Genomic DNA, 57,340 nt, shown 5'->3' with positions numbered 1-57,340 from the left:
GGGGATTTTTTCAGTGCTTCCTTTCCTGTGCTGATGTTTTCTAGGCTGTGATCCCTCAACGCAAATATCCTCCCCAAATGAACATGTGGTGACAAGAAGCGGGGCAGCCCTGAGGTTGTCGAGGAGCGGAGCCAGTGATCCTCGGGTGCCCAAGAAAGTGATTTGCATAATTTAACACCACAAGTCATGGGCCTCTGTCATCATTCCTGGCTTGTTGTTGTTTGGAATAAAGCCATGGATGGTGTCACATGTTCCATGATGCCATGCTTCAGGATGCGGAAACAGATGCTGCAGGAAAGCCACCGTTTTTAGCGGCAGGACAGGGCGGCCCTGCTGCTTAGTGGATCTGCTCGTAGCTTTACCCCATCCTGCTCTAGGAGCAAAAAAAAGTGTGACAGGTTTAGCGACCGACTCTGGGGGTCCCTGAACCTGAAGCCCTGGGTACGAGGCAGGGAACACCCTGGACGGGATGCCAGTCCCTCCCAGCTTCCTGCCAGGCCAGGGAGCAAAAACATGGACTGTCGGGGGGGGGAAACTGGGCTGGGAAACGCCGCGTTACAGGGCACGTGCTCACACACACAATCACACTAAGGGCCGTTTGCAGGCATCGTTTTACTGGAACTGCACGTCTTTGGATTATTGTAGGAACTTGCGTGTGGGAATCACATGGGATGGAGCTGCAGTGCTACCCCCTTAGCCAGCACTTCACTCTGTTATGTATTTTATGCAAATACTGAAACAGAAGAACTGTGTACTTGCGTAAACCTACTTATATTGGAGCCAACATACTTTTTTCTGCTTAACTGAATTGTATTTTTGGAGAAACAGTGACCTCTGTTGGCCATTGGCAAACTAAATGGTACTCGACTGACTGCGCTGTGCTGATTCACTTCAAAAACGGCCGGTCTAAATTGTTCTGCGTACAGTTTCTTCTGCATACTTGCAGGTGGTTGCGCTCATACTGCAAGACCCAGAAATGGGTCTGTAGCCTTTTACCTCGCTGTCCTGGCAAATCAGTTAGGTCAGGTGACCAAATTGGCGAACGTTAAAGAGAAAGCAGATAAACATCATGTCATTATCGCATATTCGAAAATGTATCAGTTAAACCATATAAGTTCAAAAGCACAGTTTAAAAAATGTGAAGTTTGAAAAATCAGTTTAAATGGGTGGGATTAAAAGCGCATCCCCCCTTAGTGTGTGAGATAATGTTAGTTTTTGTGTGAGGTGTAGGTAGTGGTTACTGGAATTCATTGAGACCCCAGCCTCTTCTTGTGAGAGCATCCTGGTCGAGAGTCCAGGCTCACACTGCCAACGCTCTGCCCACAGCAGGTCTGATTTGATTTTCCTGCCTGCCCCTTCGACACGAATCATTTTGGTTTATATTATGCTGTCTGCACCTGAAGACGCAGATATCCAACCAGCCAGGCTTGCTGCCAGAGCCTGTATCACATGACTGCTTTACTATCTCTGTGTGTCACGCTCTCTACGCTTGTGATGCCTGTGTAAATTTGAATGTAGGCCCAGTTGATGGAGAGTTACCCTTTAGCTGCTTGAGGGGAACAGGATATCAGACACTTTCACGGACAACAGCAGCAGCACCTTTTGTTGCGGTGAGCCGGTCCCTGTAATCACTCATGCAATTCTGGGGGCAGCTGGAGTCATTTGCCGGTTGTGAAAATTAATTTTCTTACGATCCGATCCGCCCCCCCTCCCCCCCCCAAAAAAAAAAAAACACTGAAAAGGAATGGATAACGACCTCCTAACATGGGTGATCCATCTTCAGCTACTGGTGACAAAATGATTAACGATTTCCAATTTACTCGTGGCTTGAATCTGAAGTAAATCAGATGAGTAGTTTACGCTGCGCGCTGAAAGATGGCCGTTGCCTCTCGGCAGGACCTTCAGATCGACGCCTCCCGTTTCCCCACAGATCGCTTAGAACGACTCATTTTTTTGTTGGCTGACATCGGCTGCTCAAGAAAATTCCTTACGACCGTTTACACCCACGTGAAAAAAATGTGTATTGAGTTTGACCTAAGTAACCTGATAACAGAGATATGTTTGAGTACAAGTATTTTCAAACTTACCCTTAATCGGATGACTGTAAAATATAGGGATAATTATCTTGTACAAACACAACAGGGTCATGTGTGGATTTGTTTACACCAGGACAGTGAGGACACAAAGGCTTGTGAGATATGATCCACTTCCTGCTCGGGCACTCAGGTGCAAGGGCGGTGGTTGTCTCTGTGTGTGAGGACTCTCACCCGAAAGTCAGCCAGTTCATATCCAGTGGCTGGCAGAGTGATCATACGTCTGTGGGGCCCTTGACCAATGGCTTTAAACCTGAAAACTGCTCCAGGGCCGATGGATAAATGGGTGACCCTGTGCTCTGACCCCAAGCTTGGCTCTATCTGTGTGTCTCAGTGGAGAGTGACATAGGATGTGTGAAAACTAAAGAACTTCTACGTATTTGTACGAATGGCAAAATCATGTACCACCAGTTAATTAATATCCCCGTCTCCCTTTATCAATGGTGTAGCATCTGGTCTAGCGTGTTGCTTGTCTTCTGAGCATCCGTGTGGTGCAGGCAGGAGACATGAGAAATAAACTGACCCAGTTGGGTGTAGCCGGGGGTGGGTGGTGGGTCTCTGTTCCTGCAACCTTGCAAATCTAGGGATATTGGTTTCATTCCCTCATTTTCCCCATGTGTGGACCAGTAACATGTCTGTGATGTGATGGTCTCCAGTCCAGGGTGCCCAGGTTTACAGAGGTGTAAAATGAATAATATGCACCCTCAGGGGGAACCCATGACCCCCTCACTAGTTTCAAATGCACCATTAGCGATTGTGTTCTGGACCCTGTACCCTCTGCTTCTGTCAACATGGCTTTCTGTCAGCTTTGTGCCACACCTCACGGTTATATAACCCAGTTTGGCTTAAACCACCAGCTTCCTTCTTTGGTGGTGACGTGCCTGAAAACAGGGGGATTTCAATGGCGGTTTGTGAAAGAAGCAGAGGCTTTTGGGTAATGTTATCATGCCATTGTTTTGCATTTGCGCTTCCTGTTTTGGCTGCCAAACACTACCTGCAGCTGCAATTTGAATTTATTGCAGTTATAAAAGCTGGCAGGATCTCTCCTTATGTCAACTGGACTTCCTTCTCGCTGCGGTCATTTTAAAGAATAGGTTTGCCAGCTACTTTATCGTGCTGGCATCTGTTGCTGGAACCCATCCAGGGACGTGAAATGAAAAATCTTTGGCTGGCTACATCGTGAACTTTTGCTGAGCCACACTGAACATGTCCCCTGTGAGACACATGCACTGTGGGACCGGAGGACAAGGTCAGACAGCAGGTGTGTGTGCAGGGGCGGAGCCACAGGGGTACTGCTCCCAGCTGGAAGCTGATTGGCCCACATGAAGCCCTTCCCCTGTCACTCACCAATTCGACTTATATCATAATAAGGTTGCCCCCCCTCTATGAATTATTCCCCCTCTTGTGTCTACCCACCTTAAAAAAATGCTAAAATCGCCTCTGTCACTCTAATTATCCTATGAATGAGATCAAATGGGTGGCTGCTCTGGAAACTGCATGTTCCGCTAACATTACCTGTTACGCTTGTCACCCTTGCTGTGTTTCGGCAAGGCCATTTGACCTGGCGCCTGCCTCAGCCATCCTGCTTACCGTCTGGATGGCATCCTGCTTTCATTTGCCTTTTTCCAGGTTGACTGGCAGTTAACGGTGCCATCTGGCACATTTGCCCTGTGCTTTTAATGCACACCCAGTGGTCACTTTATTAGATACACCTGCTCCTCAGTGCAAACAGCCAAACAATGATTCGTACGGCTGCAGCTCCACATGCGCAGCATGCATGCGGGATCGAGAGCTCCGCTTACGGCTAAGATGGTGCCATTGTTGTATTTTTGCACTTTTCGGAGAACAGATATCTTGTCGGTGATATTTTTTTTTTGTGGCTGAAAGCACCTTGTTAATGAGAGAGATCGAGGAGAATGGCCAGACTCGTCACAGCCAACACGAAGGCCCCAAGTTGAGAAATAACGGCTCAGCACAACAGTGGTGTGCAGGATGACGCCTCTGAATCTATACTTGAGACAGTTCTGGAAGGAAAAGTGGGTCCAACCTAATACTGGGTAGGTGAACCTAATGAAGTGGCCATTGAGTGTCTCGTCCATCCATCCGTCCATCCATCCGTCTGTCTGCTTATTCAGTACAGATTCACTGTCAGTCTGGAACAGGAAACCTGGGACCCTGTATGGAATGGATGCCAGTCCATTCCAGGTCCCACTTGTCTGCAGTCACAATCGTCGTAAAACACCAGGCTCAATCAGACCACATCCGACTTAAACATACGTAAATGTTTCCCAAGCAATCAAAGGGACAGTCTGTCTTCTTCATGGCTGAATGGCGTCAAAGCCGGCTGAGCTGTGCAGCTCTCCAAAACGCGCTCGGCCCCACTCCTGGCGCCTTGCCGGGGATTTCGTCCAGACGCCTGCCTGCGTCAGGTTCCCCGTGGCTGGATTAAGGTCCCACACCACCTGCATCTTCATCGTGTTCTTACCTAAGCTGTTGTCCTGGATTTAAGTGTTATTTTGGTAGCAGTCCTGTAATTAGTGTAATGAACTTGTGTTGAGAATCTCGAGTTTCGAATAAGTAATGAGCAAAACAAAGCATGCCTGATATGCGGGTGGGGAAAGGGGACGTGCAGGGACTCGCCCAGTCATTTGCATCCAAGCCGAACGAGTGAGGCAGCCAGATGCAATTAATGCGGGTGTGTGACGCCCTCGTAAACGGCCCTGGGGGTTTCTGGGAGACATCCCGTGCTTCCCAAAGCATTGCGACACACAAGCCTCTGCAGGTATCGCCTGGATGCCTGGTACCTGTTGCTCTGTTATTGTTTGGACACCGGCATGTACGCTTATTACGTGTACATTCCAATAACTGGCAGTCACAGAGTGGGATGCTGTTGCCAGGCGAGGGGAAAAAAATCTTTGGTAACACTTAAGGCCATGATTTTAGTAATATATAAAGCACATTCATAACAATGCATTTATAAAGCATTACAATCTTGGCTATAAATATTTATCAAAAGGCACAACACATTTTATCCATGTTTATTATGCATTATAGATGCTTTATGAAGCTCTCATCTATAAAGCACTATAGATACCTTCATAATTTTTTTTATAAATTACTAAAAACATTGCTCAAGCGAACTCTACTAGCCTGATGCCTCATTACCTTCCCTGAATGTTCTTATGTTACACTTCTGGTCCCTGAATAATCCTATTAGGTTCCTGCTTTGTACGACATTGTTGTGTAGCTCCTGCTCCGATTCTGCTTGCACTCGTACCTGGGTATTTACTGGAAGCTCAGCCTAGCTGCACTGCCGAGTCGACTGCTTGACAGCCGTATGTTTCTGATGTGCAATTTGTCTCACTTGCACATCACTTTGGACAAAAGCGTCTGCTAAATCTACAAAATGTAAAATGATAAAATGTAAAATGACCCAGCTGGCCCCTCCACTTCCCTTCCTTCTCCACCCGTCAGCCCAACCCCATGGCTCCCTTCCCGTCAGATCCGACGGGCTCCGAGGAGCTTGTTAGAGACGGGCGTAGGGGCCAGTGCAGGACCTCGCCGCAGTGAAGTATGCATGAGCTGAGATTTGGGGAGGAACTTCCCTCACCCTGTACCTGAAACAAATGAGTGAACTTCCCATGACAGTCAACAGAGAGTCAACACACACAAACACAAACCTGCTGTCCACAAACAGGGCGTATCGGACAGGGAATAACCCAGGATGGGGCACCAACCCATCACTACACGTACACACAGGCACACGGAGGAAGTCCCACAAGGACATGGGGAGAACATGCATAGAGCTTAAACCCAGAGGTATAAAACCACTGTGCCATCCCATACCCCCATACCTTAGAAACCCACCCCCCCCAAAAAAAAAATTAACTTCCCTATGTGAACACACCAAAACATTCCTTTTTTTAATACAATGTGAAAGAACGTTACGTTGAATTATGACATGCTGACTGTGTAACCTTTTCTTAATCAAGACACATGCATAGCATATGGGTCGAGGGAGTGATTAAGCCATACTTTCAGGTAAGAAACCTCCCAGAGGGGCCAGGCATTTTCAGGGCACTTCTCGCAGTCACCAATCATGTCCAGCTTTCCCTCCAGCGGATCAGAATTAACAAAAAGCTGTGTGTTCTTGTACCAAATAGATTTGGAAAATAGCTTGTGGGAGGACACGTCTCTTCAGCGTCTCAGGAGTGAACAAACTCCCACAGAGTCCCACACATTTATTGATAAACCCTCTATTAGCAACATATATAAGTCTTGATATCAGATGTAATATTTTTGCAGTCTGACTTATGGCATATTTGCGCTACGGTATGTATCACTTGGTGCTTGGAAACCAGTATCCCATCATATCTTTGATCCAGCCACTGCTAGAAAGATGGAAAAAGCGTTGACTTGATTATGGCATCTTCCATTAATCCTAGGCTGTTTCTGTCCATTTTGACACCTTCTGAATTAGCTACTTACCAGAAACACAATCGCTTAATTAAATTACTTGCTCCGTTCCTGCTGGGATGTCCATTACAGGGCCAAAAACACCCCCCGAATACCAAATATGATGGAGAGATCATTCTGAGGCTGAACACTCTAAGACATTTGCAGGATTCATGAGAATTTGGACATCTTTGTGAAGCTCTTGGACATAGAATTAAGGTGTGCATGGTCTCTGTCGGATAACTTAAGCTGTCAAAACCGTATAGGTAGCGTTTTGGCTAAAGGCACACAATGTGCTTGGACGTGAGGAGCCTCTGCTTCTGATTGGGAGATGAGACAGACATCTATGACTAGGCAGACTTCTACTGAAGGACTACCATCACGTCGGACTTCTGGGAAGAAGCCTAGCAGGTCTGTCTGAAGTGCTGCTGCTGTACTTTAGAGAACATCCACTGGTTGGTTTGCTTTGCAGCTCTTACTGTTTGGGATCAGTTATAAGATGTCAGTTTTGGACGTCCTGCCAGAAGCTGCTACCATGAGCTTGCAGGGTTTGACAGAACTGAAGTTTGCGTTTTGCTGATGTAGCTCCCAGATCGCTAATGTGAGAAGCTAAGATGCCAGTATCTTATCAGTCTGGCTTTGCTCCCTGAAGTTCAGAAACACAAAAACTGGGACATTTTGATTTGGCTCCATTTTTTTTTAACCCTACGGGCACCAAGAAATATATTCATTAGGGACACAGAGTTATAAAAGAGAGATCTCTGTCTCAGTTACTAAGACGTGTTTCCTGCTGTACCCTTGTGTGAGGTACTTAACCTGAACTGAACCTGTAAAACAACCAGGCGTGTTAGTGGGTATGAAGAGGTTGCTTGAGATTAAAGGGTCAGTCAAGCAACTAAATGTGAATGTCGACCATTAGCACCCCCCGCCCCCCCCCAACAGCACATAACCTCACGGCCACAAAAATCCCTGAAGCTTTCTACCTTCCTCCTTTGGAAAGCAGATTCATATGCAGGGGTCAAAAAAGTCTAAGGAAAGACCCCTCTCCTCCTTCTATTGCCTACTCTGAGCTTTTCCATCTTGCCAGCCTTTAGCTGAAGTCAGAGATACCACGCAGAGAACGCGAAGTTCTTTAAAATAAATCACACTCGCCTGCCCCAACACTTGCAAGGTTCATATTCCTCTTTGGGAGAACGTTGCCAAGGAAACATGATTGAAGCATTCTGAGGTTCTCATTCTGGAATGCTACAGTAGAAACAGTTATTCACTTAGGAAGGTGTTACTGTTACCTGCAAACATTGTTTCTACAAAACGATCCAAACTGGCACATTGTAATAAATATTTTACTTTTTAAAGAAGAAATATACTGCTGATTTACTTACTAATGACATCAAGGAGTACTGTGGAGTTTTGTATTTATTATGTTTTAATATTCCATCTCTTCATCCATTCATCCATCCATCCATCCATCTTTAACTGCTTATCACAACCCTGAGGGTGTGAGGCCACCCAATTCATTTAAAACAATAAATATAATTCACTATACTACAAAGCTTCTATAATGCTTGCACATGTATGTAAATGCTACAAGGCGAACCACACCTTGGACTCTGTGCTTCTAGGGATGCTGCCATCCTGCTTTAGACAAGCAGTTTTGGAAATCAAATGGATTTATGATAACTAATTAATGGGTATTGGTACACAGGATGATGTTTAGGCAAGCTAAATTAAACTAATTTAATGTAAATCCGCAAAAATAAATGTTTTTAATTGCAAAAGGCACATATAGGTAAAACATAATATGCATAATTATTTCCTAGTTTATATTATGAATTAGATGTATTTTTCTTGTTCGCTTTGAATTAAAAAACAACAAAAAGATTCACTAATCCCCTTGCCGTATTGGGCATTCTGGAGAGCTCTCAATAAAGAGTTTAGAAGGTGATAACGGTTCCGGAAGTTCAACATGATATCTAAAGTTTTCTTTCTCATGCTCACTTCCTCTTTTTCCTGTTGCGGAATGCAGTGTCCATGTGACCTGTGCATGGGGAGTTTCCTGGCTGACCAATCAGGCCAAATGCGTACGCAGGACTAGGCCGCCGCAGCGAATCCCCGAGACCCTGCTGTGCCTAGAAGCGGCCTTGGCTTCTGCATTGCACAGGCCGGGGGCCCCCGCCGCGAGGCCTGGCCGTAGCTTTAAGTCTCGTCCTGACCTCTCCGTGTTTTTCAGAGTAAAAGTACAACAGCCTTCTTTAGCTTCTGCTGCTGCATTTCTGTCATTCATGTAATTCTCACAGGTGCGGAGGAAACAGTCACCGCTTGAGAGTCTCTTCTTTGAGGTTTTCTGTGTTTCTCCTTTTCTTACGCCCCTTCATACAGTAAGCGAGGCTGGTCTCCTCTCTTATTTTACGTAGCTTTGCTCGGCTGCTCCTTCTTAACTTAATGAGTGACTTCTTGAGACGTAACGGCCAGCTGGACTGAAGAAGAAAAACAACTTTAGCAGCCTGCATCGGGAGCCCCTCGCGCTCCCTCGTGGGTTATTGCTTTCTTTTGCCCTATTTAGTCGAAGCTGTATTACCTTTCTAACTTCATTTCATTTCTAATTTAACTTCATTTCACTTCCTGGTTGACTTGACCTGCGCTGTTTAGTCAGTTTGGAAGAGCAATCGACGGAAAACCACGAGCCCAGAGAACCAAGGGTCACACACAGGCACAGTGACGTTTGTCAAGACGCTTGTCACAAATAGCTTCACTAAGAATAGTGCTGCTACTGGGTATGAAGCCTGGACACCCAATAAGAAAATCAACAGTTTGAGCTGCATGTTTAAAATACCGCAAAGAAACATGAATACTCTAAAAAAAAATGAATTTTGATCTTGGGAAGCCGTGACTCTTTTTAGGTGGGTGAAATCACTGTTAATCTCTAAAAAAATTCCTGGCCCTTCATTCCCAAGAGGAGGGGGGGGGCACTATTTAGAGATTCCTCATTTGAAATTCAGGAGGGTCTGAGGAAGAAGGTAAAAGCTGTGAACCAGGCTTTGCGGGTGCTTGTGGGAAAAGTGCAACATGCATCATTTATATCCCTCAGCCGCACCTTTGTGTGTGTATAATCCCCCCCCCCCCAAAGACCTTGAAATTATGTCCCTATGGGCTTGGCTTTACCATCGACGGACTTCCTCTTAAAGGGGCGGCTGCGGATGGGCTGCGAGCGCATGCTTGTGTGCTGTGAGAATGATAACTACAGGCGGTAGGTCACGCGATGCCCTGTGACCTTCGAGCAAACATCCCCACCTCATGGTCACCAAGGCCAGGACACAGCCGGCAAATTTTCTCACGCCGTTTTAAAACATCAGGTCTCATAAATGGAAATAATTATCGTAACGGAAGAAAACGGCCATTTAAAAACCATAAGGTTCAAGCACAGGAAACACTTCACCTTGAGTATCTGGTAATTAATCAACCTATGCGTTACGACCTCAAGTACTTATCATTTTAAATGGGATCCCTACTGTTTATACCTTGATTCCATTATTTTTTTTAAAGTTTGTAGCCCGTGAATCAATACATGGTCATGTGGTACAAGATCAGTGGTGGATTCTGGTCAGAGCATGATGGGAAATCGCCCAGGGCAGCATCTTCTGAGGGACCCCCGGCGATTTGGGCATTGCCACAAAAGGTAGTGGGGCGCGGGGGAGGGCTGATGGTGCAGCTTGCCTCGGGTGCCACATGGGCATGAGCCATCAACAAGATGCCATTCAGCGGACACGCCCCACAGGACATTAACCAATGGGAAGTGGGATCTCTGAGCACCCCACTCCCACCTCCACTTGCTGTTCTGCCTGGGGAGGACAGTGCGACATTGAGGCTGCGGGCGAGGAGGTTGGGGTCTATGAGTAATGGGGCACGATTAGGAGCGTGGGCTGTCTGGGGGGGGGGGGGGGGTTGGGGGTGCCGACAGACCCAAGGCAGCCTGGAGGAGGCGTGCATGTGGTGGGAATGTGTGAGGGTCTCCTCGATCTCCCCCCACCTGTGATTTACAGCAGGCTTTCGGTGATGGCCCTGGGTCACTGGAAACAGTTATCAACTGTACACTGCGGGGTAAACTGTTACCATTTTATTATGCCCCTTAAACTAATACTGTTCCAGGCCGGTCGGCACTAAATCAGGCGCTCATGCAGGCGGCCGCGGAGCTGCAGGGATATATGTGCTATCCTCGCGCTGGGTGATTTATTGAGCATTAAACTGCCGTCCTTCCGTTTTAATCTCACAAAACTCGAGCTGTCTCTTCCACGTCGCTCCTTACTGGGTGTTCAGCCTACCCAGCTCTCCTCGTTTATTGGTGCTGGGGGGGCAACAAGCCCCGGGCCTGAAGGCCGAATCCACACAACAAAAGTGGCACCTGGTGTGGGGAAACGCGCCCTGTAGTTCAGTGGTAAATTGGATAGCTTTACAGCGCTGTACATTTTGTACATGCTGTACGTCCTCTGAATGGACTAACACAATAGTTGTTTTCTTAGTGTGCATGTAAACGTGCTGTGTGAAGCCGTTCCGATCTTTTAAGAAGCAAGCGGCTACTTTTCCCTGATGCGTCTGCGAGCTCATGAGGGGGTGGGGCGTGACAAGATCACCAAGCTTAATTATTTTTAACATTACCACACACACCTAGTTTGCTAGCAATCTTTGACATATGAGCTTTTTTTTTTACTTAAATCAATGTACTTTCTCCTTTCAGAGGAGTCTTTGGATGGGGCTCTAACACAGCACAGGGAACACTCACACCTGCAGTCGGGTAACTACAGTTAGCATGTTTTTGAGCTGTGGGGAGAGGAGAACCAGGGCACCCGGGGGAGACCCTACAATGACCCGGGGAGAGCATGCAAACCCCACACACATGGAACCCTGGCAACGCAGGAATCTTTCCAAAATATTTCAATACATCAGCCATATCCTACAGAAGTTTCCAGAAGCAAACAGCACAAAATTCAGAGTGGGGGGGGGGGGATATTTCTCGGTTGGTTTACAGAAGCAATTTAAACCCTCTTGTATGGCTGGTTTGATTATAGCTTTTTGCTTTAATCGTATCTGATGTAATGAAATGGAATTGATGTGGATATTCGACTTGGCACAAGGAAATAGACACAAAATATCTGACTTGGTCCCAGACTGATCTTCCGAAGCTGGTGTGGGCGGAGCCTAGGAAGGGAGCAATGGCCGGACAGGTGGGAGGCGAGGCTGCCAGTCGACTCCGACTTCCGATGATTACACCATGTCGCTCACATTCACATGTAGGGCATGATAGCATTCATTTTTATAGCTCTTAGGTCAAGACCAACATACATCTGCAGTGCAGACCCCAGGTTGAAAACCACTGCTGCAACTGGACAGTCAAGGATGACCTGTGCAGAGCCAAAAATATAAAACACGGCTCGGAAATTCATATGAAAACCAGGAGTTTTGCATTGGAAACGGTACATCCTCCATGCAAATACCCAGCCGAATGAACTGAACCGGTGAGCTGGGGTGACCACATGCAAAATAAAAGACATTTCAATTATAAGTTACACGGGGAGGATGTTTCAGTGGCAGGCTGATATGTCAGTTCTACAATTAAAACAGGAAGCTTTTCCTTAGCAGATACCCCACCCCCAAGCGGGGAGGCGAGCGCTCTGCGGAGAAAGCTGACGATCCGTCAGGCGTGAAATGAGCACACGTAAGCGCGCTAACCTGTATCACTCCTTTTCACAATGAATAGTACACTTATTTCCTTCATTCATCCATTCATTTATTTTTTGTTGTTTGTTTATTGATTGCTTGATTGATTGACTAAACAAATTGTAGGCCTAGGTGTCGGAAAAACGCAGGATTTGCCCGTATCAAAAATGCTGAGGAGGGGGGGGGGGGGGGGTCGCTACTTTTATGCTTGTTTATTATATGAGAAAATTTTACCGAGGATGCAGTGGCTGGGTCATGAATATGCCGTCTGAAACGGCGGAAACCTGGCCATGTTTATCTTTTGGAAGGACTGGAGCGTAGAACGGCGCCGCGAAGCAGGGGGAGAGGAAATAATCCTGAAGGAACAAACTGAATTATAATAAAATATGGCCGAGATCACCCCCGCGACCGTTTTCATCTGTTTGCCATCCCCCTATTTCATCTAAAAAAATCTGAGAATATAATAATAATACGCAACACGTGACCCTCACCCTGAGTAGCCGCGGGAAATAATGATGATAATTAACAGCATGTATAAATGAAGCACGATTAGGAGCTTGGGCTGTCTTTATGTATAAATGTATAAAGTTAAGTTAAAAGATGCAATGTACTTAACATGCTTGTTGGGCTGTATGCAAATTCCACATCTAATTCTTAAAAAGCAAATCAACTGTACAGAATGTGCAGCCCGTTGTATTAATATTGCAAACGTATTAGTGCTAACAATACATTAGTCCTTTATGCTGTTTTTTCCCCACATAGGTAAAAATGAACAATGCAGCAGCGGATCTCGGGATTTACGTCCGTTACAGATTCACAAGGTGAGGAACTGGAACTACAGCTACGCAGGAAACTGGTGAAACGATCAACACCATAAAGCACTGGAGACACACGCTTGCAGCTTTTGTCAGTGCTGGTTGGATAACTGATTGATAATATTTAATTAACGCTTACAAAAAAAAAACACAAAACACTAACGCTTACATAAACAGCAGAACGCTCTTATATTTTAACCGTGTGTCATTTCAGTCAGTTTGAGTAAAATGGGATGTTTAAAGTCGAGAATTAAATTTAATTACTCTACTATTCATAAAATGGTGAGTCTGGGTAATTATTTATATTATGAGAATGAAAATTAAATTCTTCAGTTTAAGAGTGTTTAATCATTTATTAACTTCAACTGTTAGAATCAGGTACACTTTTAGTCCTCGGGGAAACATAGTCTTTAAACTGTCATTCACATATCAAGCACAGGGGGCGGTATTCTGCCTCTCGATTAATGAAATACAGAGTAATATGTAAAGGTACTAAAGACATACATATTCCTTCAAGACTAGATTCACCGTTGTACCCTCGGCTGCAGCTGCTTTCCCAGGACAAGCCTCATCGTGCTTGGAGTGTATGAGAAGGAAGCCTTTGGTCACGCAAGGAAACATGCGAGAAACCTGGCGCGCCTGATGGGGGCGTGGCGCATATGCAAATTCAGCCACTGCTAATTGGTCAGGGCCGAACAGGGAGGAGTGTTCCGGTCCGGCCGAAAAGACCCACTGGTACTCCGCATTCATTTTCCGTTCTTGCTTTTCAACTGCCGCTAAACCAGCAGGCAGGAAATAGAAAATAATAAAAACTAATAATAGAAAGCTAAAGAAAACCAATTATGGGAGCGCCATGTCGTCTGTCTCTTGTGATTTTTTTCATGATTTCACCTAGAGGGCGAACTGGCGAAAGGAAAGAGAATGAGCAGAAAAAAAATAAATAAACGGAGCTCCGGGCCCCTTTCTCACACACGTTACAAATCACGCCCTTGATGCATAAAGCCTGCGTAGATTATTCCGGTAGGGTTGGACCTTTGCAAGCTGAACTGACAAGTAAATTAGAATTTAAATTTTCCTCAACCTCCCCAACACCTGATTCTGTTACTTATTAGGGAAATTCAGAGGAGCATTCAGTGCTCATATAGCTTAATTGCTGGGCGTAGTGTCGCCGATGCAGAGGTAGGATCTTTTGCGAGCAGTGCAGCAGGATTACACACACCTTTTAACGTGTGCACAAGCGCGCGCGCACACACACACACACACACGCACATCTCTAATTATGTGGGGACTTTCCACTCCCTACATCTTTATGACAAGTAACAATGTCTAACTCCGCGTCAATAAAACATAAGGCCATCTCATGGGCTTCTCATGATGCTGTAGGTCATTGTGTGGAGATGTCAAGTGGAAACGTCTTATTTAAATGTGACCGACTTGCAGATTCCAACGGTTGCTCAGAAATCTGCGGCAGGGGGAGCCAATTAAACTGGGGCGTACTCTCAAAATTTAGGGGAAAGTAGATATTAGAACAGAACACCTCTAGAGAGGGACGTGACCGCAGCGAGCGCACGTGTGCCCTGAGCTCGCTCTTCTTCCGCGGGTGTAATCGAAACCCGATCGCAGATCAAACGTTAGCCAGAATACAGGTTGAATATATCAGAACCGTAGGCTTGTGACTAACACCTTCCCGTAAATCGACACTTAAGCCACAGAGGGGGGACTTTTTCCTTGTACGTGCAGAGAAGACAAACCAGTTCTTTTTTTATTGTGGAGTACAGCTATTCAAAAGAGATCAGAAACACTCCACACCTAGGCTGCTATTACTTAAAAGGACCGTTTCTGACTGCTGCGTATTTTGATTAAATGCGGTGGTAACGTGCTTCTGATGTCGCCGAAATGACCGCTGTACCACGGTGATTAAACGCAGTCCGACAAGCGTGTACCTTACCTACCAACTTCAGACGAGAGTTGCCTTCTGGAGGCTCTGTTGTCTGCCTCGTTTCCCGGGGGAAGGAACATGTGACTCCTGGGGTTAGAGATCCGTACCACCCCTGAAAGGGTTAAACTACATGTGCATCTTTCTTGGATTTATAACCCAAAAGTGGGCCCTGACCTCATAACCCCGCAGAGACCAATCATGCATAGTATGTGTTGTGGCGGGACAAGTATTGGATTTATAATCAAGATTTTTTCCTTAATTGAGAAATCCAGCAGCTTAAATGGGTGCTAAGTAAGTAGCTATGGTGTTTTATACAGCGTCACTGTAGATGTAGAATCTGAGTTGCAGTATACCCAAATCAGTTATTTATGAGGGAAAAAGGCTCGATGTTTCCTAAGCTGGCGAGATGAAGTCCCACGTGGACCAGCTCTTCCCTAAAAGGGAGTTTGCAATTCCAAATGAAGTGTTTTGCCTTAGGCAGAGATGAGTTATGTTGTCATTTTTTTGTGTAAATCTTCCTAGTTGAAGTCCCCCATTAAAATTAATGAAACATTTGAATATAGGATGACCTGGGCTAAGGCTCCAGTTCCCATGGGAGGGGGAACACCAGGGTTGTGCCAACACTGCAGGATTGGCCTTGGAAGTGATGCAAGTTGGGATTTCCTGTGTTGTCTAATGCACGACCTTGTGCCATTATTGGTGCGTGCATACTTTTTACCAGCAGGGGTCACTCCAAGCCTTGAAATACTACTGTGATCGAGCAAAAAAAAATATATATATATTTATATATACAGGAAGAAACAGGCAGTTGTTTCAATGGTATCATCTCATTTTACAAGGGAAAACCAACAAAAATGTGCGCCACCGCGAATGGTTGCACCGTGGTTGAGGGAGAGTAGAAGGGGTCTGTCCAATTATCTGGGCTGGCAGACGTGCTGAATGTCTGTCTCCTCATCAATCTTTCAGCATTCCCGTGCGTTCCCGTGGTAACCCTCCTTTCACCGGTGCCCCCTCGCCTCGCCCTTCAATCCCTTCACTCCTGTCACTTCCTCCATTGCTGCTGTGAGTTCGCAAACTGAAGAAGGCAAGTTTTTGATGCATTAAAGATGAATGGAACTCGGTAGTTCTACACCGCGAAGCTGCTTCTCTGAGAAGGGGAGTCTTTGTTCTTCTCAATCCCCTACCCCCCCCCCCCCCAACCCCCCCAACCCGATTTCAGCATCGAATAGCCTTTATTAAGATGCTTTGTTTCTGTTGCACAAATATTTTGCGCTCCCCTTTCATGGTCGCACCCATTTTAGTTAATTTTGTTTCGTTTATTTATTCAGCTTGTGCCGGTTATGGGATAAATATTTTGAATCTTACATTTTAAAGGTTTTATCCACAAAGAGACACCTGCTTCAGCGTAGGATCCAAACCTACAACTTGCACACACATCAACTCCCAATATCAGTGGGGCTTTATAGTGAGACTGGAACCAACAATCCTTAGCACAAGGTGGAGTCTCAGTGCTCTATGTGGTTTGAACATAAATCCTACAGGACCAGCTTTAGTCTTAGATCGGCAGTGTTGCACGCGCTCCTGCAGTTCTGTTTCCAGTTAATCTGTCTTTGAAACTGAACAGGGGAGCGAATGGTAACGCCCCCCTCCCTCAGTGTGACCCTGATGTTGCAGGTGCGACGCGCGAGTGCTGAAGGGACCCGCGCGCAAACTAGGAGCGCTGAAGGGACCCCCGCTCGTCTCAGCGGCTAATGAATCCAGTTCAGCACAAAGCTCCAAGGTGTGGATCGCGTTCCTGACCAGTGTTTTCCGCTGGCACGAGCGATTCATGCAACCTTGCGGTTTATTTTAAGAAAGCTATTTTAGAGATTTGCTCGCATGACTTTTGCGGTTAGCGAGCAAGAACATGCACATAAATATCAATCAGTAAGTCCGTACCTCATGCGCGGTACTTGGAGCTTTTAATAACGCGGGCTGGTGGAACAGCGTTACACCCGGACGTCCTTCAGGAATCGGAGGTAAAGATTTAGTTCCCGCGGGGAGTGTTTTAATAAAACATCCAAGCAAATGAGTCATTATCGCCCTTTCATAAAATGCAAATTTATTAGCAAAATTGGCAGATGTTTCAGGAAAGAACCGAATCCCCTGAGAATGTTTGTGTATGTTTCTATAAAAAACACACGCCGATAACTGCACTGACATACGTCCTACCTCAGACCCACGTCCCTGCATGATGACCCTCCGCAATCTCGAGCTTTCCTGCCACTGCAGCACAGACTTCAGGCTGTTGAAAGGTCAGTATATGGTGTAGGGTCCAGATTTTAGTAACCTTAAACCCCAACAGTGGAGATGTGCTTTTCCCTTAAACATGGTACCAGCTCTCATTTTCACGTCAATGACTTTCTAATTTTTAACCCGACACATAAAATGACTTTTGCTCGTGCTCTGAGCAGATTGTCTATGGTTTAAAGTACTTTTTTTTTGGTCACTTTGGTTGTGGCAGTTCCGGTAAACACTTGACTGTAACAAGTTGTACCGTAGTGTTCTTACACAAACTTTTTTTTTAGTGTATCCGCCTCATCTCATTTGGTTAGTCCGGTCCTCCCATCCCTTTTCTTAGAGTGACAGTCAGTCTCCGCCAGCCACAATGCACTTAATGCACTTAACCTGGGAAACGCTATGGTTGTATTATGTAGCAATGGCGTGACACGTATGGCTTAATGGGTGTAAAGCGGAATGGAAAATAATTTATTTATATAAAATTCGCAAGTAATTATATTTTATGGATAAGATCTTTCAATGCCTATGTATTTAATGTTTATTTAAAGTCAGAAATATTTTTAGCTGAGAGGCAAAATATTTCATGTGATCTTGCTGCTTGATCCTCCATTTGAAGAGCAAATCAGCGTGGAGCTGATTTACAGGGAGGGAGTACACAGCTCCTGTTTTAATCTGACATCTACAGACAGGAAGATTAACCCCAGGAGTCACATGTCTAAATTAGACTGCTCCACATTTTTGAAGCGACCGGAGTTTGGACACAGATGGCCCGCAGATAAGTGCTGCTTGCCTTTCTGTCCACGTCAACCTTCCATGCCATTGAACCCCCCCGATCACAGTGATTATTATGAACGTGAATTTCGTTGGGTTCCGTCACACAAGGCGATCTGTGTGTTCTCGCTTTCCAGGCCATTCCGAAAACGCAGCGACCAGAGCCGATCCGTCTGTGTCCCAACAATTTCTCACAGCGTGCTTTAACTGCAGGCTGCTCCCCCCCCCCCGTCCGTCCGTGTAGCTGTTAGAAAAGACACGAACACTACTAGCTGTATTGCCGCCATCCAGCCCACCTCCACTGTGGCCATTTTTGATGATGTCACAGGTACACTTTACATTAAGTAACCACTGGCAACATTTTTGAATAATCTTAGCAGCACAAATGGAATAGATTTAATTTAACGGCTGCAGTAGCACGTGAAATCATTTGAGAAGAGTTTATAGTCATGGTTTGCTGTGGTGAGGATGCCTACAGAGAGCTACTCACTGTCCAAACAGCACAAATGCATCGTTTTTAAAGCCGTAATATTTACCTTTTTAAAAGTAAACTCATCTTGACTGGAACATGGTTCAAGTGATTTCAGGTACTCCTGCCTCTTGCTTTTTACATACTTAACCAAAAAAGTGAACATAATTTGCACATCCAGTCAGCTGTGCCTACCTGGATTCGTACAACTGCTCACCTATGAACAAAGCCATTGTCTAAAAATGATTTATTATTGAAATGGGCCCTGTTGCCAGGGAAGCAGGCCGAAGCCATAGACCCAAAACATGATACTTGGTACCCCCACACTCACGAGAATTACATGCAGACAAAGTATTAGACATCCAATCTGCATCACCGAGTCCTGTGTGGCTCCAGCTCAAGGAATAATTCCGTGCAACTCACGTATGCGTGGTGAGCTTGGGCCCGGACGCCCCTAAGATGCCTGAAAATGCCCTCGTTCGATAAGGGTGAGCTGTTTACCGTGCTCGTGTGTTTACCATACGTGTGAGGACTTGTGGATCGTCCAATTTATTACTGTGCAGGATTGAGGGTTAATCTCACAAAAGGGCTCTGCTTAATATTCTTGGCAAAGCACCAGATTAATTGACAAACCGCTCGGTTAGACGGCTTAAGCAGTGTAATTAATTGTTAATAGCTCCGGCCGTGTAAACAAATCCCATCGATGGGTGACTAACGCTGTACCCGGTTGATAATGTCCTTGACATCTCTTGCTATTCCTTCTGCTACAAAAGCAGAGCACACCAATGCTTTTGTGAGCTTTCAGACAATTCTGGGTGCATGTCCAACACGCAGAAACAAAAAAAAAGGTCTTTTTGTGCCAAATCAGTCAGCACTTAAAAATATTTGTGACTACTTTCCAACTCAGTATTCCACCCATGAGCTGATTTATATGTTATGCAAACAGGGTGGATGGCATACATATAATTAAGCAGGTTCTTGCTTAATGTTAGTTTTATCCAATGACAGAATGCATACTGTCATAGGCCTCTGCCTTCTTTGTGAGATTCTGCTCATTTAACGTAAAGATGGTGACACTGGGGTGTCTCTGCACATTGGTGACCAGCAGGGGGCAAGTGTGGATATTCCTATTAGAGAAAGACGTATTACAGAGCTCTGCCAAATTCACTACATGTGAATAGCACCCGGAACAGAATCCTGGTATTTATATTGGGATAGACACTCATATTATACTTTCTGTTGAGTCCTGAAAAAGGAGGCTGTCCCACAAGCGAGTGAAAACCTTCTAGAAAATAAACACACGTCTGACATAATTTCCTTTGCCAGTGTATGAAATCATCTAGAGGCAAATAAAAAAATGGTGGATTTTCCTGATTTGGAGAAAGTGAATAATCCAGCTTAGCGTCACGAAATGAGAGTGTTGCCCCGCCGGAGGCCTGAAGCTGAGAACATTCGTCCAGGTGAATTTCCTCTCCTTCTCTATCACCGCTGGCTAATGTAAGAAGCTAATTTCCTGTGGCGGGCGGTCTTCCTGCTCCGAAAATGACTTCATACAAAGGGGAGATCTTGGTGTCATGACAACAGGCACCCATCAAAATCCAATTAAATATAACTTCCTCTCGTTTTCTTCCCTGTCAGCGTTAACATGCAAAGCAGCCCGGCATGCTGGGTAAAGCCTCCATTTCCAATGCGATTTCCCTTTTACTGCGACAAAGTTCCTCCTCAGTTGCAGCAATGCTCCGTGTCACCTGTCCCAAGGCAGCCAGCGTGGCTTCAGGTAAGTCAAGTTAAGTCAAGCGATTTCAATTTGAGATTAATAAATGACATCAGGAAAATGGTTCTTGCGGGAGCGCTGGAGTGGAGACTGTGGGGAAGGAAGGACAGTGCGTGGTGTATGTGGAGTAATATCTCGAAATAAATAGGACAGCAGAGGGCGTAGTGGTTAAGGAGGTGGATTAATAACTTCAAGTAAAAAGGACAGCAGAGGGCGTAGTGGTTAAGGAGATGGGTTAATAACTTGAAGTAAAAAAAGTAAGCCAAAAGTGAACCTGAATAATGATTGTAAAATTTCTGCTTGTGTATAAATATGGGTAAAGTTGTATACTGTGTATTTGGGTAATAGTGTTGGCAGGACAACAATTAAACCAAATCAAAGCCTTTTCCCATGGGGTTAAGACTGCCCTCATTCCCCACACATACTCTCCTGCAAGGTGATCTGTCTGCTGTAAATGAGCAGGAACAGCTTAACTGTGTTCCCCTTAAACATGTTTTAGATGCACTGTTCTGACAGATTTTAGAATGCGGGCGGAAGAGAATATTTGGTGTTATATGTATGTTTATGCTTGTCAAGGCTTCACACAGGATAATGAAGTGTACCGAAGGGAATCAAATCGCAGAGAGTGTTTCTTTGTGGATGTGAATTTGGTATTTTACATCACTGACGTTTTTAAGTCCTTTCATCGTCAGTGACGGATCTTTGAGCCGCTTCTGAAGGTCTCTGCGATCTGATTCTTCTTGTTTCAACACTGAGGATTTTGACGTCTCGCTCACGAATAGATGGTGACGTATAAATACAGGAAGCCCTTCGCACGGTTCCTTTACATTGTCGTGATGGATGTTTGATGATTGAAGAGCCTGAAAACGCTGCTCTTGTCAGACTTGAGGTGTGGGCGGGCCTTCTTTCAGAAGTCTGTTGGAAGCAGGGCACTTTGGAACCAGGCCTGCCTTCTCAGGGGGAGAATTGAGGAAATTGTCCCAGGCCCAGACTCAGGGGGCGCCTACAAGAGGGTTCAGAGATTGGATGGATGGATGAATGGATGGATGGATGGACGAATGGACAGATGGATGGCTGGATAGTTTATCAGAATGATCTTAAAATTGCTGGTAGAGAGAAGAGGAAAAGTAATGAAACATTAGGGACACTTATAAGAAGTGATTGGGTTTGGGATTTTCATAATTCATGGTGGTGAGAAGATCTCACTCCAAGATGTTCTTTGGCGATTCTGGAGGCAAAACGTAGCTTCATTAATTAAGGTGAAGTAGAACTTTTGGGTAGAAGATGTTATCTAATGAAAGCCAGATGGAAGGTGAGTGTCATGAAGCTGTAAGAGGTGTTGTTTCTAAATAGGAGCATCAGAGGAGGAAAACCCACAAATGTCTTATTCAGTCTTATTTATCCCTGCCTGTCCCTGCTCAGCTACACCCGAGAGAAAGACTACGAGCTCTGCGGAGAATCGGCAACCCCCCTATCCGCAGTACACATATTACAGCCCCCAGTGAAACAATCCCCCCCCCCCTCCCTTGGGAGACAGCGAGGGCTCGCCTACTGAAAGACTTCATCAAGAGTATCCAGAGGCGTCGCTGTTAATAACACAGCCATTGGAAGCCGAGCGCTCCTCTTAAATGGATGTTCAGCTGTCAGATGCGTCTTATGAGCTGTGTTTTTATTTTTCATATTTAAACTGCCGCCACGGTACATTTAGCATTTGCAGATCCGCCGACGAAATGTGCCGCATATTCGAGTTTGTCTTTCGCGTTATGTAGTGACAGTATTTATATGAAAAGTGGGATCTAATCAAGGGGAAAACCAGCAATGAGCCTTTGAATTATGTATCTATGAAGTCACTGAAGTGTCAAAATGTAACTTAAAACAGTTACTTTCCTTCATTTATCATTGCAGGAAACTCTAAATGTAACAGCTGTGACTTTTTTTTTTTTTTTGCTAGCCCGCTTCCTGGTTGGAAATTATTTCAGTTTGATACAATGTATTTATTATATATAGTGTCTTCCATAACACAGTCGCCCTAAGGCACTGAACAGGAGTGTGTGACAATACATTATTAGTACATTAGGCCAATCCTGGGTTGTTTCCTGATTCTTGGCTAGGCTCTGGAAAATGGATGAATAGATGGACAGTGGAGGATGAGAACCAAAAACGCTGTAATATGAAGGTAAAAACCTGGGGGGGGGGGGGGGGCCTCAAGCATGTTATGTAATGCAAAGAAAATTATCAACCCACCCCACCCCCCCACAGAAAAAAAAGAAATGGAGTCCATATGCTGTCCATAACAAGAGCCGTGGTTGGAGTGGTGGAATACTCCTGTAAAATTGTTAGACTCCACCCACGCACATCACATCCCTGACGTCCTCCCCTCCAACGGGACGCCCGCTCCCTCGCTGCCACCCTTCTCTGTCACATGACCGCAATGGCATCACAAGCGTAGACCCTGGAATGCAGGGGCGCATTTTGAGGAGTCGATTTTCAATTCCAGTCGCTTAATTCCCCGGAACTAAAGGCTGCGTTTTATATTTTTCCCCGACCCTGTCAGACGGTTTTCCTCCCTTTTGAGAATGTGATATGATAACTCGTAAATAATGAAGAGAAAATCCTGTGTAAAATTGTTATAAATTGAGTGCCCGGCTTGGTCACGGACTGATTTACCACCCGTGGCTACTCTGCTTTCGCTGCACAGACCTGACGTTCCCCCCCGACACCCAGGCCCAGCACCGGCCTCACCTGCTGTTAGCCAGTGTTATTGATCTGATTTGTACTGATAAATTTCCATCTGTTTATCTTCCAACCAGTTATCCAGTACAGGGTCACAAGAGGGTCTGGAACCTATCCCAGGTAGCACAGGGCACTAGGCAGGGGGACACCCTGAAGGGGATCCCAGCCCATCGCATAGTATACATTCTACAGGCAATTTAGATACACCATTTACTCTGACTTCATGTCATTGGACTGAGGAAGCTCATCGAGCACAGGAGGGATCTCTGCTCTCCACAGACACCGGGAGAAGGTGTGATCTAAACCCCCAGCCCAAGAGATGCCAGGTAATGGTGCTAATCCGCTATGGGTCCCCAAAGTCCACTTCTGTTCAGGCAAAGAAAACTGTATTCTGGCAAGGCTCCTGTCGTTCTTTAATTGAAATGAGCTCCACCCGCGTAACTCTGGGGTTCCAGAAGGGGGCACCGCTGAATCGAGAGGGCCATCGATTACGGGGAAAGCATTCTGGGAACGGAGCGCCGGGTTCCAGCACTTGTCGAGGAACCAGGAAACGATGTCCGCAGCAGTCTACTGTGTCGCTAACGGGATTCTGTTTCCCTCTTTTTTTTTGTCCCTCTTCTCCTGAACAGTACGGGCGTGACGGAGAGTAAACGCTGACTCAGGGCAGGTAATAAATTGTAAAATAAATCAAAGGACGCGGAGAGCAGACTTGATAAAATCCAGCGACAGCTGAGTGATAAATTGGACGTCGTCAGCGGCGCGCGGCGGCTGCTGGGAGGTTATTGTTGTGTACTTATCCGGTCCCAGCCATTCATCACGGACACAGCCGCGGCTCAGATGTGTGCCGGCTTCCAGCGTGGCAGATAGTGGCGGCCGGCGAGGTCTGGGAGGGCGGAGGCTGCAGCCAAGGCCCTGAATTGCTTTCTGGGCCAGGATGACTCTCTTATCTGGAGGAACCGACCGCTTGTGGCTCAGGGAGCAGGTGACTTTCTTTGCAGCAGAGTGGAAACTTATGCTTACGAGCTGTTTTGCGCTTTTAATTTCTCGTGCTGGGAAGTGGGGAGGATCCGGAACGTTTACCGAGATGCACTATTTTTATGCATGTGGTGCTGTAAGTTACATCACGGTGCCAGCCAGAATTTCATTATGCATTCATATTGCTGGCTGCTTTCTGTAGTACAGTTCGTTTAGACCGTATCTGATAAATTGGAAGTATCATGTTTATGTTGTGAGCACAGAGGAGTATTTCATTTAGTGATTCAGGTCAGGAATCTAGCTGTAGGGCAGAAAGGCAAAAACACACTGCAACATGCCCACCTGCCCCCCATCCTCCCCCAGGGCATTATGGGAAAGATAAATTCTGCCAGCGGGTCCATCACTGTCCTGTCTCCCCCTTATCTACTGCTGCTACATGGATAGTGCTGTCAGTGCTGGTTCTGACTTTAACAGCAACATGCCAGTCAATTTACACATCAAACTGAAACCCCTCCCATGTAAAGAACATCATTAGTGTCATGTTGCCAGATTAGGCACATTAGTCTCCTCCGACCCATGATTCTGGGTCCTTCTGGGTCCCCGTTCGGGCTTCCACAGTGACTCCCGCGTGACTTTAGGAGAATTTAGGAGAAATTAGGAGAAGCCGGGGTAAAGGGACGGAAAGCCATGTTGTGGGCCTTGTCCGCGGAAAATACCAACAAGTCAAAATGCACGTGCAGCTCCGCTTCGCTTTCCGTGATGGGGGGACAAAAAAAGACGGAAATATACAGAATCACGGAGGGTGAGGAGACTATTACCGAATTTCCATATGAAAAGCTACAGTCACGTCAGTCTTTCTTCTCTTAGATGAAGCACAACCATGTTCCCCCCCAAAAGGTAATTTCAGACAAAGTTTTTCATACATAACTAATTTGTTCAGAAAATAAATGAATGGAGGGAAAAAAAAACTGTCCTGAAGCCTGGGTTCCAGATCCAGAGCTAAATTGGAACATCGAGTTTGAAGTGAGTAAATGGCCTTTCTGAGGGAGTCCGCTGTGCATCCGCTACCCTAAGCTGCCGTCTTTGGGAATTAGAGGGGTTTAGCGCTATCTTCATAGAACAGTCATGGCACAAACATATAAGCCCATGTCTTTAGCCTGGCCTGCCAAAATGCAGCTCCCATAATCCTTTATACTCTCACTCTTCCTTATTCTCTCTCTGGGCTGGGATGGTCAGCGCCGGCCCAGGTGGAGGAGATGCGGCGAAGCCAGGAAGCCGTTGTTCCGGCGCGTCTGTGCCGTAGTTCCTAATGGCCACAAAGACCCCCCACCTCCACCAGAAAAGGGCCCAGATCCCGGCTGCGGACATAGCCTTCCTCTGCCCCCAATGCTCCTCTGTCACTCCATGTCTGTTTTACCTCCCGCTGACCCTGAAATGGCTATCATTTGTTTTCAATTCCTCCTGCCGGTTTTGCTACACCTGTCTCTGCTCCCATCCCAAAATACAGGACCCCCCCACGATGGCTGGGCCAGTCCAGGAATGGTGCTGAGAGGGACTCCATCAGTCACTGTTTGTAACCTGTAATCGCCCTGATTGGGGGCCTGTAACGCACTTGGAGTGGATGTTCACGCTGCACTCGGCTCCACCCATGGACCTCTAAGTGTTTTCACATCAGCAGAAGACAGGAACCAGCTATCCCCCCCCCCCACACACACAAATAGCCAGTCTGCACTGTCCTGGTGTGATTAGGAGGTTTTTAAGGTGAGGTGGCTGACCTTGTTATTAGCCAATTATATGTTTTGAATCGGTAACTGACAGGGGAGCAGGTACTCCAAGGACCAATCAGCTATCAGCTGTACCGCAGCCCTGTCTCTGTCCCCTCCTCCTTTTCTTAATGCTCCCACTGTAGATACTTCTTTGAACCTTTTAGTGTCTCTGTCCTTATGCTGTTTTGGGCAGCAGCTATCAATGCAGTTAAAGAGCTAGATGAGGTAATACGAAGGTATGAAGGAGCTTTGAAGGTTGACGGTCTGGGGGGGACAGGGGGGGCCCCCTTGTGCCTCTGAACACTGGATTGAAACTGGATAGAAAAGTTGCTGCATGGCATTGTCAGCCAAGCAACAAAAGTGTGATGTTAATGCAATCTTTACCCGTCACTGTTTAAATGTAAACTGCAGCTATTCCATCTGACCCAGACGGTGGGTCAGAGCAGGGATCCGCTCTCCTGCTTCGGGGTCCCGCATCTTGAACACCTGGGGGGAAGCCCAGGTGATAACACTGGAGAGAGACCCGCAGTGTGTGCTATTCCATGGTGATGTCATTTGCCTTGGTTGAGTGTTTGAGGCAGGATATAAGAGCATAATAGATCACGACCAGAAGGGGGCAGCGTGGTGGTGATTACGGCTTCGCTACGATTGATTTATCATCACGCAGTCCTCCTTTATTTGTTCGATTACGGCTTTCATACTGCGGACCAGCTCACGGCCGGGAGTTAAGCATTCACCACACTGGAATTCAGATATGGCTCTGGGTCGGGGGCTGAGATCGGACCGGCACCTCGGAGGGGTCCAACGTGAGCCTTTTGCTACGTGACAGCAAACACCCTTCAGAACCATACGCCGAGACTCTAAGGGTCGGAGCGCTTGTCCCCCCCCCCCCCCACCCACCCCCATAAAGGCTTTGCTTTCATATGGGTAAACACACCCACATGATCCATTGCTGAACTATGTTACTAGTTGGCTTTATTCATGATTTTCCCTCCCAGAGGGAGAATTATCATAAGGAAAAAAATCCCTGTCCCAGAACATGTCAGTTTGAAGGGGAAACTCACTTTGAATCAGCCACTTTCAGGGCCTGCAGATTCCTACCTGCATTTACAAGGTAGCTGCTCTCGTCGTGCAAATCGCTCCACTTCCTGTCAAAGACCTGGAGTCCTGCAGATGAACACAATGCCCTTTTCTGTGCCGAGTAATTTGGCAGAACAAAAATCCCTTCTGCTATTTTCTTGAGGAGCATCACAGTGTCCATTATGGATCCTTCACGTAAACATGGTGCACAATTGCGCCGGCGTGCCTAACAATGCGGACGGCTCTCTGCCATCCGACCCCACGCTGCGCCACTTTGGATGGAGCCTTTCAAATAATGCGAAGCATGTCAATCTTCTGTGGAGAAGTCAGAGGAAACCTGGGCATGTATTTGTCTTCGGGTCTTTAAAATATTAATATTTTAAAGTTAGAAAAGAACTACATAAAAGAAGTCAGACTGATTTTGAGCGAGATCGTGTGATGAAATATCCCTTCGCTTTTGCTCCAGTAGACATGTCCACCTCAGAGAGAGGCTTCATCACTCAAGGCCAACGATCGAGGCCTGGGGCGGCGTGCGACTCCTCGCCGTCCAGGAACCGAACCGGCTCGGAGATCAATTTCAAAGGGTCTTCTGACGGAGTGCGAGCAGGCAGGTGGGCCCTTGAGACGTAGTGGACGGAGGGGAGGTGGCGAAAGTGGGGCGTTGCTCTCAGAGGGGCGTGTGAGCTGCCAAATCACATGACGCAATACATAATGGAGTTTGGGGCTGTTTGCACTGCGATTTTCTGGTCAGCACTGGACATCTGTTTATGAAGTGTTCTTCAGGTGAGACAGGAAATTTTACAGATTGCAGTGCTGTCTTACAGGCTGACGTGCCATCTTACAGACAGTGGTACCATCTGCCAGGCTGATGTGCCATCATAAAGGCTGTGCTGCCATCTTTCAGGCTGTGCTGCCATCTTACAGGCTGTGCTGCCATCTTACAGGCTGTACTGCCATCTTACAGGCTGTGCTACCATCTTACAGGCTGTGCTGCCATCTTACAGACAGTGGTACCATCTTACAGGCTGTGCTGCTATCTTACAGGCTGTGCTACCATCTTACAGGCTGTGCTACCATCTTTCAGGCTGTGCTGCCATCTTACAGACAGTGGTACCATCTTACAGACTGTGCTGCCATATTTCAGGCTGTGCTGCCATCTTACAGGCTGTGCTGCCATCTTACAGACAGTGGTACCATCTTACAGGCTGTGCTGCCATATTTCAGGCTGTGCTGCCATCTTACAGGCTGTGCTGCCATCTTACAGGCTGTGCTGCCATCTTACAGGCTGTGCTGCCATCTTACAGGCTGTGCTGCCAACTTACAGACCGTGCTACCATCTAATAGGCTGTGCTGCCATCAGACAGACTGCTGTGCCATCGTACAGACTGCTGTGCCATCATACAGACTCCTGTGCCATCATACAGACTCCTGTGCCATCATACAGGCTGCTGTGCCATCATACAGGCTGCTGTGCCATCATACAGACTGCTGTGCCATCATACAGGCTGCTGTGCCATCATACAGACTGCTGTGCCATCTTGTAAACTAACAATAAACACCAGAAAACAGACTGAAGCTCGTTTCCAGGATGGGATGTAGCAGCTAATGGACAGTGAACCAGACTGCGGAGGTCCTGCTCTGCGAGGCAGGGGGCTGAGCCTGCGCTGATGCACATACCAGAAGGTTCTCTCTGTATGGACGCTGCATATCTGTTCCCAGTTATCTGAGGGTTCGAGGCCATAGGTAGGAAACAGAGGGGAAATTGGAGACCCTGAAAATGGGAGAGGCGGGGGACATGTGCAGCCCTGATGGGTGGCCCCAGACCCGGCTTGGAGACCCTGATGAGGGCGATCATTACAATGCTATGGTGATGGGACAGCTCACATACCTGAGCCTGAGTCCTGAAGTATGAGTTGTTAACTCAGTTGTTCATTACTGTGGAAGGAAGTCCCCCCTCCCCACCCGAAACCTGCCACATCAAAATCTCTTCTTCAAAAATACTGACACATCAGTATTTCATCATAAACGTCTTCCATCCTTAAATCCATATTCCGTATTCCTTGACTAGCACCATGTCCCAGGGGTGCCAGTCATAAAACTGTGGAAATATAGTGTCGTGCAAATGTCTTCTATCAAAGAAAATGTTTAGGGCTATTTATCTGAGTAATAAATGCATATCTGCGCAGCAAAAAGCACAATTTAACATTAGAATATATGGAAATTAACGGTAACAAAAAAAAAATAATAACAAAAATTTCTTCTTTGCTCCAGCAAGTTACTGATATGTAGTTGAATGAACACTCTCCTCAGGGGCACCGCAGCCATTCCAGTTCAGTTTCACCACCAGCTCAATTAATTAATTAACTTCTTTAGTTAAATAAGTGAATGAGGTATTGATTAGCCAAACATGGTGGGATCGGGATCGAGTCAACAAACACATGGCTGTATTAGATAGTTGCAGCCAGTACTAGAGTAACCTTAGGAGTGGTTATAAAGCTGACTCACATTGGCAGATGATATTGTAGTTTTACAGCATAAAGATTATTTCAATTTTCTTAGACTGCCTAAGACATAGTACTGTATACTCCCCAGCATATACGCTTTAAAAGAGCTTCGTTCAGTCTTCTGGTTACGTGTCTGAGTCACTGAAGCATCTTTTTCGTTACGCGGACCACGCTGCCCCCCTCCACTCGCTAATGGATCTCTTTCCCGAGGAGCTGACATATTAATTTTTACATTTTTCCGACTCGTTAGAACCGAAAGTATCCCCGGTCTCTACGCAAGCTCTTTAAGTTGTTGTTTACGAGAGGAGCCCAGAGTCCCACTCTGTGAATATATAATGCATCTTTATTGAGATTCTGAAATCATTACAGTTCATAAATATGTATTTCTTGACGGCTGGGGGATTCACAGTGGTATATAGAGTTTTTATCCCAAGTCTATGATTATTTCTGTATGTTTCTTCTTGTACTAAGCTTATTGTTTTCTCGCGGGTGGTGAAATATTATAGCAAAGATTGAGGAGGATTTGGTCCGGTTTGAGGGCTGCTGTCACCAGTCCTTGACGGAATAGAACCTCATACTTCCAGGTTGCTTTGGCTCTCTGATTCCCTCGTTAGGCCCATTTGCCTGTAATTATTGCGTTTAAATTTGTACATGTTGTCTTTAGCAATGGCAACTGTTTGATAACCAAATCACTGTGCTGTAATCCGTACCCTGGACTATCTCTTTTAAATCTCTTAATTCATCTCTTAGCAACATACCTGGATGCTTCTCCATGACGAGTATGTAAACAGAACCATCAGTTGCCGTTAAGTACCATCGATAACTCAATAAGCAGATAATTACATGAATTAATTCATCAGACACAAGTTGCGAAGACATCTTAATGCGTTATAGTCGTGTGAGAGCCATTAATGGAGGCCATGTCACTTTGAACGCAAAATAACACAAAAGCAAACTGCTGGCAGCAGGAGCATCTTTGAGTCTAAGGGGGCTGGGGGTGGCATTGGTTTTTCTTCTGCCCCTTTTCAGCCAATGACTCATAAAACTGAAGAAAAAAATATATATAAAAAACACAAAATACGCATGACACCAGCTGAGTACCTAGCCTCAGCAGGCTGGTTCCTGCGAATTTTCGGCTGTTTAAAATGACAGGAAAATGCACTGCAGTGTGTGGAGACGTGCAGCATGGGCACATTACAAGTGGCGAGAGTATAAAGCGTGCACTCTCGTTCTATTGGTCTGCTGACACTGTCCCGCCTCCTCAGTACCCCTCGATTGGCTGCAGCGGACGACTTTCTATCTTCTGCTTCCGAGCCTGATCCTTTTCACAGCTTCGACATGGCTGGATGTCAGGTGCAGCTGCTCAGTCAGAAGCTTCCTGTTAAGCTCGGTATCTCCATCTCTCTGGATGACGGCATGTGAAAACCTCGACTTTCTGTTGTACCTTGGCGATGCCATACATTACTGTTCCATAATGGACAACTCAGGGACAAAAATTATCTGCAGGAACAAAGACGGAGGTTCTCATTACTCTGAGTCATGTTGTAATGAGCTCCAAATGACATCATTCTGCCAAGGGTATGGCATTCGCAGTTTCCGATAGCGATGCTATGATGTTCGCCAGTCGTGGTTATAATGTGGCATGACTTAAGACCAAGTCCAATTGAATTAACAGCAAGGCTCCTATCTCTGTACGTGCTTTAATCCCGATTTGAAAGGCAGAATGTCATGTATAGGGCTGTTTCAATTCATCATTCCACCCCTGAAAACACACAGTCTATTTCTTTTACACAATAGGTGTCTAATTACACTTCGGTGCACATTTGAAAAAGTATGTAGTCCAATTTTCTGAAGTACTCAGATCTCGGTGCTGAGTGTAAGGAGGCTGGGTTGAGAACCATCATCTACCCGGTAGAAGTATGTTGCCTTGCCTTTGTCAGTACAAAATTTAGCCGTTGGCCTACTGAGGGATACGGGAATGTCTGGAGCAAGCTTGTGATAGGGCCTGAAAGACCTGACTGAAGAGACTGAGAAGGGCAGCTTTTGGCTCTGGTTGAGGAGAAAGAGGTGCGGAGATAACACCTAACCCAAGGTCCAACAGTAGGGGGTAGCAGGGAGAGATCCCTGCCACTGCTCCGCCAGCAGGAGATGTTCTGGGGTTAAAGGTGCCAAATGTTGCTCTCCGGCAGGACCAGGCTGACGACCGTGCAGCTGACCTATGGGTACTGGAGGTGGTGCCACAGGCAACAATGCCAAAGCAGGTCAATACCTACCTAATCAATGAAAAAAAAAAACATCTGGAAAGTAAGCATATCCTTTTTTCTGCTTGCAGATCTCTTGGTGCAGAGCCCTCAGCTGCAGTAAATTTTTTTTTAAAGTTTGCCGACAAATTCCAAACACTACCTTTGGTTCATATTTGACCAAAGCACATCGATGTTCAGTCTGAGTGTAATAATCTTCAGATGGAGAGTGTATCTGGACCCAATTATTGCTTGTCATTTGGGTCTTCTGACCTGTAAAGGTCCCAAAGCAGTCTGATCAGTTTAAGGTTTTCTCCCGAGTCATTAACCATTTTTTGGGTTGCTTATGCATCGATAACATGCTTCACAAAGCAGATAGTGAATATCCAGTACATCCTCACATGTATTGTCAGAGCTATGGTCAAGAATCTTGCTCAAGGATACATCAGCAGCACCTTTGAGTGGGATTTGAACCAGCCACCTTCTGAGCTGGCAGCCGATTCTTGAAGCATGACATCACCCCTGCTGGTTACTCCATGTTGTGCATTTCAGGTCCAGAAGCTAGAAATCCAAACTCAGATTCTGTTTCTACCAACCAGCTGAGTACTGCTGTGAGTCTTTGTGGTCAACTGGTTGGTAGAAACAAAACCTTGGTCTGGATTTGTAGCTTCTGCACCTGAAATACCCAACACTGTGGTCACTTGATGTCTGCCGTTTGAACGGTAACAAATAAGTTTGCCAGGATTTTTTAGGAGCTATCTGTATTTTTTTTAACAACTCCTTGTCTGACAGTGTCGTGTTTAGCCACCAGGAACCGGGTCTGCTAAAAGGAGTTCTCCTGTAATCCTCTCACAGGAGGACCTCATCGCTTTGGACAGTTTGCCCTGGGTTCGGTCTTGCGTGCGGACGATGGGAGTCCTTCTGTCTTCTCAGTTCCTGAGCTGCTGTTTTGTGGCGTACCGCTACACCTAGGCTTGCGGCCTCATTAGCGCCCACTGGCTGTGCCTGGCCTTCAGATGCTCTAGGTGCCTCCTAGCAGGCCACTCAGATCTGTTAGAATAAGGTTTTTTTAAAAAAATAAATCTCTTTCTCACAGTGGCAGAACAAACTAGCAAATCCTTGCCATACAATCGCACAATTATTTGAGGCTATTTTGGGCTTCTTTGGAATAAGATTATGGGCAAGTTTCTCCATTTAGTGGCAGAAGTAAAACTAGTTTTCAAGACTGCAAGGCCTACGCAAAAAATGACATAAAATCATGCATAAGTACAACACAGTAAAACCTTTCTCTACCTTGCCGTGATTTACTTACATGTATTTCTTCTTCCTGGGTAAGTGTAGGACTTTTAAAATAGAAGTCTTGAAGAAGTCTTTTCAAAGGTGCTACAATGCTAATAGTTCAAGGTTCTAAAATGCTAAAAATTAACAATCTGACAGTTGGGCCTAAGATTTTCTGGGGGGGGAATAGCATTACCAAAAGGGGATTATGACTGAGCAGCAGGTTTACTTATATATAGAGACTTATTTTATGCTGTATGTGTGTGTAGGTCATGTCCTACCCAGACTACATTTTATGAATTTCTTAAAAAACACAATTGTCCTTTCCTGACAGCCTGGATATCTGTTAGTCCTGCAGAAGACGTGTCCTACTTTCCTGCTGAGTGATGCTGGGTCCAGTCCAACCTCATTTGGACTCATTAAGCTAATTACTTTTTGTCTCAATTACCTCAATTATGAGTAGGCCCGGTGACACGTTTTTGGCTGTTTGTGTAGCGGCCATGCCGTCTTCAAGGGCAGCACAAATTCTCACTTCATGTGCAGGGTGGACTGTTATGTAGCTACGTCTCATATTTTAGGCAACATGGCGGTTAAGTGGGCAGCACTGTAGCACTCTATCCTGGGCTGGGGCTCCTCTGACGTTTGGCGCTTTTCCACTGGTATGCAGGAACCGAGCCGCACTACGAAGAGCGACTACAGAAGTTATAGCACGGTACCAGCTCGCTTTGGTTTTCAGCTGCAAAAGGAGTTGCCAGGTTTGCAGAGTGACAGTGATGTAAAACTGAAGAGGCGACTATTTACTGCTCACACGGTGTGAACTAACTTCCTAATTTTCTAGCACGTCTGTGGGAATTGCCGTCTTGCGGCATGTCAGCATCAAATGCTAGTGGAATTAGCATTTGCTTGTGTAATTTTGCATTGCGAATCCATTCTGTTGAGATGTTCTATAGCACTTTTTTAAGTAGATGGTTGGGAATTTTCAGATTCTGAGGTATGGTGAATGCATCAATACTCGACGATGTGCGATACTACTAATAATGGGTAATTTGGAGAATATGCCTTTTTCGCCTTCAGACAATCCACACATGGGACACAGGAGGCTGGTATCTCTGTGCATTTTCACCAATCAGATGGTGGTGACACAACCAGCTGCGTTTGCTCACACTACCAGCAGAGCCATGTCAGTACAGGTATGAATCGTGGTACGGCTTGGGTACGGCTTGGCAGCTTGGTCCTTGGTGGCAGTGTAATAGCGGCATTTGTGGCTGGAGTTTGCATGCTCTCCTTTTGTGTGTGTGGGTTTAATCCGAGACCCAAAAAAAGACAGTTTACGTGTTCTTGTGTGTATGAACTGCTCACAGCATATGTGTGCCCTGCGTCACACCCAGTCCAGGGTGCCACATGGGTCCTGGGAGTAGCTCCAGCCTCACTGTGACCCAACACCAAATGAGTGGCACGAATGAATGAATTTTCCATGCTTGCAGATTTATCTGCCCGTCACACATTATGCCATATTTTCACCCCTTATCCTGTTTATTTCTCACCTATAGTCTCCGTCTTTATTCAAGTACATCACTACTGACTGTGTCTTTTTGTCAGTTGCTTACCTGTGCTGACACCTCGCATCTCAGTTACTCGCCTATCTCAGTCTCTTTCAAGCATCCCCCTTTCCTGGCCTCATTTATCCTAATTCCCTTTCGATTCGCTTCCTTAGATTTACCCTTCCTGCATTTTATTCTCCCCCCAAACCAACCCACGGCGCAATCAGCAGAATTAAATCTGCTGTAATGGAGAGTTTGACTGCGCTAAACCCAGTCCGAGAGAGTAAATAATGCGTGTGCAGCAATGGCCCGAGCCTGCTTACAAGCAGTTCTCGCCAGGTAGCATTTCCTTTCTGCTCTTATCGTGCTTTTTGTAAGAACCAAACCAAGCTGCAACCCAGTCACAGATGACATTGCGAGACCTTAGCTTGCTGTGTCTTGTCGTTAAACAATTTACACATTTTTTTCCTCCACTTCTCCTGTCATTTGCATCCTGAAATGGAGCAGAGCACAGAGCAAAGCATATGTTATGGATCCGGGGCATTAAGGCTGTGTAAGGTCAGCAGCATTTACATACTATAGGCCACATACATCAAGCGCCTGCTTCAAAGTGACCAATGGGAAGACTGCTCTGATGTCCAGGATGACATCAACCTCCTTCTACGAGCTGACCAATGGGAACACTGCTGTGATACCCAGGATGACGTCAACCTTCTGCTTCGAGCCAACCATCGAGAACATGATGGCCAGGGTGACATCACCCTTCTGCTCAGGACGGACCAGTGAGAACACGGGCCTGATGGGCAGGGTGACATCACCCTTCTGCTCCAAACCTCATGCTGTTTGCTTCAGTGGTTGTACCTGGAAAATCACCGTTAATGTCCTTGCTGAGATTCTGTAGTTTTTTTTTCTGTCTTCACATCTGTCCTAGTGTGGAGCAGAAACCATCTCAGTCACTAGGTGTCTAGTGATGAGGAGCCAGATGGCGGCAACACTGAGCGGGCAGGGTAATCGCCGGGGTAGACCCTGGACAGGACGCCGCACACACAGCCGGGGAGATCTGATGGTACCATGCTGGATCTCAGTTATTATTTTAGAGTCTTTTCACTGGTCTGGCTGGCAAGCTAAACATGTTTAATGGTGACCTAAAGACACTTATAGCAACTATAGATTTTTTTAATGAATGAAACTTTACATAATACAAGACAGCAGGCTCTGCGGGGGGTGGGGGGGGGGGGTGTGGACTAGGACCACCAGAGATCCTTCCCCAAACTATAGACTGTGTTTCATCTACCCAGCTGAGTACACAATGACTGTGACTCTTTATACTCAACTGACTGGTTGAAACAAAATATAGGTATAGTTTTGTACTTTCTGGACCTGAACTGCCCACCTCTGCTTATCCCCCCCCTTATTGGTTGACATGTACATGACTGTGACAGATGGTGAAGCTTGTCTAGGACTTGGATCGGCGCAGCCTTTGAGCACCTGTCTCTAAAAGTCTCGAAACAGTCATGCTGAAACTCAAGTGTGGTTTAAAGTGACTCAGTATTAGGAATCAAGAGGAGAAGTGTGTATTACTCAGCTGCCGACTGACGGTCTGACATTTTGGTGGACTCATCTGTCTTCAGAAGCTCGTCACTGATTAGCATCGCTGATGGCTCGGTTCATATTGCGAGTGTGTACCTCCAAATCCGTCTTTGCGAGCTTATCGATCATTAGCATCGCTGATTAGCATCGCTGATTAGCATTGCTGATAACCACACTGCGCTGTACTTGTCCATAGTCATCTTCAGAAGGCCGTCTCCGTTCAGCTTTGCTGATTGCCCATTCCACACTGCGGCGTCCTTGTCAGTAGCCATCTCCAGGAACTCTGTTGATTACACCTTGTGATAGCATCTAAGGTTAACTTCAAAAACCGGCTTTGATTTCTGCAGCCAGCTACACCTATTAACTGCAGATCAGCCTTTCAGTTATGTAACCCCCTTCCCTACTATTCTGAAGGTGTTCCCAAAGCGTCCATGCGGTGTTTTATGGATTCAGAAGCATAAAACACAGTTGCTGTGGTTGTTACCCCTTTAGCCCAGCGTGAGTGTCTTCAGGGGCCTTGCATTACACATACTGCATTAAATAACAGGCAGAAATCAACCTGCTACCTACAAATTGTCACTGCACAAGTGGCTGCAGTTCCTCTCTCTAAAATCATGACCTCAGTTATGGTCCCACCGATACGGAACAGTGACCCAGAAAAGTTAGAAGAAACATTTAATTTTCCAGCTCATTTTGCATTTATTAGTGGATTGACTGCTCATTACAATGAAGCATCAACACATGATAAAAGCGTGACTAATTTTGACTAATGGGGTTTTGTATCTGACCAGGCTTGCAGGTACTTCGCTCTTGTTTCACACCTTGGAGGCTGTCAATCTTCATCAGGTTGCCAGCCGTTAGTGACCAACGGGGAGGGCACTATGGCTCGGTAGTTTTCACTGTTGCCTCATGCCTCTGCCACCAGGGTTTGTGTCTCGATTGTTGTCGTAGGGTCTCCTCCACATTCTCCAGTTTCCCCCCACCGTCCAAAAATATGCTGAGGTGAATTGAAGTTGCCAGATTGCCCATAGGTGTGAATGGTGTATGTGTGTGCCCTGTGATGGCTTGGTTGCCCCATCCTGGGTGAAATCCCTCCTCTGCATCCATAGCTTCTAGAATAAGCTTTGTGACCTCAAACAGGATGAATGGGTATAGAAAATGGCGAATAGCCGATGCAGACGCTCTGCTCACCTCATCTGTTGTAACTTTATGAAAACAATAACAAAAATAACTGCGATAGGCTGGCCCCCTGTCCTGGGTTGTTGCCTGCCTCGTGCCCATTGCTTCCGGGATAGGCTCTGGACCCCCCCGAGAACCAGTAGGATAAGCGGGTTGGAAAATGCATAGATGGATAATAATAATAATAAAAATGCAGATCCATGATGTAAATAGTACCATTCATAGCACCGAAGCAAGAGGCCTATGTTAACCTCAGAGACCATGTTTTGAAACACACGCACTAGTTAAGACCACCCAAAATGTCGACGTTAAGCAGATCAGGATTTAGTGAATTCCTTAGCTGTGCTGAGCTACTGTGTGATATTTTTAATACCATAATCATGTTCAGAGTCACAAATTAAAAAAGGGTGAATTTACGACTCGTACAGCATTCGTTTGCGGCGTCCTGTGCGGCGTTTAGAGCCGGTTGACTGTCCAGGCGCTATCGATTCCGGATTATCACGGCAGGACCGCTCAAATGGCGGCATGGGGCGTACCTCGTTTACGTTTACGAAGATTGGAATTCGTCCTGGACCGTAAACGCTTTAGGGCACGGAATTACTCACTCATGCTTCATCTCCCCGACCGAATGCATTTTCGAGAAAAATGAAGGGGGAGAGAGAAAAAAAGAGATTTCCTGAAATCGATGCATAATGACCCCGAGATTTATGGCTCACGGGTGGGAATACACATGGTGCCGGTCGGCCCAGGATTGATCGTTTGGGAAAAGCGCGTGCACCATGGGGGCAAATCGATTACAAGCAGATTTCCAGGAGCGTGCGTGAGCGCTTGCTATTTAATTAAGATATCCACTGGCAACTTCAAAATTCCAGTTAGAGGAGAAATGTTGGCTTGCCGGCGTCTGTCCCCTGCTGGCTTGGCCCTGATCCCCACTGATGACGTTCTGCTGTCGTCATCAGCCAGTGGTTGCTCGTGCAAACACACCGCGACGATGAGGCTGAAAGGATCTTTCTGGAAAAATGGAGCCGGTGGGGGGGTGATTTGATTCGATGAGAAGTCCAGCAATGGCTGAGCCACACAAGCTGTGCAGGCCAATCACCTTTCTCTCTAATTGGAGCGGTAAACTTATAAAATAGTTATACTGTTCGCCTACTGCCGAGACTAGGAATTAATTTTGCCTTCTTTCACGCAGGGTCACTAGGCATTGAATAAAACACAGCCTTTATCGTTGTGGCCTGTAGAGAATGAGCAGTGAACTGCCACATCTCTGCAGGACAACCCGGCTCTACAAAAGCACCACCTTCCAAAGTGATGGTGCTGGAAGAGCTGTTTGCTCTGTTGGGCCTGATACAGCACCGATCCGCAGTCAGTAGGCGACCCGGAACGTTGCACGCCGCTCATACAACCCCCACATCATTGACTGCCTTCCGAATATAAAACAATTAACCTCTTCACTGTTCCGCATTTTTCGGTCTGCCCACGGACTTCAAACTCTTTACAAAACCTCTAGAGATCACCGAAGCAGACCACCCACCCCCCCACCCCTGAACTTGTATCCAATAGGTTCCGGTTATAAATTACACCAGCACCCTGGAGGACCTTGGAAAATACAGCTGTGAGCAAGACTGAGTTAAAAAGAGGAAATATATGTTGTCAATACTGCCCTCCGCAGGGCGTGGGAGTGCCTGCAGCCGGCGTATTAGCTATGCTGTACCCCAGCCGGGCCCACCAGAACTTGTGTTAAATGGACTGTGACTGAAACAAGCTTGGGTCACTGAACCGATATCAACAATGCCCATGTAAGAAGGGTGTTATTCCCAGTAGGTTATGGGGAGGGGGGGAGAAAGAGCGAGAGAGAGCTAGAGTGAAAGAGAGAGAGAGAGAGAGTGAGAGAGAGAGAGAGAGAAATCACACAGGAAGAAGCTGAACACACAGAATGGGAGACATGCTGCGTCTCACCAAGGCCGGCCTTTTAGGTCGTTATTCTGTCTTCCTGAATTTAGGTGTCTTGTTTTGTCAGGTAATTGAGCGGCACCCAGCAGGTGCCTCTGTTAAAAGGGCTGCCCTCCTTCCTAGGGGTTGGCGGGTGGGGGGGTGGGAGGAGAAGGATGCCTATTGTGAGGAGCCACAGTGAACGCAACCAAACAGATTTTATCATCGGTGGGGGGTCACTGTCAGTTCCTCGCTTTTTGTTTCACTGCCTTGTAAACAGCAAAGCGGTCAAAATGAAAGGTTTCGCTTGACTTGGGTAACTGCTCCCTGCTTCTTCCTAAACTTAGCCATGAGTTCACCTTCTGTTTTTACCTGCCAGCCATTCTGCAATCCCCAACTGGGCACATAACGACACCACAAGAAATTAAATGTCACATTTTCAGGATTTACTCACAACAGACGCTTGTGAAAGCAGTGCAGTAGTGTTAAAATACGGTCCTGCTGCATGAACGGGACCCTGTACTGTATAAATGGGCGAAACTCGACGTAAGTGCAGCTCTCCCACAGAGTGACTGGAGGGTGTGGGCTGGAGTTTGGTGCCCAAAGTCCCCCTGTCCTGCTAAATCTTCACCCATTAAAAGCAGCACTGAGCCTGACCCACAGGCAAGGTGACAGATCTTTTTGGAGCATCTGACCCAAATGCAGGGTCTGAAGATAGCAGGCGTGTGGCTGGGGTGGCGCAGGACGTTTTGGGAGGGGCCTGCATTTTTACCGGCGGCTGCTTATGCACGTGGAAGAGGAAAAGCGCTGAGTTGGCTAAAAACTAAAAAAAGGAACGTAAAAGCAACAACGGAAACTGTCCATCTTTTACCCAAAGCGGCGATGCTTTTCGAAACGTAGCGGGACCCTTCGCTAGGTTGGGGTTGGCTGATCAGAAGCATCGCTATGGCGATCGATCAGGTGACCTGTACTCTGAGTGTGAGCCTAGCCTAATGACCCTATTAAATATGGTCAGCTGGGTGGCTTTTTGGGGGCATGTCTGTAAATGACCCCATATGCTACAGTTAAATCTGTAATCTTTCATCACAGCTGAGATGCCACAGATTAATAGCCAGAGTAACATTCTATTTTTCTTTAAATAATAGTTTATCGTCAGCTAACACTTTAATCAGATTTCAACCTCATTCAGTTGGCTGTTTTGTGCCTTTTGCATGTTGGTATTTTATACCAATGTTCAATATGGAGGTGACTGGAAATTTTTTGGAAACGTTTATTACGCCCTTTGCCGAGTATGCTGTGTTTGCTATGTGATATTTGTCTGTAAAAACCCTTATATTGTTCATGTAAATTATTTATTGGGTTTATTTTATAATTTTCACGGCGTTGTGCTGACATGCCAAGTAATGCCCCAATGCACAATTTCATATAAGACACCCTCCCCATCCCGAGTAAAAATGTAGACCAACTGGCGAGGAGCTGAGAGGAAGCAAAAACATGGAATGTCCCCGAGGAGCGGATTGGGGAGACACTGGTCTAAGAGAATGAAAGTAAACACTCGTTTGCACTCCAAGGGCTGATAGAGCATGTACTGCTGTACGAAGGCAAAGCACAGTAACTGCATATTTTATTAAAACCTTGTTACATCTGACATCTGCTCTTCTAGGCTCCGTTTTATCTTATGACAAAATATCTTTGTTCAACTATGTTCAGTTTTGAAGAAAACAGCATGAAAATGAGTGTCTGCATTACAACATTGCCAACATCTGCATTACAACCAGGCCAAAACAGTATCAGTATCAGCGAGGTTGCTGTGTTTTGCCTTTGTAAGGAGTGTTTGTCCACCTGGTGTTCTTTAAGCATTGAAGTTACGGACAACGTTTTGGTGAATGTGACACCTTTCTGAGTTTTCTTCACCTTCATATGTGCCGCCCCCATTTTAGGTTCCTACCTACCCCCCCCCCCACTATTCCTCCTGCCCGTCCTGCCCTTGGAGACCCTCCCCCCTCTCCACAAACCACAGCCTGCCTCTCTACATAAGCACATATCTCACGGTTAATATCAATGAGGTTCCTCTCTTACCCGGGGAGTGGTGGAGATTCAGGGGCCCTTATTGAAATAAAAATAAGAGACTTCGTTTGGTCTTTCTTTTGGGCCTGGGAGGGGGGGGTGGGATTTATTGATTTCCTGAGTCCATGAGCAGAAATATTGAAGAGATGGGGGAATTTAACATGCATTAAAGCCTGGTTCAAAAGAAACCTTGAATTTAATTCTGGTCCCATGGGCAGAGGGGAAATTCATATTTAAAAGCCGATCTATACGAAAGACAGGAGCTATAGCACTGGGTCAAGATGACTGACTCACCTTGCAGGTTCATTAAAATTAGAAGAGCTTTGGGAGGATCATGGGAAGGAAGAGGTTGGGGATTTCATGCTTTTCTTGTTTACCGTGAGGATAACCCCCAACATAAAACACGCATCTGACCATCAGGAACGAGTCTCTGTTTAAGACATATTTGTAGCGCAATTTCACTTAGCAACTAACCAACCACATGGTTATAATTACACTCGGTTTCACATGACTGGTTACACAACGAGTCGTCCAACCTTCTGACCTACCACTTTGCATTCAGACGGCTCTTGCCTGTTCACGCTGGCTGAATTGCAACAAACTTAGTCAAGATATGCGCATAGTGCTTTACTGAAAATCCTGGTTGGGGTCGCAGGGAGGTCTGAAGCCTATCCCAGGCAGCAGAGAGAACAGGGCTGAGGTACACCCTGGATGGAATGGCAGTCCATTGCAAGGAACACACACACACTGAGAATTTTAGCCATGCCTAATTGCACGTCTTTAGTCCATGGCAGAAAACCCACATGACCTGAAGAGAACATGCAAACTCACACCTACAGAATAACTTTGGGGTTCAAACCTCCAACCCTGGGGCTGAAAGGCCACAGTTCTTCATTGTGAACCACAATGCTGCCATTCTGCTGAAAATAAAATGTAGAATTCTCCAAAATAAGTCCGCGGAATGTAGCCGCAGCTGTATCTGAGTGTTGTCTTCGCTATCAAGGATTAGCATAAGCGAACGAGGCCCAGCTGAATTTCCATGAAGCACTAAAAGCCGATGGAAAATAAATGTGAGTGCAACACATCTGTAGATTTGCCCCTTGGTCTTTAACTCGCTCCCTTTGGCCACCGAGCTGTTAAAGTCTGTTAACTATGACAAATGAAAGCTGGGCTGCGCTTGAGTTTGGGGCCAGACCCAGCAGCGTAGCGGCGTGCCGTTTACCCCCGATGGAGGTGCATCTCTCGTCTCTGAGGGCTTCTGCTACGAGGCCTGGTCCAGCGCCAACGTGGGAAGATGGCCGCAATAAACTAACCTCGTAGATGAAAGAATATTTATGGTCTGTTTGCATCTTAAATACTGCTTCTCCATAATTGGTTTATGAATGGTTGTCAGCCATCTTGTAAATTAATAGACCTCAGTGCTACTTGCTGAGGTATTCTGGGATGGACTGGAACTTGCGATGGTGTAATGGAGCAGAGAGATGACATTCCATTATGGGAGAGAGATCATGTTGTCAGAAACACAAACAAACACGCATGTTTTTGTGCACCTACATGATATCAGTGTTTAACACGTACTATATGTTAATATGATGACATTACAGTCTGTCCTGATATTTCACACTAATAACGAAATCCAAACTCACTCTTCAACAAGAATGGCTCAAAGCCCATATTAGAAAAGACGAAATAATTAAGTGTTTCTGCCCACAGGCTCCGTATTATTTTCAGTGCTGTGACTGGTTTGCGGCTCATGCCAGTATCCTGTGTGCCAGAACTGTGTCACTCTTTGACATTTCCCCCCATTATTTTGCAGTGGCTGCCAGTAAATCGTTAGGTTTTAACCTTATGCGAGGACGGTGAGGTCTTCTGGAGTTACGATTTATCCTGTTTTATATCTTTCCCATAATTTATATTATACTAATAAAACCGCATTGTATTACTACATTCTACAGATTATTAACCCGGTAGGGGGGCCGGGGGGGGGGGTTACAGAGGTGTTTTTTTTTTTTTTTTTTTACTTGGCAGTTATAAATATAAAAGACTGCGAAGGCTTTTTAGAGTATCAGTCTGTGCAGTATAGGGCGCGTGGTTTCACTGGTTCCGTGGACCTTGGGTTTCTAAGGCATGCAGCTCATGTCCTGGCCTGGAGACAGAAGTGTGGACTTTTCAGGGTGCAGATTTTCGACACACGGGTACCTGGTGCAGTATGAGAAAGCTGGTCAAAACTGTGGCTGAAACATGGGGTGGGGAGGGGGGATTCTAAGGTATTAAACTCGAATGTAGGGCTGATGGGACAGGCAGAGAAGCAGATAGTGTCACGGCACTCGTGAGTCATACCCGTAGCGTTTACTTCCACAGTACCGTCGGTGTACAAACGGCCGCCCAGTGGTCACTGAGTCCGTTAGACAGTACGCCACCGGTAGCTGTCATCACTTTGGACAGCTGAGTGATGAGGCGGCTGCAGGACGCGGCGTTCATGGGACCAATAAGCCGAGTGCGGAGGACTGGAGGAACGGGGGGACACGGGAACCGGGGAGAGGAGGACAAACACGGCAAAAGCTGGACGCGGAACACCGGGAAACCGACATCTCGGGTGTGTATCTTCAGGGCTAAACTGAACTGTAAACAGAATTACGTACCTGGAAAAGAGAGGCAGTAGAGAAAAGCAGAGCTGGAAGGCAAACACTGAGCCGTGTGCTCAAAAGGCAACGAAGGCGAACCCTGAGCAAAGCGTGCCGTGCGCTCTGAAGAGAACCCAACACCCTGACTTCAGGTTCAGTGCCAGGTCATATGGCCCTCGCTCAAAACTGTAATCAGCACAATAGTGCTGCTGGAGTTACACTAAGACTGAAAAGGATTGTGGGATTTTTATATTCCAAAGCTGCATTTAATTAGCTGTGTAGGGCAGGTAGAAAAACAAGTTGCGCAAAATGTTCACACTTGAATGAAAACTCGGATAGCAGAATGAATCCCAGTGTCATTCTTGGTTCTGGGAGCCCGTAACCATGGACAGAACTGGAGCAGGAATTCTTGTCTGAGCTGGACATGCCAGGGCACCTCTGGCGTTCCGAACCGGGGCTTCTCCTCCGTCCTGCCAGAACGTTAGCGGAGGAATCGCTAGTGCAGCTAGCATCAGCTGCCGAAGACTTGCAGTTAATGAGGCCTCCGAGGGCTACCGGTTTCAGCCAGCCTTCAGCCCTCCTTAGTGCATTTCACACACACACACACACACACACACACACACACACACACAGTCTGCCAATAGCTATACCCGTATTGTATTTCATGAGCTTGGGTCCAACAAAACACCCACATACCAGACCTGGGGGGTGAGAAAGGTTGTAGGGAAGGAGCACCTCTACGTTACAGGGAGGTGGGGTGGGGGGAGCAGGACCTGCTGTCTGGGGAAAGATTATCGTTCATCCATTTCAAGCTATACAGCTGAGGTCAAGGAAAGCACCTCCCCTCCCACACAGAGAGCTCTCCTGCTGAATTTTGGACCCCCCCAGCTAACGCTTGCTTCCCTTGGTTCTGAGGGGTGATGCACATTTTATCATCTTAGCAATGGTGGAAACTGTTTGACCTTTTCCATTCTGTAGCATTTACAGAGCCTGGAGCTCGAAACAGCAACTAAAAAAAAGATCTACATCACAGTCTTACTTATTCTGCCTCGTCCCTTTCTGTCGTGTCTTAACTTCCGGTAACTTTCTGACACGCAGATGCGTTCTGGTGGCGTCAGCTGGTCTGTGTGCGTCTGTGTGCGTGTGTGTGTGTGTGCGTGTGTGTGCATGCATGAGAGAATGCCTCCACAAAGTTTGGAACTCCTTAAAAATGATTTTGCGGGGACGTCCCCACTAAGCAAGCACAATTCTTTTTTTTTTTTTCTTTTTTTTTTTTACAGCTTTACATGTTTAAACTTCTGCGGGCATTATTTATGTAGTCTTCAGTTTTCCTGAGTTAAAGCTGAAGGGAATGCTGATTGCATAAAATTTAGTCAATACGACAGAGATGTGTGTTTCTATGTGTGCGGGTGTGTGTGTGAGTGTGTGTGTGAGTGTGTGTGCTGCAGTCAGGGTGCGCACGGTTTACAGGTCGGCCTCACAGACATTTCGGGGTCACAGCAAGACTCCATTTCCCCCCGTCATCCTTCAAATGTTGTTTCTGATGATAAAAGTGCTATTCTAAAGAGCGGCTATATCTGAGGTAAGCGTTGCCACAGGAATCGAAAACCACACAAAAGACAATGACACGTTGGAGCACAGGGCAGGTTCAGGGAACGACAAATGCAAACAGCAGGAGCGCCACATAATATTAGTCTTTTAAATACACAATCGACATTTTATGCACACCTTTGGGGTGCGTGTAGTGCATCGTCTTTCTGCATTTCTTGCGATTACTGTATGTTGTTTTGTTACCCAGAGGAAGCTGGTCTGTTTCCTGTACTGCCCATCTGTCACAGTCATTGCAATAATTAATATCTTACCCAACCGTACAAAAGAATTATTTGAATTGTAAAACAATCACAACTAATTATTTTTTATAAAATAAGTTTTACAATGCAAGTAGTGCACATTCATGACAAATAAATTTATTTTGATGATGCTCCTCCTGACGACTTAAAAAGTAAAATGTGTGTTTATGGGTGGTGTGGTGGATTGGCAACAGTGTGGCTTCACGCCCCCCAAGGCTGTGGGTTCGATTTCAAAACCTTGGCTCTGTCTGTGTGGCAGTTGCATGTTCTCCTTGATCTTATGAGGTGCTCTGTCCTTGTCCCCTGAGGCTGAAGTGCATTGGTGATTCTAAATTTCCCTGTGATGGACTGGCATCCCGTCCAGGGTGTCCCCTGCCTTGTGCCCTGTGATGGACTGGTATCCTGTGCTGAATTTCCCTTGCGCCCTGTACTTCCTGAGATGGGCTCCAAGGTATCTATGCCCTTGTATTGCATAAGGGATTATGGAACTTTCTTCTTTTTTTCTAGAATTATTTAAGGAAGATGTGTGTGTGTGAAAGGGAGTGTTTGCTGATGTAGGACAGGACTTTCCCTGGTCAGTGAAATCCTGTCCAGTTACTTATGTGAAAATCAGTTTTAGCTCCATTCTGCTCTTGATGTTTTTCTTGGATAGTCTAATAATGGCAGCCAAACAATAGTAATTTAATAGTCAGACCCGTTTCATTCGGTCTTTGCTATCGCATTAGAACAGAGTGACGGAGAGCTTCAGTTTCCCAACAGCGTCGTGCAGCGAAGCGGTAACACAAAGAAAATATCTGGATAATATATCCGCATTTAATTACGGAGCATGCATTAAATGGCCTGGACCCCTATTCCCTGATTAGTTGTTCAGATGAAATTGAATTAGCTCTAATTGACGAGGCTCTAAGTGATTAAAAGAGATGAATCGTCTGAAAATGCTAAGCGGCAGCGCAGTAACCACAAATAAACAAGGAATGGCGGCTCTCTTTCTGCAGCTGCTCCTGCAAGGTGATGCTGTCTGCCTTCCCCCGCTCAAGGAGATGGCAGACAATCCCACATTAGTCAGGTAAATTACTGCCCGCATCCAAGTGCTGTAATACAACATAATGAAGTTATAAATTATCAATTAAAATAATTACAGAGCAGATCCAATTTAATTAAAACGTGGAACGACACATGAAAGGCAGTCATGCAGTAATTGGGCCTTGATGTCTTTCGCTTTTGAAATTCAATTACTCAACGCAGTTGGGTGTGCTGAAGGAGTGAGCTGTTTAGAGGGGAACACGGTGGTGTTACAGAGGGGTACCTACGCTGCCATGGACATTGCTTTTGGAGATCTGGCATCTGTGGAGGAGTGTTCATCCCATAATAGTAGTCATCGGGCTTGAGTTTAATCTGTGAATCAGTGGGCATTGCTTAGGTCAGTGTTTCGCAAGTCGGTTCAGGTTTTTACCCCGTCAGAGCTCCCTGCCAGACACTTCACATTTTCGCTCCCTACCAGGCTCTGGGAGGGAGCAAAAATGTGGACTGTCTGGCTAGGAGCTGGACGGGAGCAAATCCGTGACTTCGGTAGCTTTGTGAAGGACATGGCCTTCAGACACTGGAAATAATTTACTCCATAGTGAGCCTTTTCCATCGTGGGTCTACACCCACTAAGCTTACTCTATGGTGGGTCTACGCCCACTAAGCTTACTCTATGGTGGGTCTACAGACTGACTCCACAGCCTGTCTACTCCATAGCTGGGCTGCTCCATAGTTAGATGTGGTCAATACACTGTGTCCAGAATTATTAGGCAAGTGTGTATTTGGATCTTCGTTCTGAACAATATTTTCAGTCCAGATGAATCTCTAATTAAGAATGAGCTGTTTAAAAACAGAGCATGTTCAGTATTTGGTCTGAGTACTTTCTGCATTAGAAAAACAGGAAAACTGATTCTTTCCTGTGCAGAATTATTAAGCAAATTATTATTGCTATTAAAATGGACTGAAGAGAGAAAGACCTAAGAGAGAGAGTAGAAAAAAACCCAAAAAAGTGCCAGTCAGAGGGATGCAAAAAAAAATCTAAATTGGCAGACTTTTGAAACATGATCACTGTACAACCAAGTGTTTTGTGGGCAACAGCCAAAGAGGACTGAAGAGGCATGTAGAGAGAAGATGACACACATTAACTAACTGGTTTGTGTCAAATTAAAGGGAAGACTTACAGAAACTCTTCAGAATCATGTGCCAACATTTTCCAAAACTGCAATCTGAATGGAATCGGAAGTAGGTGCAGTGTGCTGTGTGACACTGCTAAGGTCGCAAAGGCTGAAACATGGCCTCCACTCAATAAGGCACGCAAGCTACAGCATCGCGAATGGGTGCCGACGCGTCTCGAGACTGATTTTACATGAGTTTTATGGACAGACAAAAGGAGTGTGACTCCTGATGGAGCAGATGGACGAGCCTGGGGATGGTCACCTTCTTCAAGCACCAACAAGGTGGTGGGGGAGTGACGCTGTGGGCTGCAGTTAGTCAATGATGAACTCACTGGATCTTCCAGACTTCCAGATGGTATAAAAATTCACCACAAGATCTACTGCTAATTTCTACCTTCTTCAAACACAGGCACAAGAAGTCATCAGCTTTCAAGAAGGTTATGACATCTATGCAGGACAATGCCCCTTCCCCTGCATTAAAGTATTCCATAGACTGGCTAAGAAAGGCTTTAGAGGTGACTGAATTATGACCAGGCCATCTTCATCACCTGACTGAACCCCCATTGAGAACCGCTGGGCCTTATTAAAGTGTGAGATTTACCAAGGTGACAAGCAGTAGAGCAGAGTCAGAGATATGGGTCCTGGCTTCCTCAGCTAATATGGCGTAGGATCAAATCAAAGACTTGACTGGTTCAATGCACAACAGGCTCATGATGGTTATTGGGAAGAAAAGTGGACTTATGTAGACTGAATGGGTAATGTTATTTATTATTTCTGTAGATGGTGAAGCGAGAACATGGTTACTGATTTCCTAATAGTCGTGCACATTGATAATCAAGTGCTTTTCTTTTATGTGTGTTTGTGAAAATCGAATGTAACGTTTTCTCCGTGAATGAATTTGCTTGCAGCAGAAGAAAACTTCTCAGTCCATTCGATAAATCTGCCCAACTTTTGCTGAAGGAATAGTACTTGCCTAATAATTCTGCACGCTGTGTAGTCGCTCTACACCGCAATTGCTCGACCGCGTAGTGAATCTGCTCCCAGCATGTTACGCAGGGAGGAGGCATCTAATGCATGAGGATCGCTTGTTATCGCAATGGCCCTAAGCTGGACGTCATGGCTTTCAAACGGTGACCTGTCAGGAAGACACCTGCTCAGCGCTGGCCAGGTTTTCTGCTGCCTTTCGGAAGCGTGGAGCCGTCCAGGCCGCAGATACTGGCCAGCGCGCTGGCTGGGACCTTCCCTTACTGCCGATTGAGGTGTCGGCTGCCAGGACATCAGCCGTGGATGTGCACGGAACTTCAGGATTCAGGACGCATTTCCAAGTCAAGTCAAGCTGCAGTGGGACCAGCATGAAAGGTGCAACAAAGGCAGCAAGCTGTGGCTTCTGCACATAATGGGCAAGTCCAAGGGGACTTTGGCCCGGTTCCTGTCAGTACAGCCAAACCTTCAGCCCCTTATTTCTACGGCTGCACATCGCTGACCCTAAACCTGGAATGGAGATGTTTGGATCTGCTGGAATAAAATGGCTAAGAAAAAAAAAAAATATATATATATATATATATAAATCTGGAAGTGAATCTGATGCCACAATGCTTTGGAGTCATTACAACATCCCTTGAAGTATATTCCCCTATCAGCAGACTACAGGGCAGAGCTGCTGATACGGGAGTCAGAGCTGAAGGGGGTCATTAACCATATCTGCCCGCCCCCTCCACCCCATTTTCGCTTGTTGCTAAGTAGCCGGCCAGATGTTCCCCCTGAATGACAGATGTTCGGTTGACTATGACGCACTCTATCAAGTAGGGCCGCGAGGAACGCTGCGGGAGCGTGATAAATTAATGGCGTGCCCTCGAAGCTGGGCGGGATGGACCAGGAGACGAGGGCGAGCGAGGGAGAGCGTCGGAGGGCAGCTTGTGACGAGACTCATCCGCGGCTCCGGGCTTTTCACGGTCGACCAGGGACACTTCATTCTGCAGGTCCCGCTTCAGTCTCTGAAAAGTTGTTTGTACATTTTTATTTTCTTTTTGCTTTTAATTATTTCCTAATCAATGTGGCTGGTTGTAGACATAAACAACCCAGGACAAAATAGCTGCTTTTAACTAATGACCTTTCGTTTTCCCCAGAAGCAAATGAGTCCTTATCAGTTTTTGCCTCCTTATTGATTTGTGTGGTTGTCTGATTAGTTCAGAGGTTTTTTATTAAACCATGTGAACTGAATCAATGGTGGGTATTAGAACGAACAGAGGAACACACAAGATCTGGCTGAAACCATCCAGTTTATTATAAGGTTAAATTCCTGGCAATTCCCCTTCTTCTTGCCTATACTAATGTCAGAAGCATCCAAAATCCTTACCGCAGTTTGGGTCTCCTTTAATGCCAATGTGCTGTTGACCTTCACGGTCTTTACCAGAAGTTTGGCCAGAAGTTCTCCCTCAAAAGACAACTTTTCTGCATTCATAAACATCTGAGCAGAACGTCCTTCCTACAGCTTCATTGCATATTAATTTCTGGTACGTTTTCTCTCATAACTTTAATGCGTGTGGCTGTCACTTTGTTGACGTGTGATAATTTATGTGGGGGATGTAGTTTTAGAGTGACAAACAGCCCTATCTGTGACTCTGCACCAAGATGCACTTTTTAAATAGTGGCTACTTCCAGATATTAGATACGTTTCAAGCTTCCAGGAACATGCTTGCTTAACATCCATTGCTCCTCTTGTCAGCCCAATAGGCCACTGTTTCTCAGCTGGTGGGTCATGACCCAAAAATTTGTGTGTGGTTAAAATAGATTTTGGGACAGTTTTTTTTATATTGTTACACCTTTTCGACGGTGCATGAAGGCACACTGCTGCGGTTACCGCTCTATTTACTATTACTGCACTATTTTTTGTGACCTAAATTTGGTTCAAAATTTGGGCCGTGACCTAATGACCATGGCAAGATCTAGGTCCTGAGGCTGGACCAGTGAAGAGCCACTGCGAGACACGGCCTGTTCCTTCAAAGTCACACAGGCCTTTCAGAAACAGCTGCTGTTTCTGTCCCTCTTTCCCAAAAAAGTCAACCAGGCAGATTTAGAAAGTTTTCTCCTTTCGGTGCCTGTCCAGCAGGAACAAGGGAGCGGCCGAGCAGCGGCTGATGGAGGCGAAGATGGCGTCTCAGGCTGTCAGATCCAACAAGTCGCCGTGAGCACAGTGGAGGGCTGGCCCACACTGCCCGGATTCAATTTTCATTACCACGTAATAGATGCATAGCATGACCGACGCGGCGAGACCGTGTCAGTGGGAAAATAAATGTGATTCACGCATAAACGACGCCCCTGGGGAGGGGACCGGAGTGCGCGGCGCTCACTACCAGGAAACAGGAACTGAAATAGAACACACTTCTAAAGGAACCACACCTCCCCAAAATCAACGGTCCGGACCGACATTAAACATCTCCATGATGATATACAGTCTCTGCAGGGACATGTTCCTCACATAGTTCTCCGAAGGCGTGCGCTTGAGTAATTTGTGAACCGTGACAAACGATTATGTCATCAGCGATCGTGCTCTGCTGAAATCCTTGTGGCATAAATGTAGACATCGGTAGGGGGAGTCACAAGCGGTTTGAGGAGGCACCGAACTCTCAGCGTGTAGATGGTCCGTTCATAATATATCATAGCAAGCGGAATATGTGTGATGTAAACGTGGTCCCTGCAATTGGTCATTTTATGATCCGTGATTGTCAGTTAGGAGACTGAAGCTACTTCAGGCTGACAGTGATCCTCTAACAGTTTTGCAGTGCATTGTTACGGAAATTAGTGAATTTTCCTGTGGATGCCATACTTTCAGCTGTTCGTTTTTTTATTAATTCTGAATTGGCAGGAGCCACAAGTAATATTTGTCTTGATTTCGGAGCAGCTGACTATTTCTCCCTGTCAAAAAGGTTTTATCTACAGCTTGCATTTATCATTTCAGATACTCCTACCCTCTCCGCAAAAATATAACACACATTTCTGTCACCCGAGCCTTTTTATAATGACTAGCAGCACACATTGTAGAAATTTCCATGACAGACATTTGAATCCATTAGAATGGCCCTTTGAGGCTGAGGTTAGAATTATTATTTTCCACAAGAATCATGGAAAAGATCCAGAGGGTAAATCTCTTTAATACTCGCACAAGGAATCCGCTGGCATCTTTGTGTAGAAATCTATTAAATAGATCATTGCACGTTTACACTCTGGTCTGTGACAGATGGTGGTGAGTCTGGGATCCGAGCGGGCAATTTTGTGCATGGCTGCCACGAGACATTCTCTGGTGGCTTCACGCTGGCTTCCACGCTGTCCTTTGACCTTCAGCCCCCCCTCCTGACTCACGGCCATCCAAGTGGCGCGTGTGAATAACACACAGGGACTGGAACCGTGGTCCCCTCCATGCTGGGTCCTCGTGCCTGGCAGACGGACTGCTCTGCAGCCATCAGGACCAGCCTGGGAGCCTCGAGCCCGATAATCAACAGAACACGCTGCGTCTAGCGTGGCAAATTTGGCCTCCACCTGGAGACTGACAGCTTTTGTGGAGGAAATCTCCATGCCGACCCTCTGCTGAAATCAGCGCATTTCTGCAAAGTGCAAAGGCAAAGTGGGCCAGCGTTGTACATCTACATCATTTGGCAAGCGTGGATTTCATTAAAAAATGTTAACAGTCTGCGCTAGGCGTTTTTAAACTATCCATCCCTCCATTCATTTTCCATAATCGCTCACCCAGTGCAGGGTCGAGCCTGGGGTCTGTCACAGGAAGCACAGGACACCAGACTAGAAACATCTTGACTGAAATGGTAATCCATCACTAATGCCTAAACTATACAGAGGAGATAAAACGTAAATACTGATTTGTCGCATTAAAGGACAGCTGCAGTTTCCCAGTAATTGTGCATGCTTTGATAACAGTATCGCAGAGTATAACATTAAGGTTAAGAGCATTGACTTGTAAGTTCAAGAAATCGCCTTCTGTTGTACCCGTGAGCTAGACAATTAAACTGGATCAAATAAAATGTACAGCTAGATCTGCAGTTATAGGAAGCCTTAGCTAATCAAAAGCTAATATCTGGATTGGCTAATTAACCCGCCGTAGATTGTGTCCTGCAGTTACGATGCCCATGCCAGCTGGTTGTGGCACAGCCCTGCTCTGCGGCATGTCCCTTCGGCCTCCTGCTTCCTGACGCTCTGCAGGTTTCACGGAGCAATGTGCCCGGCTCAGGGCGCCGTGCTGTTTGATGCCCCATGCCGCCTCCTAGATGCCCAGTTCATATCGCTGTGGGGTAAATAGAGGAACTCGGTTGCATCTCCTGCTCTGCAGAAGGTTGGGCTTCTCTGCGCAGCCACCAATGGCCGCCGTGGCTCAGATGTCCTCTGCAGTCCATCGCTTTGAGCCGTTTGCCAGTGGGAAGGTCGGTCCGTCAGTTCCTAAAAGGGCTTTATCTACAAATTCCACATTTAGAAGGATTTATGGAAGTAATAGAGCAAAAATATGCTAATGACAACCAGTGTATATGCAAAAATGAGAGAACTGCAAGGTTCATTAGCTCAGTAAACGAGGTAAGCATAATCCGATTTGTAAATAATTGGCCCTCAGTGCTGGAATAATCTTCCCCATCAGGCAGAACTTCAGTATCTTGTCCAGTCTTCAAGAAAAGATTATAGATAATGTGTTATTTGGATTATTTTCATCAAATATTGATTTTATGACACTTGAGAAAGTAGAATATATGGCAGGTTCACATACTTTCGAGCAGGGCTGAATAATCAGATAAGCATGTGGTTTCTTTCGTATGTGTCTGATAGGTGCTGTGTGGAAGCCATGTTTCGCTGGCGTTCATGTAATTCATGCGTTTGAGAGCCAAACGGATCGAGAAGCTGCAGGCTTGGGGTGCGGGATGCTGTGCAGCTCAGCCAAGCTCCTGTCGTGTGCATGTGACCACAGCTCATGTGCTTCTGTGTCGCAAAATTCCTAGACTCCACCAGGATAACCATCCCCCATAGTGAGCTCAATTTGTCTGTGTATGCGTCTGGAATTAGCCAATTCATTTTGTTAGAAACCAACCACTGACCGTGGCTTATATCCTGAGGCTGTATTTTTGGCTTCTGTCCTGATGGTTTGTGATTGGCTCCTCTCCTAACGCAGTACGACTGGCCCCTCTCCTAACGCAGTATGATTGGCTCCTCTCCTAGTACAGTATGATTGGCTCCCCACCTGACACAGTGTGATTGGCTTCTCGCTTTATGCTCTACGATTGGCCTCAATCCTGATGCTTTATGATTGGCTACTGTCCTGACCTGACGCTGTATGACTGGCTCAGATCCCAAGAAGCCATCTGAACCTCAAAATGGAGCTTTTCTTCTCTAACGCTTCAGGTGTCCTTCATGATTCTGCAGTTCAGCTTTATACTTCACAGTCGTCACACCCCTTTGTTCTGCACTAAGAGTGATATGCTGTGACCTGCATTATATTACTTTTGTCTCATTGATTATTTATGATGAGGTGGTTTGATGGTGGAGGACATCTCCAGCTCAGAGGGCGCGCTTCCTCCGGACTGGTGGGAATCGCTTCTAATTACCAAGGGGACCGACAACTGGTTTGTCCTCTGGCTCTGCATTAAAACAAATAATGGAGCAGTAAAAAAACCACAAATGTGGCTGGAATACTGAATGTGAATATAAATCACACTCATAGTCAAGAAGGAAACGTGCACTGACCGAAGAATGGGGACAGCAGTTGGAATGCTTGTGGTCTTTCCAAAAGCGACTTTTGTTAAATGAAATTTTGTGTGTTACTCATACAGAATATAGCCACATCTGTTCAAGGAGAAGAGGAGTGGGAAGTTTGGGGGGGGGGGCACTATGAGCTAGGATAGGGTTCGTAAAATACCATTTAAAGTAAAAGACCTGGATTTCACTTAAGCACTGAGCTCTTGCTGTGTGCTGATTGGTCAGTCTCCTATAATCATGCATGTGTCACTAATGTTAATGTGAAATCGCTGGATGAGTCTTTCAATGGGGGAAAGAAGCCAGTAAATGCACAAGAAGAATTGAACTAATTAGCCAAGCACAGGAGCCTTTAGGTTTAAAGTAGTTGGTGAAATCTGAAGTAGCTCATTGTGTCCCTCTTGACATGGATTAGGTGGTCCTGGAAGTGGATTAGACTCCTGGAAGTCATTTCCCTCCTGGTCCCACTCATTCTCTCTGTTGTATGCTGGATTTTCCCCACACTGACTTGTAAAAATGGCTCAGCATTAATTGCCATGACGTCAGATGGTGATGTCGCGAATGTGAATCTTTCCATCTCCCATAATCGCTTGAGACTGGGGTCCAAGCCAAGATAGGCAGGGGACATCTGGCCAGGATGACATTGCTAATTTTACCTGTGGTGCTTTTGGAAAGCTCAAAGCTCTGACACACACACATTTTGGTTTGGGGGAGGGGGGCATCATATAAAAATAATTTAAACTGAATTGATGAAATCTGAGTGTGAAAATTGCTTTAAAATGCCTTTTCTCCAGAATATGTTATGGCTGTAACAATCAAGCTTAAAGTCCATTATAACAGCACTTTACAATATTTAGAAATCATTGCAATGAAATATATTTTCACTTGCTCTAAAGAAAATCCATTCATAGAGCATTCCTTACGCGCTTTCTTATGGAAAACAAATTTGTGTAAATTCCATCACGCTAATCAATACAGAAATATGCTATTAAGTTTTCAAATGGGTAGAAAAGTGAATGTAATGAGCTTGACCATGATGACTCATGAAAATGAAACATGTAAACAAACAAGGACAAAATGATGCGCCTATTTTCTTGGCTGACATTTCCAGCCCAAACGGTGTTTTCCTGGATCCCACTGTCAGGGGTGAGTTGTCAGTCACTTTTAGCTGTCAGGTTTTAGGAATATGATACATTTCAACCTTTTATCAGACAGGTGAAACTCTGCCATTGTCTGCATGTCACAAGTGCTGTCATGGAAAATGGAGAAGCACAGCGTTTCTGGCACCTTTGTGGCCTGTTTATGCACCAACCTCTCCCTGCTAGGAGTCTCTCCTAAACCTTCAGGTCCGTGGTGCTCTGGACTCGCCCTGATCACTCATGCCACGTCCCTTGTGCTAGTTGTGTCCAGATGTGGAAACTTTTTGATCTTTTGCTCTGATCTTTGTGATGAGCTGTGGTGAACTGTGGGATACTGCTCAGAGGGCTGCTCAGGGTGCTGCTCAGAGTACTGCTCAGAGTGCTGCTCAGGGTACTGCTCAGAGTGCTGCTCAGGGTGCTGCTCAGAGGGCTGCTCAGGGTGCTGCTCAGAGTACTGCTCAGAGTGCTGCTCAGAGTGCTGCTCAGAGTACTGCTCAGAGTGCTGCTCAGAGTACTGCTCAGGGTGCTGCTCAGGATGCTGCTCAGAGTGCTGCTCAGGGTACTGCTCAGAGTGCTGCTCAGGGTGCTGCTCAGAGTGCTGCTCAGAGTGCTGCTCAGGGTACTGCTCAGAGTGCTGCTCAGGGTAATGCTCAGGGTACTGCTCAGAGTACTGCTCAGGGTACTGCTCAGAGTACTGCTCAGAGTGCTGCTCAGGGTACTGCTCAGAGTACTGCTCAGAGTGCTGCTCAGGGTACTGCTCAGAGTGCTGCTCAGAGTGCTGCTCAGGGTACTGCTCAGGGTACTGCTCAGAGTACTGCTCAGGGTACTGCTCAGAGTGCTGCTCAGAGTGCTGCTCAGAGTACTGCTAGAGGTACTTCTCAGGGTATTGCTTGGGATACGTCTTGGGGTACTTCTTTGCTCAGGGTACTGCTAGGGGTACTTCTTGGGGTACTTCTTTGCTCAGGGTACTACTAGGGGTACTTCTTGGGGTACTTCTTTGCTCAGGGTACAGCTAGGGGTACTTCTTGGGGTACTTCTTTGCTCAGGGTACTACTAGGGGTACTTCTTGGGGTACTTCTTTGCTCAGGGTACAGCTAGGGGTACTTCTTGGGGTACTTCTTTGCTCAGGGTACTACTAGGGGTACTTCTTGGGGTACTTCTTTGCTCAGGGTACAGCTAGGGGTACTTCTTGGGGTACTTCTTTTTCGTTTTATAGGGGTTTTCCTTGGAGCACTCTTCTGCTACTGCTTAGGGTACAACCTGGGGTACTATTTGGGATATTTTGTGTACTTAAGATGTGGGATAGTGGGCGGGGGAGGGCGATGGGCGATTGAGTTTTATCCAGACATCCCTCTGAGCCTTTTCTACTGTGGTTGCAAGAAAGATCACGAAGCAAAGCTGGGTCACTCGGATCCTGATTTCATTCCGATCCGGGACTCTGTGACTCTGTGACTCTGTGACTTTGATTCCCGTCTGATGTTTGTATGTCACCCTGAGCGATTTGTTATTTTCTCATCCATGCTAATTTGCAACCCCCCCCCCCCCCCCCCGACACTTAACTTACTTACCAGATATAAATACACCTGTTAACT

The 57,340-nt window shown here is 46.2% G+C and overlaps 3 long non-coding RNA genes across 3 annotated transcripts; 2 read left to right on the top strand and 1 right to left on the bottom strand.

The window, feature by feature from the left end:
• The first annotated feature begins 18,435 nt into the window (after positions 1 to 18,435).
• Positions 18,436 to 26,633, top strand: LOC125748530 (uncharacterized). The gene is made up of 7 exons (XR_007399582.1): positions 18,436 to 18,652; positions 19,861 to 19,994; positions 20,173 to 20,311; positions 22,420 to 22,484; positions 23,119 to 23,161; positions 23,285 to 23,367; positions 23,671 to 26,633. It is a non-coding gene; the product is annotated as an uncharacterized LOC125748530 (long non-coding RNA).
• Positions 26,634 to 26,750: 117 nt separating this feature from the next.
• LOC125748531 (uncharacterized) lies at positions 26,751 to 28,432 on the top strand. The gene is made up of 2 exons (XR_007399583.1): positions 26,751 to 27,473; positions 28,147 to 28,432. It is a non-coding gene; the product is annotated as an uncharacterized LOC125748531 (long non-coding RNA).
• A 14,833-nt stretch (positions 28,433 to 43,265) lies between these two features.
• LOC125748532 (uncharacterized) lies at positions 43,266 to 43,919 on the bottom strand. The gene is made up of 3 exons (XR_007399584.1): positions 43,836 to 43,919; positions 43,534 to 43,700; positions 43,266 to 43,392 (listed from the first exon to the last, which is right to left on the bottom strand). It is a non-coding gene; the product is annotated as an uncharacterized LOC125748532 (long non-coding RNA).
• Between the last annotated feature and the right edge of the window lie 13,421 nt (positions 43,920 to 57,340).

The sequence above is a fragment of the Brienomyrus brachyistius genome, chromosome 9 (assembly GCF_023856365.1).
Source record: "Brienomyrus brachyistius isolate T26 chromosome 9, BBRACH_0.4, whole genome shotgun sequence".
NCBI classification, from domain to species: Eukaryota; Metazoa; Chordata; class Actinopteri; order Osteoglossiformes; family Mormyridae; genus Brienomyrus; species Brienomyrus brachyistius.
Note: the sequence above shows the minus strand (reverse complement) of the source record. Positions and strands in the feature narration are given on the sequence as shown.